Genomic DNA, 72,089 nt, shown 5'->3' on the forward strand with positions numbered 1-72,089 from the left:
ACATCTGACTGTGGCGGCCGGCACCTCCTCACTGCAGCAGACAGCAAGGTAAAGGCGCGCACGCCGGGGCCCCACCTTTACTGTCCTGTGCTGTGCTATGCTTCCCACATCTGATGCTCTGCCCACTTCCAACTGGAACACGGGCTGCGGGCTGCTTGAAATGACAGGACGGGCTGCAATTGGCCCCCGGGCCTGACTTTGGACATGCCTGTCCTAGTCCATCTATGTATATCTGTATTGAACCAGTACTTACACCAGGAGACTTTTTCAGACAGTGTCAAAATTTGTTGGTTGCTACTAAGCATGTGCAGATCTGGATTTGCCCGGACAGCTGGATAGTCAATCAGACTCCGTTTTGAAATCCGGGCAAATCTGGATCTGCACATGCCTAGTTGTTACCATGTAGTGTGCGCTTTTTAGCATCACAATTACGCCTTCTTTGTCTGTAGGTTTTGTAATAATCTAATTTCTTTTAGAGTTTTCAGTGCTGTAATTTCTTGCGGAGTAAGTTTGAGAAGTCCACTTAATCTGATTTTCCTTATCATTTTCAAGTTTCTGGAATGCATCAATAAGGTTAAAAAAACTAGAGATTTCTCACCAAATCTCTCACTTTCTAAAACTCTCATCCTATTAAATCTCACCCCTAGTGTTCTAGTATGGTAAAATTCTTGTATAGTCAAAATATCAAGTAAAGATAGTTAATTTTGGATGGTTCTGGGCTCTGGGATTTTAAGGGAAATTGTATAGTCAAAATTGGCCATATCCAAAATCTCACAGTGTGTATATACCTTAAATATTTCATTTTCCAAGGTCCCCCATTAATGGAAAAAAAACATGGCTTTTTTGCCTACAGTAGTATAGCATTCCATAAAAAGCTAAGCAACACGGAAAAATACAATGCAGTCTATTGCCATACAGGTATCTTCGAATGAGATCTATCTATCTATCTAATCTGTACACACACACACACACACACACACACACACACACACGAGACTGAAGCAAAACAAAAAACACATTAAAATGAAGGGCAGACACTCATGGTAATGCTGTTTCCATTTAATAAATACAGCTGTCAATACTATTTAATCTGATGTGAATTTCTACACATATCAAAATAATAAAATGTAACACTAAACTTGCAATGGCTGTGAGGGAAACAAAAAAAAAATCAGAATGAAAAAAATAAATAAAAAAGTTTAACACATCAACAGGACATTAAGACAGTAAAAAGCGGCAAATTCTGCAGTCTGGGTTTGCATTGCTTGAGAACGCAGAAGCTACTGCAGGAAGCCTGCACGCGCGGGACGTCCTTCCTGTAGGTTCATCAAGTTTTCTAAATGGAGTGTCCTTCAAAATGTCTACATGGTCATGTGCTCAGGTAGCACATAGGAGATATCATCCCAAGGATGCCGATATAATCCTTGCTTCAGTCTCTTTTGGTCCAAATAATGCCCTGCAAAAATAAATACAGAAAATGTCCACCGCTGTACTTTGATACATAAAGCTTAACTTAAACAGAAGAGAACCCTATATTAAATTGCACGTGGCCACTACAACATCCATAGGTACATTTGTATATATAAGGGTGGCTATAACATGCTTCATCTGCATTAGATTCTAAGTGAATCTAAGCGGTGCAGCAACCAACTAACTTGCGAATGGGGAAGCGGCGTACCACCATTGGCAAGGCGGGATCTGGTTCACTCACAACGATGCAAATTAGCATCAGAGCGAATGAACCAGAATGACCTCCTAGATGCAAGTCGTGTTGCAGTCACATCTGATCCAACTTTATTGATAAGCACATTTCCCCATTTTTAACAGTAAAGGCTGCCATACATCTACAGATGGATTGTCAGATTGGGCTGGTTGGAACAAAAACCTGATAACGGATGAGAGTAAATGACAGTTGACCATTTGCTTTGAAATGCTGGAAAACTGCCCAAAACTGTCACTCATCCATTACCAGGTTTTTGTTCCAACCAGCGCAATCTGACAATTGATCTGTAGATGTATGGCCACCTTAACATGTGCAGCTACTTTGGTATAAATACAGTAATAAAAAAATACACAAAAAAAAGGCAAACAAGTAAATCTCATATACCAATAAAGCCCATGCTTCGTCCCAATACGAAGATGCCGTTCAGTGCTCCAATATCTATGTATTCATCAGCTTCTTCCCTAATAGGAAAAAAAAACAAAAAAACAAATGATTTCTTCAGGTGCGTAGACATTAGATGACAATCACTGGCAATAACGATATGATCATGAATATCGGCTAATGTGTACGCACTATATCATTGATGATGCATGGATGACTTGCAGCAGTGCACATCACCACCATATAGAGCGGGATGTATTAACATACATCGTCCCCCCATTTTGTTGAGTGAACCATATGTCCATGCTGATGCAGTAGTGTTTCCTGGTTGCTGCAGCCATTGTGCGGGCTGAACCAACAGTTACAGTGAATATACGCGGAGCGATATGAGCTACCAACTTTGATTAAAGTAAAAAAATTGGTAGAAAACCTTGTGATGCTGATTGTGCGCTCCCATGGATCACTATCACAAAAAAAAAAAATCGACTGAAGGCAGGTCAATCTAACGTCCTAGTATAGTCAAAATCCTACATACTCAAAATTGCACAGTGTGTAGTCAATATCAGTGGTTTCTGGGCTCTGGGGAGTTCAAGGGAAATCGCATCTATCAAAATCGTACATATCCAAAATCTCACCGTGTGTATGCATTTTTAGAAAAATTCAGTTTATCAACGCAATATAAACCAAATACAATATGGCTCCTTCCACTGTGTGCACTCTATTCGAAGGAATAATGCGTAACATTTCCCTGACTGATCATCACAGAGCAGCCTGCTAATTAGAACATTAGGCAAACACAGTGTCAGATATGTTCAAGAACTATAGCATGAACATCATCAAACATTATTTACACCTCCCTTTACTATGCAAGATACATACCTAGTAAAAGAACCACAGTTCCTTAGTAAATCCACAAACGCAACACCAATCAGACCATCAACATTGAGGATGAGATTAGGCTTCTGCAAAATAAAAAAAATAAATAATAAAAGAAAAACATGTGATGTATGAATGGTCTCATATACACTAGTTATGGGTCACATACCACTGTCTGTTACACAGGACAACGCCCACATTACTATTTTGTAAACCCTGCTTCTTGCACAACACTATATAAACTGTCTGAGTAGTATAATCCTCAGCTAAGCGGGAGAAGTGGTAGCAGTGCACAATGGGCCCGATTCAGAGTTGTTTGCTAGGCTGCTTATATTCGCTGCCTAGCAAACAGGTAAACCTTGCCCCGCTGAGCGATTCCCCATATTTGCATGTGCAGACCCCCACCATCAGCTGGGGGACCGAATTTGGCCCGCAATGAGTGCATCTGAATCACCCCCAATATGTGCACCAATAGCACTTCTCTCCAATGCATAACTTAGGTGATGTGTGCTATATGACAACAGCTGCAGGTGTCAATGCCCCATTCATAGCCACTGTAGTGACTGCCAATTGCAGGCTGCATACGATAGTAGTAAGGTATTGCACATGACCATTGATCAGGCCAAGGGCGAGAGAAACAGGCTGCTGTGCGGTGAGGGGGATCTGACAGGCATTCAGTACCCCTATCCGGCAGCTGAGATGTTACTACACCTCGGCGCTAGTGCTTTGGGCTTTACACTGGTAAAGAGATGAAACAGGAAGAGCTATAGTGGTATCATCCATGCAACTATAGTACATTTACCCCACAATTGGACAGATGCATCACAGCGGTGTGACACTTCCTGCTTCGCTTCATTAACGAGGCAAAGCAGGAAGGGACATTAACAAGATGCATTAACATCTTATCCGTCGAAGCGGAGGAGCTCAAACTTCTCCTTCAGGGGACATCGCCGGAGGGAGACCTCCTTCCCCCTTGGCCAGCTGTATTGGGCATGTGCGAGATCTCGCTACTCACATGAGATCTCTAGCCCAGCTGAGAGCCGTCAGCAGAGAGCCTCCCTGTAGCTGTCGATAGCTGCAAGGGGGCGGAATGGCCAGCGCTGCTGACCATTCATACATTTGCCCTGCATATCAGCCTGATATCAACTTGAAGGAGTCCACTAGCGACACCACACTGTCAGCAATTGTTAGCGGAGGAACACCAACAGCCTTCTTCCTAAAGTCCACTACCATCTCAACGGTTTTGAGTGGGTTGAGCTACAGATGGTTGCCGATTCGCCCCCGTCCTTGATAAAGGCCAATGATGGTAGTGTCAACGGCGAATTTGATAATTTTGACTGATTGCACCTCTGAGGTGCAGTCGTTGGTGTACAGGGAGAAGAGCAGGGGTGAGAGTACACAGCCCTGGGGGGCTCCTGTGCTGATGACCGCACTTGGGAGGTGAAATCCCCCTCTTTTACAACTTGTTTTCTATCAGTCAGAAAGTCCACAATCCAAGAACACGTAGCTTTAGGGACTCCTAGGCGGAGTAGTTTTGGGTGGAGGATGTTGGGGATGATTGTGTTGAAAGTCGAGCTGAAGTTTACAAACAGGACCCTTGCATAGGTAGCAGGCATATCCAGGTGCTGCAGAATGTAGTGCAGGCCCAGGTTGACTGCGTCCTCAATGCATCGATTAGATCGGTAGGCGAACTGGGGGGGGGTCTATCTGGGGGCTAGTCACAGCTTTCAGGTGGTTCAGTACCAGGCGCTTGAATGTTTTCATGATCACAGACGTCAGAGCTATCGGCCGGTAGTCATTCTATCGATTTAGAATTACAATAAGGTGCTTTGACCCTACTCATATGCACTCAGTGTATGTGTAACTCTGCTGGCTGTTCTCATATCTAATCCTATCTCAATGTTAAGGATATGCAATACAATATAAAATGATATAATTCATATATTTGTCCTACCTTTGAAGCAGTGATTTTTTCCACTTCAAGAGCATAGTCTAGCAAAGGAGTAGCTGGGAAGTTCTGTTTCACATAGTCTTTTAGGATCTGTACCCTCATGTCTGGGTTGTTGATCTGAAGAATTCAGAGAGACAGATTTGCACCACAAGGAGGAAAGCTTCAGGTCATTTTGGGGGAAAAAATCCAACAGTTCCCATCACCACATAATAGCTAGGCTTCTAGTGAGCACCACAAATCAACTGCTGAGCAGAGGAATATTTCATAAATGCCCTTAACCGTGTCCCTCACACAAACCTGAGAGGAGGAGCCTGATAACAGAGGGACAGTGACCAAATCACGGATGCGCTAAATGAAAACCCCGTGTTATGGGACACTTACAGATTTCACTCTGTGGCCGATACCCATTATCAGCTTGCCCTCCTTCTTCATCTTGTTTACAAACTCCATGGGAATAAGGCCACTGTCAAAAGCTTTGCTGAACATCTTGGCAGCTGCATCAAGTGCACCTCCAAAACGATCTCCCTATAAATCAATCAGAAAGGTTAAAAGGAGTCACAGCGTACTGGAGAAATACACTTCTGTCAAAAGGAAAATCTATACAGAATGCTGAACTTACTATAGTCAGTAGACCAGAAGTAAGACTTGAGATTAGGTCTTTCCCAGCTCTCGCACAAACAATGGTGTTATGGGCGCCAGAGACAGCTGGCCCATGGTCTGCTGTTACCATAAGACACATTTCTATGAAGTGGGAGGCATATTTGGGGACCCTAATGGAAGAAGAAGTGTTAATACTATTCTTAATCTATGGCCTTAAAATATCAAGGACAGCTTTTACCACATAACATCTTGTCTCACCGTCTCTGGAACCAAAGCAGCCCCAACACACCACCGATTCCAATATCTTCTTTAAAGACATCTGTGATGGGCATTCCTGCATAGATGAGTTCCTGGCCTCTCTCGTCACATATACTGGTCATGAAGGACGCAGGTTTCCGGATTAATCCAAGCTCCTGAATAGGGAGACAAGAGTCAGTATGTGAAATAGGGTTTTGTGAGTGGGGTCTAAGGAGCCAGAAATGTAGCTCAATTTGGGCAACTCTAAATTGGCTTTCCAAGAAAAAAGAGATTTGAAATAAGACTTTCATTTGAAAACAGAGCTTTCTGCTAGTATATGAGAGATGGCATTGCATGTGGAGAAGAAAACTTCCTGTCCCATATAATGTACTAAGAATACTTACTCTTGCCCAAGAGTAGTCCATTGGAACAGTGGGAGGTGGTACTTCCTCTGCTGGAACAATCTCTCCTTTAGCAACCAAATCCTCATATACAGACCTTAGGGAACAGATGGATCCATTCATTATGGTTATATCGTATTATTCTAAAATGTTCACTACCATGTAATAAATTCTGCGAAGCATCGGTAGCAATTTGCACAAATAATGTAAAAGACACAAAAAAAAAAATCGAAATAAATAAAAAATAATAATGATAATAAAAAGAGGACTGAAAAGATAATACATTTATGCACAGCCTTATACATTTTAAAATTGATATACCTCCACATTGGCAGCATATAGGTAGATTTTTTTTTGGGGGGGGGGGGGGGGGGGCGGCTCCTAATCATAGTATGGAATTTCATAATGTTAAAATATTTAAAAGCTGAGTCATCATCTAAATGTTTGTGATAGAAGACTTCACAGGGGGATAGTTTTGCAGGCAGCAACGAGTGGTGAGTTCCTCATGCCCCTTTCAGACCGCACTTTTTACTTGGTATTTTGCAGTTTTTTTACTGTTTCAAAACGGTAATATGTGCGGTCTGAAAGGTGCAGAGTGAATTTACCATTTCCAAAAATCCGGGTATTTTTGCTGTCTGACAGGTCTGAAATGGTACCCAGACAGCAGTGAGCACTATTTGTCCCGCTCCGTGCATATCCAATGAGCGGGACCCAGCGCAGTGCATATTTATTGAGCTTATTAAATATGCACTGCGCTCATTAGATATGCACTGGGATGGAGGCATTTCTAAACCCACCCCACCACTGAGGATCCTATCACCCCCCCCCCCCCCCTACCTGGGCAGCGCAGGGAAGGGATTGCAGGTGCAGGGGAAGCGATAACAACAAGCCCAGGCCAGAGACAAAGACATGCGCCCCCTCCTAACTGCACACACAGCATGGCCCACAGCGCCCGCACGCCGGGCAATCTCAGCCACACACAGCCTGCAGAGCTGCCACAGAGCTGGGTGCCACAGGCGCCATGTGAGACTCTGTGGAAAACGAAATTGCATCTCTACGCCATTGGTATATTACGGCCGCCCTCTACGCAATTCTCTGACTCAGTTGCGTCTTACTAGCTTAACTTAACGGACAGGGTCGGACGAGAAACATTAATGGTTAATTCTTAAAGATATGTTCCCTTTTGTCTTTCTATTTGTGTATGAAACTCAGTGAATAAACCCCCAATGTTGTTTTTATTTAACTTGTCACAATTGCCGTCAACAGTCGCAAAGGTCAGTATAGTGAAACAATCACTTTATATGACCTTACAGATACTTAGTCTGTGTTATATAATGAATCAGTGTGCTTAAGAAACAAAGACTATAATTCCGGCTCACACCAGTTCTCAAGTCTTGCCTCAGTCCAAGAACAAAGAATCAAGCATGGTCTGACGAGATTCCCATTTACAGGAAGACATCCCCATGAAGCTGAGAGCCAATGAAGAGATGCCTAGTCCCTTTACTGCATCCAATGATATTCCAGCTTGTCCCCACACCCCTTTGCTTTAAAAGCCTAAGCCTGGGATCGCAGAGACACATGTGATCTAAACAGAACACATTCTCAGGGATAATAGAGGAACCCTATCCAATCGTGGCATCTGCTCCTTTTGACGGTAATTGTATCCATTATATGTGTTATGTCTTAGGTGTGTCAGCGGTACCTGCATTTATATCTATTGTAGTAATGTTTCTATTCCATGTATAAGCTGTACTGTACTATTCTATAGTTTATACATATATGTATTGTGTTTTACTCTGTACCCCCCTTGCGTTCACTATGGACATCAATAATATAATGCACGGGGTCAGATCCGTGATCTCCACATAACCAATTTCTGAGTGTATTATTTCTTCATCATGGTATCAGCGTTTTAGATGCAACATCAGCTCTAACCATAAGCAATTTGTGTATTGATTGGTATAGTTAGTAATATTAATTGCTTTAACTCTAATTGAGAGACTCATACGCTGATGCATCTGTATAGTACGTTTTAATAGCCGTGCGGCTGCATTAGACATTATAAAGAGTATAGCTTTAATTCCTATATAGCAGGGAACAGGTTAATCTTGTAAGGAATCTGTACATAGAGTCAGCAGTGTTTATTCATATGCTAATGTGGTTTACAACCATTCCCATTGCCTGTGAATGAAGGAGATTTTACACACTGAACTAAGCATTGCTGAAATCACTGTGGCAACCAGCAGTTGCTAGGGGTAACTGGTTGCATATTTTAGAAGGTAACGCATACAGTATGATTATTACATTATCCACTGGTCCATTAAAATATCAGTTTTAATAACTCCTACAGGTGGGCTCCCCGCATCCCACCACCTGACTCTGCGGAGTACACAGGAAGCCCAAAGCCATCCTCTGCAGGCTGAGGGGGGAACCCGGGAGCACACACAGAACATGAACAGCGTTACCTTATGCCCAGAGCAGGAGCAGGGGCTTTTACGAAAGTGTGAGATAAACGGCGGGGTACCTGCGGCAGATGGGAACTAGTACGCCCGCCAGCGCGATCCCTGAGGATGCCTCAGTAGGGAGGGTTTTTTTTGGAAATCCCTCCGTGGGGTGATCGAGGATGGGGGGCGGGGGGTTTGGGTTTAAATGCCTGCACGGGATGCTTTCAGATCACGAAAGTGGCATAAAAATGGTAAAATACTGTTTCGGATATGTGGTGTGAAAGGGGTTAAGAGCTGTCTGACCCGTTTTTAGAAACGTTTAAAAATACCGGGTCCATGCCGTTTTTGCAGTCTGAAAGCAGCATCAGAGGATCATTTTAATTTGGATTCTGAAAGATATGTGCATCTTATGTAGGATTATATTGAGTGGGCCAGTAGTGTGAAAGTAAGAGTACTCTTGTTGCACCACATTGAACCACTGATGTTATTAGTCGTGCATGTTACTAAAATATTAATTATATTAGCTATAAACAGTACCAAATGGAACGGTTAGCAAGGTAAAATAATCAATAGATTTGTAACTGTTCCCATAAGTCTCTAAATTACATTTCAACCCCTACACTACACTGCCACTTTTATACAATTCTAAATAAAAAAAAACACAAACAAAACAAATTTGTAGGCTTAATTACTACAGTAATATTGTTATCCTAGTAGGCTATTAAATTCTACTTTGGTGACCAGCAGTCTCTGAATATCCCACTTACTGGATTACATCACCAAGTTCATCAAAGCTACGTGGCACAAATACACCAGCATCTTTCAAGGCCTGATTTTTGGCAACCGCGGTCTCTGAAGCCTGATTGGCACAAGCTCCTGCATGTCCGAACTGCACCTGCAATACAGTTACAGGGATAGCAACAGTCCCAATATTCATTATATCAAATAATCTATCTTAACACTTTGGAGTGTCAACATCTGTGAGAGCTGTGCAAAATATCCACTAAAAATTCCAGCATCGCTCACATTTGTTATATAAATTAAAATAAAAAATGTTGACTTACTTTAGTAAATATATGGTACTGGTTTCCTAGCAGGGCGCCCAGTATGCTGTAAGCATACAGGGCTATTCTCCGTAGTAAAATCACATTGCATTGCATCTCATGGGCCATTATAGTGCCATGCAATGCGATTTTTTAATGTCATTTATTCACTGCTCTGTTGGCCCTAGGGTATTTCATTGCATTGCATTGCATCACACCTCCCGCAAAATCACATGCGATTTTATAGGGTGCGATGCCATTAGCTATACACTTGTATGACATACAATGAGGTTTCACTGACGACCCCCCCCCCCCCCCCCCCGCCCCGAAGCGTGGCGAGTGGTGGCGGAACGCGTCCTCCCGACCTTTTCATACCCCCACTATCCACGTCGGCGTGGAGTTGATTTTATATAGTGTGGCGAGCGCAGCAAGCCACTGAGACCAAAGCGTGGTGAGCGCGAGCTCCGCGAGGGGACGCAGATTACTTTACATGTATTCCGCGGGACTCACTGCGCTCGCCAAGCTTCGGGCTCGGTGGCTCACCACACTATATAAAATCAACTCCACGCCGACGTGGATAGTGGGGGTATGAAAAGGTCGGGAGGACGCGTTCCACTGCCCCTTGTGGCACTCGCCACACTTCGGGGTGGCGTGGATAGTGGGGGGGGGGGGTTCAGTGAAACCTCATTGTATGTCATACAAGTGTATAGCTAATGGCATGGCATTGCACCCTCTAAAATCGCATGTGATTTTGCGGGAGGTGCGATGCAATGCAATGCAATCCCTAGGGCCAACAGAGCAGTGAATAAATTACATTAAAAAATTGCATTGCATCGCATCGCATGGCACTATAATGGCCCATAAGATGCAATGCAATGCCATTTTGCTACGGTAGCGTACGTAAGAAAACTGGGCACCCTGCTAGGAAACATGTACATGGGCTGCTTCAAACACAAGGCACCCCTGGCAGCATGTGAAACATGGAGAACCAGCTTGTTCGACGAGGCATTAAGGCTTTTTGGTAAAGTAGCTTTAGTAAGTAGCTGTAGTAAAGCTATCCATGGACTAAGGGAGAATCTAGATTTCATTTGAACCTAATAAGGGCATATCTTGGATCATTTCCACCAAATAGGAAGTCCCCTGTTAAACCACAGCCATGCCAACACAGAGATGAAGACGTTGGGTACATTTTATGAAGCCTAGAGGGTACCAGATACAATCTCCTTAATGAGAGAGGAAATGGATGACTGACCAACGTTTCGCCTTATAAGCTGCCAAACTTTATCTCTGTTTGGAGAGCCCAGATTCCTCTCCCAGTGACAGGCATGTGGCAATACAAGGACCTGACCCGAGGTAAGGAGCATTGAATATAAAACAGAGAGGATACCTCTATGAAGGGGATAGCAATAATGGATCCTTTTAAAAAGGATCAGAAACAGGTTTCATTTTTTTTTTATATACTGTATATTCAGTTTATATATTCAGTTATGCAGGAAATAGAGAACTGCATACCAATTAAGTTGCTTTACAACATTAAATGATACAACACCATAGATATCAAGTGGGCACAGAGTGAGAATATAATAGTGTGCCAAGCAGTACACTCATAGGGTGACCATGTTGATTGAGTCGATGAAACACCAAAAACCTAAAAAAACGTATCTCAACCTAATGACCACATTGACTTAGTGACTGTCAACCTACAGTGGATTACCCTAGGACCCATACACAAATTCATGTCTAGGACAGAAAGCACAGCCTGGCTGCAGGCACTGTAGATCAGTTCTAGACATACCTCTGATGAAAACATGGTAGCGCAGGTCCCTATACACCAGCATACAACGGGTTTGGTCAGTCTGCCCTCTTTAATACCGTGACATATCTTATATTCCTCTGTGCCACCAATCTGAAAGATAAAACAAAAGTCAAGTTCAATAGTAAGTAACAAACTGTATTCAGAATGTAAAGCCATATGACACAAAGAGATGGCTATCCAACCTGTAAAGAAATATTCAAAGGCAATACTCTGTCCCATTGCTGCTTCATTTGGATCAGTCTGTACAGCTGCACAGATTGCATACTTTAGTTAAAAGAGAAAACAACCCTTATTTATCTTTACTGAATGTCTGACAGGAGTACCTCGCCTTTGACAACCCCCAATTTACCCATTTCGTTAGCTAGTAACACAGTGGGGCTGCCATCTCAGGCCTCCATTATGGAAGTTACCAAAGACTTATTACGGAGGAACCCTCACCAAAACATCTACTAAAAAAATGGCAAGTGCAGTTAAGAAGAAATGAACTAATAAAACAAATACATGGTCAGTAAGAGGAATAAATGAAAAGTCTCACCTCTCCAAGGACCACGATCATTTTCACTCCTTCAGTGTCTTGGTAACGCAGGACATGGTCCATAAAGGTAGATCCAGGATACCTAGCGGTAAGAGCAGATAATGCAACAGTTGTATTTAATTCACAATACAAATAAAAAAGGTTCCATTTCAGGATTTGTTTATATGCTGCACAGACCAGTGTGCTCAATATTCATGATAGAGGTCAACATAACTGAGGGGGTGATTCAGACCGGCTCGCTAGGCAGTGTTTATTCGCTGCCTAGTGAGCAGGTAAACACCTCCCTGCCGACACAATCCCCTCATTAGCATGCGAGCGGATGTGTAGGCGGTTACACAGAGGAGAAACCATTCAATTGTCGCACACCATCAAATTTTTATTTTTTAGGCTTACTATGTACAGACAAATTATGGTGGGGTGGTAAACATAAACCTATTACATATTCAGCTCCTTATGAAAAAAGCTTTGATTCCTAAAGACTCTCCTACCTGTCTCCACCGATGGCTACTCCTTCATAAACTCCATCTGTGCTTCTGGAGATGATGTTGTTGAGCTCGTTAGACATACCCCCAGAACGAGACACATAGGCGACACTTCCTGGACGATAAAGTTTAGAGGCCAAGATGTTATCCAGCATTCCTCCAGTATTTCCTATCTTGAAACAACCTGGCTTGATGCCTCCAACCTATAGATAATTAGATCACACATAACGTTATAAGTTTGTGTGCTGTGTTTTACAGGAGTTTTAGCCATATTTGCAGAAACATCACTGCTAATAGCTGGTCCTAGATCATATCAATCCATACAAGAAATCAAGCCAAAAATTTAAGAAGTTCTAGTTTTAGACAGAAAAAAAAACAAAATAAATAAACACACAGACTGTATAATCCTTACCGTTGCAGGTCCAATAATAGTGACCCCTTTCTCATCTGCAGTCTTGATCAGCTTCCTGGTTAAAGCTTCTGGGATTCCTTCTGCAATAATTGCAATGGTGCGAATCTACAAACATTATAAAAAAAAATGTAAGCATTCCGTTTAACCCAGATGGAACTTAAAAAAAACACGTAAGAACATTCCTGAATGACAATAACCTGGGGATAATTCATGGTCTCTGCGGTACTGTCATATGCCGACCTCAAAGAAGCAAAATTGATGAGGACGTCCACTTCTGGATGCTTTCTCATGGCATCTGCCATATTCTTGAAGACTGGAATTAAGATTTCTTTGTGACCCCAGTAAAACTTTTGCTTATGATCACCACTGGAAAGAAGGGAAGGAAAGTGCATTACATTTCAGCAGATTTATGACATTTTTGCAAACATTACTCCCTACTTAAAACGTATTGAAAAACGCCAAACAGGAGATTAATGTTCAGGACCATGCCGCTCGGAATATACCAACTACTATGCCCCCATACCGCCAACCTACATAATATTTCTACCATGGCATAATATGTATTGTAAACATATGTGCAAAAATTTACACAGATAAGATACACAATATACAAAGCAAAATATAACCAGCGCTAAAGAAATGGATCAATGCAGCCAAGGAGAACGGGATTAGCCTGGATTAATATGAAATTGGAAACAATTTTAGGCTCTTCTTTCTCTTTACAGGTTGAATTAAACTTGCATTAAAATTTCAATCAGGTGTTCCCATAAAGGTATTTTTGGTTAATGTAGGTCAAATGATGTATGTAGCAGCAGTTTTGAATTGTTCCGTTTTAGTGCTGGTCATAGTCTTATTTGCTTTGTATATCACATATTTTAGAGAATTTTTGGGATGGTTTCTAGGGCGGTGACCAGCTGTGTTGAATAAGCTCTAGGTTAAACTCCTTTTTTGCCGTGTAGGTTTAGATACACAGTTAGACAAAGACTGAATTATCAGTCAGGTTTATGACATATCTAAACTAAACTAAACTAAACACAGGAGGGGGGAGGGGGGGGGGACCCAACCTTAAAGAATGTTTCAGGTTTAGCTTTAATCATTTATCTATAGAATGTGCTTTACTATGCACCAGCCAAATGTTAAACTTACGTAAAAGGATAAACCATAGCAGCCACTGAAGGTTCGGAACGAGAACAGATGTAGTCAAAATCCAGCATGCCTTGCACGGCCCTGGTCTGCATACCCCACACAATACCTTTGGTGTGATGACTGAACAGAGTAGTAGCTTTTGCTGAAAATGCAAACACAAAATGTAAAATGAAATAATCATAATTAGGAAACTGAAATTGTGGCGACAATGGACACGGCAATGAAACCAAGCAGGCATGGGAACAGTAGCACACGGCAAATGCATCCTTGGCACATAAAGGGTATGATCCTTATTCATCTACAGAACTTTAGATGCATTATCCATTTAACACATAGTTTTTTCACCATTTTTAATGTATCACATAATCTAATTTGCAAACAGTAACTTTGGAAACAATAGTTGATCCTTTGCACATATCTGGTAGCCCTGGTCTATTTTAATATTCAGGAGTCAAAGTTCAATTCAGCCTCATCTAGAGTCTACATCTGACCAGACCAGCATTAGAAAACATTAATATGTAATTTAGCAGTACGAGGAAATATTCAGGAAAAATATCCAATAATAACTACAAACTGCTATATATGTAAATCAGTTTCTCAATTAGGAAAAAAATTATTTAAACAAAGCTGGAAATAAGCAAATTTATAACTCGACAGATTTTACAGATGTGTCTTCATACATTTAGCCTCAATACACCATTGCACCTCGAGATTCAACTCTGCTAATGTCGGGTGGCTTCTTTTGCTGAAAAAGCATTTTTATTGCATTGTTATGCGTATAAAACGCACAAACAGACCTTGCTGATTAAAATGGTATGCAGACATGTGTGACTGCGATTGCATCTGCATACAAAATGCCACATAGCCTTTCATATGCAGATATGACCACAGTCTCACACACACACACAGTATAGGCATGCTGCAAACAATTTTAATTCGCAAAAGTTGGAGCGCGACTAGAAAAATCGTTATCGTTCAGTGATGTCAGCGGACCGGCCGAACATGCGGGTCGTTTGATATATAGCAAATTGACCTGAAAGTTCAGTCGATGGCAGGGGTCATTAACGATGTGCGGGAGCGCGCATCATTAACGATATTGAGTGTATACACAAGAGGATATATTAAAAGATCGCTCAGAAAGCTCTTTCTGAACAATATATTTTACCATATCCTCTAGTGTGTGGGGCTTTAAATTCATTGACTTGTATATTCCCAACTGCAGGTTACACAACTTTTGCGGTTTTGCCATGTCATTTATTATCAAGCAGTGTTTCTGCTCCACAGCAGAACTATATTCAGACAGTAGATGTGTGTCCGGTGTCAGAAACTGAAAATACACAAGCATGTCTGATGCAGAAATGCACACGGATACACGTTACATACATTTTAAGCTAATTAAGTGATGTCTGAACCATTTTAAACCACATAACTTCCAACACATTGTTCGTTCTGTTGGTAGGAGTCAATGAAATGCATGGTTTATTCCAGAGAAGAATGATAGAACGTTTGAGCTATGTTCTGGTAGGGTAGATGGAAAGGGAAGGGCAGCAGAATACACACACTGTAAGACACCACTGCAGACCGAGACAGAGTACAGCCAACACCCAGCTCTCATCTGCTGGCCTACCTTTAGCTGGTCCATGTACGGCCGCTGTATCTGTTAAAATGAGATAGTTAGGGGGCATACCCATAAAGGCTGCTTCTCAAGAATGTGAGGTTGCAGGCCTTGAATGGAGGCCGTGCAACACATCATCTATATTCTTAAAAGATCTACTTCAGTTATTAATATAATGCACATCTAATAACGGGATATGGTATAAAACAAACAGACTGACTCATGATAGACAGTCATATGGTTGACCACTAATGGTCGACATCCACAAGGGAGACAGAGAAAAGGGTCGACATGGGTCTTTAATGTTTTTAGGGTGTCTATGTTGACATGGGTCGACACGGACAATGTCTAAGTGTACCGCTGCGCTCGCCATGCTTCAGGCTCGGTCTCCCGCTGCGCTCGACACACTATTTTTTTCTCCCTCCACGCCCTAGTGGATGGTAGGGCATGAAATCCCACCTGTCGGCACATGTAGGCTGAATAAAAAAAAAATGCATGTCGACCTTCTGACCATGTCGACCATTAGTGGTCGACCATATGACTGTCTATCATGAGTCAGTCTATGATCAGTCCGGATACCCTAATAACGCTGTGGTGTTGTATTAATTATAACATTTAGTGGCAGATTCAATTGAGATTGGAAGATTTGGAAAAACTCCACAGTGCATTTAAGAGAAAAGGAAACACAATGGCATATATTCAATGCCGTGGGCGAGCGGTGACTGCGAGCAGGACTTTTTGCTCGCAGTCACCGCTCACCCTGTCAGTATTCAACTGACCCCCCTCATACGCAAATTCCCCCTCGCTCCGTTTTTTGAGCGAGGGAGAATTTGCGAATGTGCCTCCAAAAGCTGCGAGAATCGAGGCTAATTACAGCGAGTTTGCTGCACTAGCCGCAGCTCTCGCAGTTTAGGGGAATCCTCGCCGTTCTGTGACTGCGAGGATTCCCCCGGAACGTTGCATAGTGCGAGCGGCCGGCGCGGGGGTTAAACTGCGAGGATCACTGGTTTTCTGTGATCCTCGCAGTTTAACCCCCTCGCCGGCCGCTCGCACCGGCATTGAATACTGCACATTGATTCATATAGAAATCACTAAAAAAAATTTCACACCCCAAGACCAAGTCTGATTTTTCCTAAATTGTGTTTGTTTGTTTTTTTATAGGAAAACTAAGCAGGACTTGATCTTGCACCCCTCAAGGACTAATTAAACAATTGGTATAATCCATTTATCTTAATTAGTCAATATTTACTCACATTCCGAAGCAGTGTATTTTTCATCCAGCATCGGGATCTGTTCGTATTGTTTGTGAGCATGTGGGCGATCGTATAAGTAAAGTGCATGCCCCCCATGTGTGTACCCCACCAGATGAAACAGCAGGTAAAACTACATCTCTCAGCAGCCCCTCTCAGTACAAAGATGGAGGGGAGACCACCATTTTTTTTAATTGCATACTGCAGGAATCGGGAGCGGGCATACATAATTGAAAATTGTGCGCAAGGTCCACAACTTTTTTCTGCAGGCAAAACCTCCCACCCAATTGAATTCCCTGCGTAGAAGGAGATTTATCAAAAAACTTTCTAAAAAGTAGAGGGTCTTGCCCATGGTAGCCAATCAAATTTTAGATACCACATTCTAAGGCCATAAAATGAAACGGTTGACCAGATGTAAAAGATTGTGAGCACACAAATAAATGGGAAGATTACTTACCACTGGGTACAGTCGGCTTGGGCTTTTTGGCTGGAGTGATATCCTCTGGCCTGGATTCAGAGAAAGATGCAGTTCTGCTGGGTGCTGGAGTCTACAGAAGGACACATTATAAAAAATAAAAAGGAAATTAGCTAGACAGATTAATAAATAGATACATACACCTCATTTTTTTATTTTATTTTTATTTAAAAAAAGTCCTAATTATCCCCAATATTTTACTTTAGGTTAGAAATGTGCTGTGGCAGGTTTCGAGAGCTATGAGTAGGTAAATAAGGCTGTTGTAAAACAAGTTTTGCACCCCTTTGCATCTACAGAGGTGCACAGTCACACAAATAAACTAGGATGTACAAATAGAAACCAAGAACAAAAATTCTGATGCTTAAGAACAGCCCACAGCAATGCGATTTTCTTACGCAGAATCGCCCACTAAGCTTTTTGCTTAGTGGGCGCCCGGCTAATACATAAGTACCGAAACTTTTACCATGTTCCTGATGACTTAATTGGTACTGGCACTGCAAAATTAGGGCCAGACGTACTTCGCTATGAAAACTGAAAAAGTGGACATGCTTAACTACCAAACAACCAGCTCCAGGGGTCCACTTATTAAAGCTGGGTACCTACTGAGTGATATGCCTGTGTTAAGGGTTCAGAGCAGCATATTGCTCATATTTGGCCGTGGCCGCATGCAGCGATGCTACATTTAATATGCTGCACGTCAAACCACTATAAAATCGCTAGTGACACCATGCATTCCAAAGAAGGACAGAATACGGTTCATTCCGTCCTTTATTAACATTGCAGAAGTGTGTACAGGCAATCCTGGCTGACAGGGATTTGTTCCGATGTCAAAACAAATCCCCATCGCTCAAGTGTGTACCCAGCTTTACGCGCCACACGGTGCGATTCATTTTATATTCAATCCCATTTCGATCGGGATTGAATAGCACGGCGCAGTGTACTCATTCCATTTAGACTACATAGTATAATTTCGATGCCACAGGTCAAGCATCAGGATCAAATGCGTCTGAATACAGTTCGATTTTGATTACATTTTGACTATATAAGTCAAAATTAAACAGCAACATGGTCAACATTAAACAGTGTTTAAGGGGCTTAAGCCTTGGAGAGAAAGAACCAGCCAATTGGCTCCCAACTGTCATTTTTCAAACACAGCCAGTAACATGGCAGTAAGGAGGTAGACCCCACAGGCTGTAATATGTCAGGAGCTGATTGGCTGGTACCTCATCACTCACCACTTTTCAAGGCTAAGTACATCTGGCCTTGGGAGTCAAAGGAAATCAAATATGTTTTTGGTTGGTTGGGAGGGCAATCAGTATGAATGTACCATATTATTTTGCCATAATATCCATTGGTTGTTTCATTTATAAAACCCAAGGATGAAACATTAGTATTCTCAAACAATATATGAAAATACCAGAATGCCACTGGTAACATTGCTGTATATACATGTATATCTCTGAACAGAGCCTCTTTATCCCAAGGTTTCCAGTGTCAACCCAAATGGATTAAAACCCATCTGTTATTTGGGCATCTTCAGTTGATGAATTTGTTTCCTCTGACTTACTGAGGAACTGCCACTGGCGTTCAGCAAGAAATTGGCAGTGTGTGCTGCTGTGGGAGGCTGGTTTGGTATTGGTCGGTGGCCCAGTGCCATACCCACAATGGCCGTCATATGAGTTTCAGTGCCAAACACATGAATAGGAATTCCAGTCGTTTTACCTATTAAAATGAAATCAAATTAAAAAAAAAGCACAGAAAACATCACTAGGCGTCCAGAAACCCATGTTTATTGAAAGCTTTAACAAAATGAATTAAACCACAACAGAGTATAATCTTCAGCAGAATGTTGTTATGATTCCACCACCATTTATAGGCATTCTAAGCACTGTTAAACACAAAATAATGTACTTTGTAAAAACAAAAATCAAACTTTAAAGGTGATTTTACTGTATAAATATGAATAATGCTTTGGGAAGCCAATGGGGTAACAAGTTAGGCAAGAGTTATCTGGAGTTCAGGGACTACTGGTATTTTGGTACTTGTGAGTTATCCGGGCTGCCGATTTTGTCCTTAAGTTTGGTTAACTTAAGGACACCCGACCGACGCGATGCCCACGATTTAGCTTCAAAATCGGGGGCATCGCGTCGGTCGTGGCCGTTATAAGGGGCCGCGACGCGATGCCCCCGATTTCCCATAGACAGTAATGTTAAAAGACACGATATCGGGGGCATCGCGTCGGTCGTGGCCGTTATAAGGGGCCGCGACGCGATGCCCACGATTTCCCATAGACAGTAATGTTAAAAGACGCGATGGACCCGATTTCCCATAGACAGCAATGTTAAAATAAAATTACAATGTGAAATTGGGCAATATGTTTTTAAAAAAAATGTTTCATGGCCCCCCACCACCGTTAACGCCACCCCGCTATTGACGCCAACCCGAAGCGTGGCGAGCGCAGCGAGCCCGCGAGGGGCGGCGGTACGCGTCCTCCGACCTTTTCATGCCCTACTATCCACTAGGGCGTGGAGTGAGAATAGAATAGTGTGGCGAGCGCAGCGAGCCACCGAGCCCGAAGCGTGGCGAGCGCAGCGAGCCCCGCGAGGGGACGCGGACACCTGTGAAGCCCGCAAGGGCACGCGGATACCTGTGAAGGTGTCCGCGTCCGCTCGCCACGCTTCGGGCTCGGTGGCTCGCTGCGCTCGCCACACTATTCTATTCTCACTCCACGCCCTAGTGGATAGTAGGGCATGAAAAGGTCGGAGGACGCGTACCGCCGCCCCTCGCGGGCTCGCTGCGCTCGCCACGCTTCGGGTTGGCGTCAATAGCGGGGTGGCGTTAACGGTGGTGGGGGGCCATGAAACATTTTTTTAAAAAAACATATTGCCCAATTTCACATTGTAATTTTATTTTAACATTGCTGTCTATGGGAAATCGGGTCCATCGCGTCTTTTAACATTACTGTCTATGGGAAATCGTGTCGGAAATCGGGTCCATCGCGTCTTTTAACATTACTGTCTATGGGAAATCGTGGGCATCGCGTCGCGGCTCCTTATAACGGCCACGACCGACGCGATGCCCCCGATTTCGGGCGCGATGAAAAAAATCGGCAGCCCGGATAACTCACAAGTACCGGTATTTTAAACATTACAGAAAAGAGGTTTCTCTGGAGGGAAAACTATTATGCCTGCCAGACACAGACATAGGGGGGTATTCAATCTCCCACCACTATTCCCAATGGGGGAAATAGCGGCGGGGTCCTATTCAATGCGGTCTTCCCCGACAGCATTTAACAGGGACCTAGAAAGAACGAGCCCAATTTTAGAAGCATTCGGGCCCGATCTGCTGAGAATGGCCGTGGATTGTCAGGCTCCCGGCCGCAGCTCGACGATCCACAGCCGTATCTCGTGGACACACACCCTTTCGGCTTTCGGCAGGCGGGACATCAAAATCGCCTACCGATTTCAAGTTGAGCCAGTTGAGAATGGGACCGGGTCACTGCTGTCGGGCCAGCCTGACAGTCGTGACCCTGGATTGAATATCCCCCTGCCCATACACTTACAGATTTATCTTCAGATCTGGCTGGTTGGAACAAAAACATGGTTATGGATGAGAGCAAATGACAGTTGATCATTTGCTTGGAAATGCTGGAAAATTTACAAACTGTCATTCAGATATTACCAGATTTTTGTTCCAACCAGCCAGATATGAAGATAAATCTGTAGGTGTATGGGTGGCGTATTGCAGTGATACTGTGGACTGTTGTTACTATGGTAGACAAATAATAGTGGAAAGTCTCTTATAAATTAATAGCAGCCCGAAGAAACAAAGGAGAACAGGTCAATTATGGCCAATCCTACCACAGTTAGGTTAAAAACACATTTTTGGTTAATCTTTAAATCGAAAGGTGTTACAAAGAGCATGAGAAATTATAGCCATATTCATTAGTCAAGAAAAAAATCACTAGGTCATCCTTTGCAGATATAGCTAGTCTTTAAATTATCATTGCCTACTGACTACTAAAATAAGTGCATGTTAACAATACCACCGGTTTGCACTGAAGAGTATCAAATCAAAAGGCTGTGCAGCAATAATGATCTACAGTAGGTCTCACATGAACAGGTTGTGTTGTAAACGGAACTTTAAAACAAATAAACATAGCTTGATCTCCTTACCCACTTCACCCATCACACGAAGCCCTTCCTGGTAATTTGGTCCACCCCTTCTCACAAAGATCGTAACCTCATGTTCCTTCAAAGGCCCTTGGAAGTCCTTTATGGCGCGAACAATGCCCTGTAGTCCAAACAAAAGATGTTAGTTCAAACAATCTCTGTCCAGCTTCTTCAAAATACCCTTCTGACATCTCACCTTGAAGGTTGCAGCAACGTTGGTAAAATTTGCAATACTCCCCCCTATGATTAGGATTTTACCTATAGCGAAAAAAATAAATACCAAATTTACACGCAGAATGAACATTACAAGAGGCTCCATATTAATAGGCCTACAGGATCACTGGAAACACTTCCATGTCTTACAGAACTAGAACTAATAAACAGTAATCGGAAAGTCTACATTAATAAAATGGCCTTTCTAGCTGCAATTCTGATATACTGTACATTTTGTGGCATAGAATGTCAACATTAGACAGCCATATCATATTGTGTTCAGTATTCGATTATAAGATGTGTTAGATCATTGATGGTTGCTAACATCCCAAACCGATTGTGAACATCTGGCGCAGAGGTTCGATGTTGGATAGGGAACATGATCCATGCACATAAATTATTTAGTTCGATAGTTTTAAAAACCATTCACAGTTTTGTTTGTGTAAAGTCATTCTAGAAAGATTCTCTCACCGTCAATATGCTTTTCTCTTGTCATAAGGGACAGGATAGTCTTGGCATAGTCATACGTCTGCTGCTCGCTGGGTGCGCCAGAATACTCTCCATAATTGGCCAGCTCATCCACCCCACCCAGGTCACAGATGGTGTCACTAGTAAGAAATGGAGACAAAAATGTCACATCTAGTATAACATTTGTACTAATTTATCTACATATTAAAAGACATGAAAGGACAGGCATTAAAATGATTATATATTATTTATTAAAAGGTTTCCTCAGGAAATAAATTCAAATTGGTGATTTTAAGACATTATGTAAGTTAGCCTGACTGCAAAATCTTTTATTGTACAACCAGTTTAACCACAAATTCAGTCTTTACAGGCTATGGTACAGTATAAAGGGTCAACAGTCAAAAGGTTGACAATGTCAACATAGACAAGACAAGGTTGACACAAGCAAAAAGCCAACATGAAACTATCTGGCCTGGCCCGGCGCCCCCCCACCAGTGTGCAATGATAAGCTGTAGTCTCATCCAGTATGGTGTAGAGTTCTGGATCATGTTTGGTAAACTTTCACCACTAGAGAGATGGATTGCTGGTAGGCAATGTCCTCAGTCCATGCAGGGAGTGCACGCCAAGACGGAAAGGCTCTAAAATCGCTGATTTGCACAGTAAACAGCTCGGTCCAGGGGCTGGTTCAGACAAATAGGTCACACACCAGTGGGGGATGCAGGTTTGGAAGTTCCAGAGGGCATAATAGGAACAGACCCAAATAGTATCACCTAGGGGACTTTTTCAATGGTGCATTTATTTGGGCAAGGGGTCTACTACTGTGTATAAGGGGTATACACCCCCCCTTTTTCCAGAGAGCAGCCCTTGAATATTTACTTGAAATGTTAAGTGGTCCCCCAGCTGAAATAATTCCTCACCCTTGGACTAGAATGATCGCAGCCCTACATGTAGATTTCGGGCCACACTGGAAAGACATACCAGCCAGATCGTCCAGTATGCAGCCATGATTTGCGCACTCCCACAGTTGTTAGCGATGCCTTCTGCCCTACTCCCTACTGCAGGGTCAAACAGAAGACATTGCTAGCGATGCCAAATGCAATATGGCCAAAGGCAAGTATGTATGCACTTGTAGATGCAGGGTCCTGTCATCCGAGCCAACAGTCCAGGTGTGAAAGATGTTTGTGCACAGATGTATAATTAGGCTGAGGTACTAATTAAGTCACCTATGCATTAGCGTGGTTATCGTTAAAACCTGAATGTTTACATGCCTTGATGCCTGTTGAAACTCCTGCTTCACAGCATTGTACTTCAACAACTTTAGTTTATATTTGAATACAGGCTTTTACTTTGTATTTTCACTCTGCTTTAAGGAGCAAATAAACTATCAAATATCAATATAAAAGGGTACGGTTAAGTTATTAAAAAAAATTATAATCAGCTCCACCATTTACCACATACGTTTCTGGATTAGTTAATGACAGGAAATCTATTTATGTCTAAATATAACCATCTACAATAGGTACAAAAGGTCAAATATAAACAGCATGAGTCACTAAGCCAATTACATATACACCGGAGTATGCTCAAAACAAAACCGTACATGCATTTGCAGGAGGTCTTAATAAACTACACTTATGGGGGGCAAATGTATTAAGCCTGGTGAAGTGATAAAAGTGGTCAGTGATAATGCACCAGCCAAACAGCTCCTAATGGTCATGTTACAGACTGGGTTTGAAATATAACGGTTAGAAACCAACTGCCTGCGGCGTCATCACCTTCCATTTTATTACTTCACCAGGCTTAAAACCCTGCCCTATTGCGTCAAAGCCAGTGTGTAATTAAAAAATTTCCTCTATGTTTTAAATTACTTTATTTTTTCTTTAGACAGATACAGTTTTAGATATCAACATACAAAGGTATGCTTCATTAGAATCACAACTGAGTTCCCTCGTCATGTGTGTTTTATTATGTACTTACTGTAGAAAGCATCACCTTCGCTTTTAAATTAGTTTTAATAAAAATTTACTGATGTGCATACAAAGGCTTTCTATACTAACGCTCTATCAGTGCCCTGTGCAAGATCCATTTCCTGGTTTGTTGGAAAAACGTAACATAAGCAGCATGAGGAAAGACTGTTCCTCACTGCTGTTCCTGAACGTCCTTAAAGCTGCTTACATGGCATTAGCCAGCCAAATGTCACATCTGTGTAAGAGATAGGGCAGCACAGACGGTGTAATGGTTAGCATTACTGCCTCACAGCGCTGAGGTCTTGGGTTCCATTCCCACTGTGGTTCTCCCCATGCTTGTTTGGGTTTACTCCGGGTGCTCCGTTTCCTCACACAATCCAAAAATATACTGGTAGGCTAATTGGCTCCCAACAAAATTAACCCCAACCTCCACTGGGGCAGGGATGGATGTAAATGTTTAAATATTCTCTGTATAGCACTGCAGAATATGTGTGCACTTTATAAATAAATGGTTCTTAAATAATAAATAAAATAAATAGAGGCCATCACCATGTGCACTGAAGCATTCGAGCAGTATCAAGTATGGAAGAGAGGAGAAGTATTCATTTAATGCATTATACTGCAAAATGTACAGTCCCTTAAGCACAACATTAAGTGATTAATGAAAATCTGCAGAATCCACCTTTCCCGTTCATTTCTGTGTGTTAAAAGCTGTAGGAGGAGGTCACAGATCACAGAGCTTTGTGGTGCATATTGGCAGCTTACTAAGGTTAATGACAGAGCTATGATATGGAAAGCAGAACAAGTTCTATTGCCCTTCCTAATTTCAGCAATCACTTTGGCAAGCAGCGGTGTGCACTGCACCAATCTACTTCTATAGGGAGAAGCAATCGCTGCGTGAGTTTCTTTAATCTCCATTCACCAATCCAAAACGGAACAGTGAAAGGGCTGTGTAAACAAGCTGGGCAAAGAAGAAATACTCTCATACTGTAATGGAAACATTTCATGAAAAAAAGTTTGATTTGCATATCCTAGAACCGCCAACAGCTTCCCGAGCCGTAGGATCAAATATGATACATTGTATGAGGTCCTGTTGCATAGGATGCATCGTATGCGATCCCAGCAAGGCCTGTACTGTCCTATAAATCACGGGACCATGCATCGGATCAGAAACAGAGCTGAAACACATGCGATTTGACACTTTTCATGCGATTTCTCAGCTTCGGATGAAAAGTGCCCAAATCGCACTAGTGTATGGGGCACCTTTAATCCTAATGACTGTACATGGTGACCTCTCCTTAGTGCACTGCATTACAGAAAAACGGACTATATAACCCAAATGATACCAATTATATTGTGTGACTGAAGGCATTAATTATTGTAGCAGACACTACAGCCCCCCCAAAAAACACACAATAAAATAAATAAATAAATGTAGTGTTAATGAACTTTTGAAATCACAATCCTATTATTGCACACTTTGCAGGGCAGGGACCATTGTTTAAATACTGTGGCAGGTATTCAATGCCGGTACAGAAAACCAGTGATCCTCGCAGTTTAACCCCCGCGCCGGCCGCTCGCACTATGCAACTTTCCGGGGGAATCCTCGCCGTCACAGAACGGCGAGGATTCCCCTAAACTGCGAGAGCCGCGGCTAATGCAGCAAACTCGCTGTAATTAGCCTCGATTCTCGCAGCTTTTGGAGGCACATACGCCAATTCTCCCTCGCTCAAAAACCGGAGCGAGGGGGAATTGGCGTATGATGGGGGTCAGTTGAATACTGACAGGGTGAGCGGTGACTGCGAGCAAAAAGTCCTGCTCGCAGTCACCGCTCGCCCACGGCATTGAATATATGCCTATGTTGAATCTGTTACTTCCGTTTTTTTGTTTCCAGCTAAGAAGATAATAAAGGTTAAATAAATTAAGTTATTGCTGTAATAAATTACTTAAATTACAGATTGGTATCATGTTCCTCTAAATCATAAAATATTTATTGCTAATGTCAGGTTAACTCTAGATCCCAAAAGACATTGCATGCAAGGCATAAATACCTTGACACCAAAAAACCCCTGTCTGCTTCTACACTTTATATAGATGTCTATATACCTGTAAACTACAGAAGCTCCTCCACCAGCAACCATGGTCCAGATACGTCCACGAGGGTTTAAGATGGTAAGTTTCAGACTGGCACCACTCTTGGCGTCCAGGTCAGCGATATAAGCCTCCTGAAACGCAAAGTAAAAACATGGGAAATATGGTAAACAAAAATCCGCACATATGGGATCAGTAAAATTCTAAATAAGGGGCTACAGTAGACCTACAAGCTGTAATCTGTTCTTCCCATTACTGAAGAACGCCAGATCAGCTTTCCTGCAGCATAGAACTCCAGCAAAAAGCTTTACCAGTGAAATAAATTGCAAGTCCAAGGGGAGATACGAATGTTGCAGCCATTTAGGTGCAGAGGTAATGGATGTCTTTCCCAAATAGGCCCCAAAATTATATTTTTCATATACTGTAGGTGATATATAACAACACATTTATAAATTGGCAATATAGTTTTCAAATAAAGTAACAAAGACATGTCACACCATAAATCAATTTCTAGATTTGTTTTTAGACAAGGCCGTGGAATATAAAAATATATATATGCTAAAATGTAGTCTGTTTAGGATCATCAAAATATGCATTAGCAGGCAAGCTACCACTGAGTGGCGATGGTGAGATACACAAACATCGCTAATATCAGTTTCGCAACACTGCTTCACCCAGGGTTATTGATGGGTTAACCTGGGTCACTGCTCGGTGTGTAAGTGTCCCCAGAAGTAAAAAAAAAAAAATCTAGTGGACCCAGCATTCCAACCTAGGTAGCTTGCAGGTTTGGACATGGTAAGAAATTTGTTAAGGGACCCGACCAGTGTTCCCTCTAAGCTGTGCACACGTGCGCGCGCACACAACTCGATAAGCGTGCGCACAGACATGACAACAGAGTGCACAAAGCAGCAGTGGTCCCTTTTTGCAGTTGTGGACTCAATTAATATGTGTTTCACCCATTAACTACATTGTGTGCTGTGTTTTGAATGTTTAATATCATTTTGAAGTAAAGTTAACACAAATGCTGAATGTCATTTTCCAGTTATATATAAGTGACGCACAAAAATTTAAATTTCCTTCCAAAGTTGCACAGCCAAAATCTTTTGCCGCACACAGCCTTCGTAAAATTAGAGGGAACATTGGACCCGACCCGGGTCCCATTTACTGCATAGGTAGAGCTGGATTCCCGATGTTTTGAGATAAAGTCATCTCCAAGCACCAACAGAACACTTACACTGCACCAGTCTGCAGCGTGGACCATGCCAACAGTGGAATAACCCGGGTCTGAACTGCAGTGTACATGGGGACTGTTCCAAGTCTGACTGACATTGGAACAGTCAAACCCAGGATTTTTTGTCAAATGGGGTAAAAGAAGGTGTCCATCTGAATACACACCATCATCTAAATCATAATCACCAAGATTACAATGCAATGTATAGACGGTGTGAAAACTGAATCCTTTCTTACAAACAAGTTGCACTTCACTATTTCGCAGTTCAATAGCAATATGCAGGAGCTAGGTCTCTTTAGAGTCAAATAACCTTGCGGCAACCTTCATAAAACAGATCTCTGGGGACAATCGTTTAGAGTGATTTATTAAAACAGGAAATTAAATTAAAAACAGGGAGGTGGGTACTTAAACTGCACAAGCTCCTGGCATCGATACAAAGTCTCAGTAAGAAGAATGACTGCAGGATTCTATGCACATTTTATGAATCTAGAAAGAGGTTTTGTTTTTCTAGCCTGCGATATAATTTCTTCCGCTATCTGCAACAAACTAGAAAATAAGATATTCTTGTATCATCTTCCGAACTTGGTTGTTTCTTCCACAGATGTTAATTACTTAAAGATAATCTATTGTCTTCCTAAATGACTCCTGCTATCTTTATAATTAGATCACAGCCCACTGATCTGCCCATTGCAATTCCCTACTCCATCATTCCCTCAGGTTGCACATTTAAAAAAAAAAAATGAATTACATCAAACTATCCCTTAATATCCATGGAGAACCAGTGGGCCCACATGACTCAGGCTTCCTTATTTGCAATTGAGATTATAGTTTATTCCTAATAATATTATTATTGTTTATTTATATAGTTCCACAATGGTTTTGCAGCACCTAACAGAAAACAAACAAATGCGCAAAAACAAAACCTAAATAATTTAGGGGGGACAGGACATGTACATTCATTAGACCAGGGGTCCTCAAACTATTTTGCTCTGGGACCCAATCAGACAATAAAAATTACGGGACCACAGCAAGTTACTGCAGAAGCTCATCACGTCACTTGTGTAGGCAGCAGACAGCACATACATGGCAGCATTGTGGAGGCACAAAATGATGGGAAGAGTCTAAAATAACTGACAACTCAACAGATATTTCCGACTCCTTGGGCAGTATTCAATGTGAAATATCGCTGTGTGCAGCGAATCCTGTTTAGGATTCGCTGCACACTCGCTGTGTTCCGGAGGGCTGGCTGCCACTCGCTCTCCCAGTATTCAATGTCGGAGGGGCGAGTTGCCCCTCGCGGCGAATCTTAACCCGTCGCTCGTCCACTGCAGGGAGCCATGGGACGGTGGCAGGCAGGGAGATGGAAGTCTCCCTGCCTGCCCCAGAACGTATGTGGGGGGGAGGTGGGCTCCCCGGGAGCCAGGCCCCCCGGGAGAGTCAACAGGGGACCGTGTATTCACTGTACCCGATCGTGCATATGTAATGATCGGGTGCAGTGAATATATGAATATCTAATGAGCGGCTCGGCTCCCGGCCCCCTGCTGGCTGCTCTGTGTAAAAAAAAAAATATATATATATTTTTAATTAAATATATATTCATGTGCTATAAGCACATGAATAAAAATAGCATGCCCTTCTCAGAATAAAATACCTGATTTTTTGACACCAAAATTAAAAACAAAAAAACATTTTATTTTAAAAGTTCACATTCCACTTCTCCATGAAAAGATGGAGAATTGCTACACGGAGAGACACGGCAAAAATTCACACTCAGATCTGAGTCAACGTGTCTCTTCGTCAGGAGCCCTGACGAAGAGACACTGAGTCTCGAAACATGTTGACTCAGATCTGAGTGTGCAAGGACTGGAAGACCACAACCGATATCAGGTGAGTGTGTATGTGCGAGTCCACTGCCATTTGGGACCGGTATACCATCTGGAAGTGTTGATTGTGCATTATCACCATCTGTGTAAAGTTTGTGGGTCAAACAGTCTCAGATTAGGAGGAATATTTTTAAGTGTGTCTGTATTGTTGTATGCATCAATAAAAAGTCTTTTTGGAGAATTGAGAGAGAAAAGAAACCTTTATGAGCGTTACACAAGTTAACAACATCGTGAGTACGTGTGCGTGTCACCTAGTAGAAAGACACCTGGATATGTTTATTTAACCACTATTCATAGTTTTGGTACGCGTACAAATCGCTTAAAGAGCTGACTGATAGATTTAGGCTTGAATAAGGAAGGATATAACACATTTTCTGTATATATTCTTTTTCGTATATTCGAATAAAACCTGGCGAAGAACTGAGGAACATCTTCATAAAGAAATATCAATTGATCACTGAGGGAAGTAAATTTTTTTGTTCACTATTTCTTCCCCATTACTTTCTATGCCCATATGAGGAGCACCTAGTATCTGAATTCCTTTCGTATTTGTTTCTGTGTATCTAGTGGGGTACTTTAGGGTAAGACCCCCAGAAATTCAGAAGGGCGAACTTCAAATCACCCAGGCGCCACGTTTACCTTCACTCCCATTTTTTCATTAAGTATCCCCTGCATGAGTGAAGGAGGTATGGCAGCAAGTACTTGCTGCAATTCCTCAAATGCCACAGCCAGCCGCTTTACCTGCCCAATTACCAATATCGGATGTTGGCCTCCGGAGCTACCGGCATCTGAAAATGGTGGTAGCCAACTGTAGCCTATGGGCTACAGATCACATTACTGGCCAGGCAGCGTGGTCAGCACTGATCATGCACGCGCAAACCCCCTAGCAGCCGGCAGAGCACATTGCAGGGATGTGCTTCTTTTGAAGCCCCTCTCCCCGAGTTGTCTTGGCAACTGAGTCTCTTACCTCTGGATAAGCTTCTCTTCCAAACGGAGGTGGAAAGTCCACATCACCCCATTTAGCTTTGCAAAGGTAGTCCGCAGTAGCATCAATCTTAGCTGCCATATCCAAAACATACACGCCATCCTTGGTCACAACTTGAAGGAGAGAGGCAGGGAACATGTCAATGTAAATCAAATCACTTATATAGCCAAACATCACAGTGATCACACCAATCTCTAGAGATTAGCTACCCTATCGTATGACTTACCCAAAGGGTTGATCTCTAAGTAGGTAAAAAACAGGTCATCATAGAGGTTGAATAAGCCGGTTATGAAGCTGGCAAGGACCCTATAGACAATATTAATCAATGTCAAAATGGAAAATGTATTGATGGTCATTGGCAATTAGCAAACAGCTTTGATCAATGTGGTGCAAGAAACACAATGACTGGAAATATGATTGTTTGCCTTAGGAGTCTTTTATAAACATTGCTTAGAGACATAATATTTGCACTGTGGTAATTTCTGTTTTCATTCAAATGCATTCAGGTGTACACTCACTTCCAGGTCTTTGGAAGCAAAAACTTGAATATCAATCTACACACATATATTTGCATGCAGGGTGATGCTACATAAACATCCCATATTACAGCCAGCAAAACATTGTGTTAAACCCCACTTCCTCCTATCACATCAGGGCCATGCCTTTCTTTATTTGAGCTTTTCTAATGATGTTCTTCTAAAATAACACGTCTTAAATGAATCATGGAAATGAGAGGGCATTAACACTACTATATGGGGGAATTTTAAATGATTTAATCAGGCCTGATCTCCCATCTAACGCTGGGTTAACATAAGGTTGAGTTTAGACGCGTAAAGCACCTAATCACAATCAAACTAATGGGTGCAATGAAAAAAAATCCTGTTTGGGCTCCCAACCAGGTGACTTTTCTCATCTTTTAGCTCACTACCCCCCCAGCTAGCGTGCTTAAAAAGATGTGTGCATGCCCGTCACCAGAAATATTTGAATACCGGCTGTGGGCGCCCAACAATTGAATTCCCCCCCCATGTGTCAGTTTACGTACTCAAATATTATTGGTTGAAATACACTTCTCAATGCAAATCTCCACAAATGTTGAACACAAAAGAGATAAATGCACCCCATTATAAGTATAGGGCCAAGGCTGGATTACCAGCACACCTGACCATCAGAAAAATAGAAGTATTTTTAAGGGAATACAATGTTGTGCAATCAGGGCCAGCGCTACCCGCTCAGCTGAGGATGCACAGTAGGGAGGCGCCAGGCAGTAGAGGCGCAATCCCTGCTCTACGTCCCCTGCTGTCCTCTGTGGCTGCCGGCTGCATGACAGGCAGCTGCACTGGCAGCACAAAGCTGCTTCCCGGCTCCTGAACACCCTCTCAGGGACTAAAAAGGGTCTGGGCTACACTGATGGAGGGGGCAGAGCTACATGGAACAGAAGGGGCGAAGCTACAGGGGGAGCAAGACTGATGAAAAGAGGAAGCAGGAGATGAGCTGCCAACCTGATCTAGGTGAGTAACAGGTGAGCATACCTCCCAACATGACCCATGCCAGGAGGGAAAAAACTAGACTGCTGCTGGACTTTCCTTTTAATGTATGATTGCCATCACCTGTTTTTGAACAGGTTAACAATATACAGGTTATAGATCGTATTAAATCAAATGCATTCTATAAAAAGAAAGCATGAGAAGTAGAAGATGATTTGCTTGCTACAAGCGACTTTCCTGCTCTTTATAAGGTTTGCTACATCTGCCCAAAGCCACACAGACCTGTAAATATGGATACAGGTGTGTGTATGGCAAAACAAAAAGGTAGGTGTGCAACATCAATAGGCCGTTTATACAGGTGTAAGTTAGCCTGTCCAGAACATGTACAAAAGTCAATTACTGATTTGTTACAGTTGTTAAGTGCAAATTTTGCCTTCAGATGCAGTGTTTGTGTATAGGCAATACAAGTATTATTTAGTTGACTGAAAAATAGGTAAACAATCTGAAAAATCCTGTAGAAAAGTGGAGTTCATGCACTGCGCTCACTGTTTGTTTGTTATGTTGATTAGGCGCTGGTTAAGCTTTTAAGGGATATCCCAATCCCTTATAGGTTGATTCTGTACTTGTTTGGGCTTCTGAAAAATCCATCTGTATAAAATTAACCATTGAAATCAAAAGAAGGATGTCGCCATGTTAACGTCAAAATCAATTTTTTATTTATTTAGCACCATCTGGAAGATACTAGATAGAATCTGCCCATAGCAACATCCCATCTTCAATAGAACTCCCATCTTACTAAATAAACCCAATTATCCGTTTACAGAGTTTGTCTTGCTTAACAACCCTCCATTTATGCCAGCAATAGACACTGACTTGTAACAGATTCCTTCCATTTTGGCAAGCGAACTCCTTCTGATACTAATATGGAGCAAAAGTCTGTTTTTTCCTTAGCGCAACAATCAAAGTTCTGTAGGCAGCTGTGAGAAGACACCTGGAGCCTCCACCAAACACTCCAAACAAATTCAAATGTACATGCAAAAAAGGGGTTGTGCTCTCAATTAGCGCCACCAGATGTTAACATCCTCCAGAAATGTAAATAAACTTTCCTTTCTTCTTCTAGTAAAAAGCTTCATCTTTCTCTGGTTTTTCTTTATGTTTTAACAGTGTCATTCTTTCAATATTTTCAACCTTATTTTGTTCTCTATCTATTAGTGATTTTTTTATAACCTTTTTGGACGTGACACATACCAAAAAGTCAAAACAGATCCTACTCTAAAAATAACAAAAGCCCTCTTGGATCTTACTACTAAGGCAGTAGAAAGTGGTGCGATCACAAAAAATGAATGTGATTTTATAAACATAAAATATCCAACAGTACTCACAATATATACCTTGCCTAAAATCCATAAGGACCCCCTCCACCCTCCTGGCCGCCCAATAAGATCGGGTTGTAACAGCATTTCTTCAAACCTATCTGCTGTAATAGATTTTTATCTACAACCAATAGTAAGAACTACGAACGCTTTCTTAAAAGATACTGGAGAAATTTTAAATATTTTAAATGAAGTGAAATGGGAAAAATAATATTTTATGATAAGTGCAGACGTATCCACTCTGTATACAATTATAAGAGAGGACAAAAGGTATTGAAGCGGTCTCCTATTTTTTAGATAAGACAGAATATACAGAAGATCTGAAAACATTCATTTTAGAAGGCATAAAATTTATTTTAAATAATAATTATTTTTATTTTAATGGACACTTTTATTTACAACGCATTGGGACCGCAATGGGCACCAGGTTCGCCCCCAGCTATGCCAACCTATTATGTCCTATAATCCTATATAGGATTTGGCATAACAATGAGCTGGGGGAGGGCCTGGTGCTGTGACATAGATAACAACTTTTTGAGAATTTTTAAATCGAAATGATTTTAATATCAACCTTACATTTGATATAAGTAGAAATACTATAAATTTTTTAGATTTATCATTATATATGTCGAAGATGACGTATTAAAAACTAAAGTATATAGAAAACCCACAGATTCTAATAATATAATTGAGAAGAGCAGCCAACATCACGAAAACTGTCTGAACGGAATTCCTTAAAGCCAGTTTCTTCGAGTGAAAAGAAACTGTTCGGACCCATTGATATGTAAAACTCAGATTACAGAAATGGGAGAACGATTTTTAGAAAAAGGTTATAAAAAAAAATCACTAATAGATAGAGAACAAAATAAGGTTGAAAATATTGAAAGAATGACACTGTTAAAACATAAAGAAAAACCAGAGAAAAATGAAAAATTACAGTGGTCATTCATTAGTGGATATCACTCAGATCATAAAGAAGTTGAAAAAATATTTCATAAGCACTGGTCACTTTTGAAACAAGATCCTGTAATAGGACCGATAATCCCAAATAAACCTGTGTTCATTTATAGGAGGGCACCCTACATAAAAGATAAATTGGTAAAAAGCACTTTAGACACAGTAAAAAGAAGCAACATTTGAATTCAAGGCTTCCATAGATGTGGCCTATGTATGATGTGTAAACATACAAAGGGGCCCAGCAAAATCAAAGAGTTTCAAGTGAAAGATACTACATAAAACAATTTATCACTTGTAATACAAAAAATGTCATATATGCCTTTGAATGTGACTGCAATTTGATATATATCGGCAAGACCACTAGGGGCCTCAAGGTCAGACTGGCCGAACATATAAGAAATATTAAACGGGGATTAGAAAACCATCCAGTCTCATCTCATTTTAAATTAAAGCATAATTCCAACCCACATTGTATTAAAAGATTTTGGGCATTGGAACAAATTATGCCAACGTGGAAAACTAAAGGATGTAGATATAAGACTGGCAAAAACAGAAATGAAATGGATTTTCAAACTAAAAACTCTTATCCCACTTGGTCTGAATTCTGACTTTGAGCTTAAGTGGTTCTTATGATGCTTCAATAAGAAAAAAATTTTAATGCATGTTATTAAGTGATATGCTTTTAGTAATATCTTTTAAAATTTGTTTGTATGTTTTTTATATGTATGGTAACCCTGTTTTTATTTGTATTTATTCTCATATGCACTTTATGATGGATTCCTGTATATACATATACCAGATCGGTATAAAGACAAGCACTTCCTGATATATGGAACGCAGGAAGTGACAAATGGAACGCATATTGCAAAAGCACAGTCAAACTTCCGATAAACATACATAAGATCCGGGAGAGTTGCCATGGGAACCGGAGTGAATTACAGAGAGACGTCACATCCGGGAGAGTTGCTATGAGAACCGGAGCGAAACTATAGAAAGACGTCACGTCACATCCGGTGTAATGTTTGAGACCAAAATGACGGAACGTCACTTCCGGGAGATACGTCATCAGGACTGGTGTGTTGACGTGATCTCCTAGGTGATGGAGTATAACTTCCGGGAGACGCGTATCTAGACGCGATCTTCCAGGCAACTATGAGGGTGGGAATTTAGAAAATGAATGATGGGTAATTGGTGAGATTAAGGAGGGGATAAATACCATGACCGGCATTAGTGACTTATGCCTCTGATGAAGGACAACACGTCCGAAAGCGCTAAGGCTACAAGTCACTTAATCCCCATCTGAGGAACGGAGGTGCTGTCTGGGACCACAAGTAAGAAGTTGCATCTTGGACCATCAGTTACCGGGACTGTAACCAGGCTGTCTCCTTATACCAACACTTGGATATCCTGACAGTGGACTCTGCAGATGGGCACTAACCATATATATGGTGATATGCAATTTTTTTATGTCTTAAATGTGAGTGTAATTGTTTAATAAAGTGTTCTTTTAAATTACAGAGCAGTATTGCACTATGGATGTTTGTTTTTGAGATCCCACAGTGTCTATACGGAAAGAAGGCACACTCTGCAATATCCACATATGGTGGACCTATATGCGATCTTAAAAAATCTGAATATGTGAGTGTAAAATCAGACCAGTAACTATGATTATGGTGAATAGACAATATTGCACTATCATTATCTTTTGAAGTTGTTTACAGATCCAGTATATGAATTTCGAGAATCACACTCTGAAAGCTTTTTACTAGAAGAAGAAAGGAAAGTTTATTTACATTTCTGATGAATGTTAACATCTGGTGGCGCTAATTGAGAGCACAACCCCTTTTTTTGCATGTCCTTCTGATACTAGATTCATTATACTTCAATACTAATGTTTTATGATATTTCCAATTTTTATGCTATTAGCATAATTAAGAATGTAATCACAATTTAGTTGTTGTTACATCTTAACATTAAGCAGAGTCAGCCCACATTCACAAATCATGGACAGTGGTCACTTCTAATCATCAATATGCATGTCCGTCTTTTTGAATATTTCCGGCGACTGATACATTTTTGCAGCATACAAAAGACTGGGACCATGACATATACACTATCAGCAGAGGAGAAATAATACATTGCTAAGTACAAAAAGCTAATGTCTAGCCTAAAGATAAAACCCATTAGTACAAGAGGAACAACAGAGCATAAAACCAGCAGGCTTTTTGTTGTGGGTTTGTTTTTTTCAGATTACAGCATCTATAGGCCACAGAGGAAATGGAGTAAGAACATAGAGAAAACAATGTATGAATATCTTAGCTGCAGTTGTCAATCGAGCAGAAGCACATCTATTGCTCAAATACATCAACAAAGCAGGAGCTATGCAATGCTTAATCTGCTCTTCATGGTCATTATATGGTGCAAGTTATAGCAATGACTAATAGCCATAGGCTATGGACTTGATCATTATAAGGGCATTAGTATCCGGATCTAAGGCCGACAGTAATAAGTTCAACAGGTCGACCACTATTAGTCAAAAGGTCAACATGGCATAAGAACGCCATGAGTTTTTTTTTTTTTTTTTTTTTTTACTATTTCAGATTTTACCATCCACATGGACGATGATTGTATAAAGTGTGCTATCCACAGCAGGGCACTTTGCCTGAAGCATGCTGAGAAAACCACTAAACTAATTGGGGATCTATGTGCTACAAGATCAAAATGGACACCCCAAAATCCTAAAAAAAACTTTTTTCATTTCCAACTTTTTATTGTGAAGATTGTTTTTTTCCATGCAACCTTTTTGGAGGTAGGCTTAGACACTGTTGACCTTTTTTATTGTTGACCTACTGAACCAAACCCTAAGGCAGGGTTGCCCACCCTCCCGGAATGGCCGGGAGGGTCCCGGAAATCGGGTCCCCCTCCCGGCCCCCCGGAAAGGGGGGCAACCCTCAAGCATTAACCCTAGTCCCCCGCGATCCGCCCCTCGTCGGGGGGGGGGGTCCCTGAGTAAAATGACGCGATCGCGTCATTTTAACCCCGCCCCCCACCGTGCAATGCCTGAAATACCGGCATTGCATGACGGGGGGCGTGGCTAAAATGGCACGATCACTGTAGGCACGCCCCCCAACAGGGAAGCCCGTCTGTGGCTCCGCCCCCAATCTGTCTCTTAAGCTCCCGGCGATAGCCCCGCCCCCCTGTATAACGGAGCTGGCTGCCCTCTCCTGGAAGGCAGCCAGCAAAAGTCGGCAAGTATGCCCTAAGGCATTCATGCACAGCAGACTGAAAACTGCTCTACTTATCCAGTTAAAAAAGAGCATTAGTCTTAAGCAATGAAGGGCTCTTCTATTGGAAAGGCTCCTTCCCTATAACAAGATTCAAGACTTTCGTACAGAATTGTAGCACGTTTGCCCTTAAAAGAGCAAGCTATTAAGAAAAGAACATTTCCATCACGTATTGTGGCATTATACTTATAGTAATAGAAATCAATCTTGGTGTTATTATCGTCAGTTTGCTAAAGCTCCATAACATGAGCCTTTTTGACAGTGGAGGCAGCCATTTTGTAAAGTATTCAACCTATAAAATAACTTGAAACTTAGTAAGAAAGAAAATTAGTAAGGCATAGGGCTGCATTGACATGTACTTTTCTTCAGTCCACAAAATGGCTGCATCATCTTTGCTATAACTAACATGCTCTACGCAGGTAAATGACAACTTAATACAAGGCAGGTACCAGTGTGCAAATATCTTTTTAAACATTGAGACAAAAATGCCACACGGTTGCCATCCTTTACTCACTCTCGCTTATCTGGGGCTACATGGATTAGCAGATTTGTCTTAACATCCTGCTCTGTCAAGCGATCCCCCACACCAACCAGAAGTTTCCGGGCCTTTGAATCCACATCTCCAACATCCATACCACCTTCATGATGGAAGAGAACATAGTCGCCCTCCCGAGCTGCATAGATGCAAACATAGAACTCCTCTTCCTACAAGACAAACAAGAGGGCACTAGCAATGCTCCATATAACAGCATTAATCCAAAGATATACACAGAAAGCTTTCACTTCAGTCTAGTTACTTAAGAAAAATGGTATATTTTGAATATTTAAGCTTTTTGCATAGAAAACCGGACAGATTTAGCAACTTTCCACAAATAATACATAGCAACAGACTACATAATTTGCAGGTATCCCTGTTATTGGATCAACCTAATCTCAACACATCAAATTCAGTGGCCATTAGTACTGTCACATGCATGTGCCTCAGTGACCCTTCCAAGTGAATAGGCAGCATTCTCGTAATCATTGGTCCAGTTACTGCGAGAATGCTGCAGTTGCATATTCATAAATAGAATATATGATATCTAGTAGCCCATAACATTAGATGAAAAAGTGGTTGTTATATGTTACAGTACATATAATACTAATAACACATAATTATTTTTATCATTTTATTAAATAAATCCCTGTATGTGTCATTATATCAATATAGACAAATGTGACCCATATCAATCACTAAAGTTTCATCTATTTAAAAAATAAATAAAACTAGAGTAATGTAAAACACAAAATGATGCAAACTATGGTTAATAGGCAATGTCTAAATTGACCATGTCTACATAATACAATGCAACATATATTCTCTCGTAGCCCACTGGTCCCTTTCCTGGTCCCGTAAGCTGCAGAATCTTCAGTAGAGGCTTTTGGGTCAGAGCAGTAATATGACCATCAGTTCAGGCAGAGTGATTGGATGTGACTGGGTTCCAGTAAGTCCAGTCCCCATATCCCTAACCCTCTACCCTTAATCATCGCTTAACCATAACCCTCCCGCTGCCTAGTCGTAATGTAGACACTCTGATAAGGCCTTCTGCCATTTTATCAATATCTACAATTCATTATCAACATTATTGATGTTGACATAGTTAATGTCAATCTTATGATTACATCCTCAAAGTATAGTGTTTTATTAATAAAACAAAGTGAACGTCATTACGTCTTCTGGGTCCTTATAGGATAACAGCCTAAACTTCCATGCCTTTTGTGCTCACCTGCTTATGAGGAACAAATGGCTCAATCAGAAAATTCTTCAGGGTCCCTCTCGCTTTTGCAATCTAAGAATGAAAATAGTGACACATATAAATGATCTAAAAAAAATAAATGGGAGGGATGGGATATTCAATTATCCATGGCAATTTAAATCCCCCAGGGACTATCCAATTGCACCCAAAACCTGCACTTATTGGAGTTAAAAATAAAAAATAATAAAAAGAAAATAAGCTTTCATTGCAAACCAAACCCCCCCCCCCCCCCCAATAAAAATAATAAAAATAAAGCACATTGGAAGGAAGTTTATGGATATAAACGACAGAAAGGGCTCACTCTCCAGGCTTTTGGTAAATGCAAATAAAATTAGCCGTGTATTAGGGTTTTCATATGCAGCAAAAACAAAGGTAATACTCAACATACTGTATACGTTTCAGTCCCATAAGGACCTTCTTCATGAGTTATGCTGGGTACACACCAAAACGATTTTGGCACAATCCCATCAATCTGGATCCAATTTAGACTGATTGGATGCAGATTTGGTCAAAATCGTTTGGTTGGATCTGAATTGGATCCTAATCCGATCCTACCTGCTGCAGGTAGGATCTGTAAAAGATCCATTCATCTGAATACAGAGGGGATCGGATCGTATGCAAATTGTATGCAAATCGTATGCAAATCGTACGATCCGATTTGCATACGATTTGCACACCAATCCAAATCGTTTTGGTGTGTACCCAGCATTAGACATCAGGTACAATTTGTGGGTGAAAGCACAGCGTGGACCACACAGCAGGTTCCTACAGTTGATCATCTATGTATTATCAGGCACTACGGAATCCTTGCGGTGCCATATAAATGGACGATAATAATAATAATAATAATGATGATTATAAATATATGTGGTAGGAAATATAGATTGTGAGCTCCACTGGGGCAGGGACTGATGTGAATATTCAAATAAATATTCTCTGTAAATCGCTGCGGTATGTGTGTAAGCTATATAAGTAACTGGTAAAAAAAAAAAATGGTACTCTTTACCTAGAACGGTACTCTTTACCTAGAACGGCGCCCGCGATTAGCATCGCGGGCGTCGGGGGTAAAAAATCGCGGGCATCGCGGCCATCGCATGCACATAAAAAACGGGTGCGACGCGATGCCTGCGATTTTCCCATAGGGATCAATGTTAAAAGTCAGATTGGACGCGATTTTAGTGTTAAATGCCTCAATGCCCGCGATTTTTACATAGGAAACAATGTTAAATGGGCCACAGAGCCCTAATAGTCCCCCTGAAGTCTTAAATGGCCCCCACAATTTTTAACGCCACCCCACGATCAACGTGAACCCGAAGCGTGGCGAGTGCAGCTAGCCCGCGAGGGGCGGCGGTACGCGTCCTCCGACCTTTTCATACCCCCCACTATCCACGTCGGCGTGGAGTTGAGAATAGAATAGTGTGGCGAGCGCAGCGAGCCACCGAGCCCGAAGCGCGGCGAGCCCCGCGAGGGGACGCGGATACCTTCACAGTTATACGCGTCCCCTCGCGGGCTTCACAGGTGTCCGTGGCGACGCGGACACCTGTGAAGCCCGCGAGGGGACGCGTTTACCTGTGAAGGTATCCGCGTGCGCTCGCCACGCTTTGGGCTCGGTGGCTCGCTGCGCTCGCCACACTATTCTATTCTCAACTCCACGCCGACGTGGATAGTGGGGGTATGAAAAGGTCGGAGGACGCGTACCGCCGCCCCTCGCGGGCTCGCTGCGCTCGCCACGCTTCGGGTTGGCGTTGATCGTGGGGTGCCTTTAAAAATTGTGGGGGCCATTTCAGACTTCAGGGGGACTATTAGGGCTCTGTGGCCCATTTAACATTGTTTCCTATGGAAAAATCGCGGGCATTGAGGCATTTAACACTAAAATCGCGTCCAATCTGACTTTTAACATTGATCCCTATGGGAAATCGCGGCCATCGCATCGCACCTGTTTTTTAGTGCATACGATGGTCACGATGGTCGCGATGGGCGCCGTTCTAGGTAAAGAGTACCAAAAAAATACATACAACCCTATTCACCAGACAACACCCAACAAACACATCCAATTGTAAAGCGCAACGGAATATGCTGCGCTATATAACAAACTGTAAATAAATAAAGTAGTTTTTTTTTTCTTAGGTGTTTGCCACATATAAATGGTGACCAGGTGCTGTAAACTCTAAATGAGGTTGCAAAGACCGGATCAGTATTTTCAAGATTAGGCATTTGACTCCCTTTAAATAAACATACAGACTTTCATTCATACCTGCCTACCTGACCCTCTCCATGAGGGAGAAAATGCTCTGTTCCTGGGCTTCCCTGGTAATGTATGATTGCCATCACCTGTGGTGACACACCTTTCTTATCAATTACCTAGCTCCCCACAGGTGATGGCAATCATACGTTACCAGGGAAGTATGATTTTATTTGTACTTTGTATATTAAAGCTGCTATTTGCATTTTAAAGCAGAATTTGTTTGTTGTTTACTTGCCAAGTGTACTGGATCACCCTGCGTTCTGACAGCAGGTAGCTAATCAAGCTTCTAGAGCCCGACTCCCTCCCGTTTCAAAATCGCACACCAGAACTTCATCTTGTTAATTGGCCACTTTGACAGCTCAGAACAAGCAGATCCAGACACTACAGACATGGTAAATGGATTTATTCTACAATTTATTACAGCTATTCAGCTCAGCTCAAAATCCATTGGAAAGAATATGATGGATGCGGTTTGTTTTGTTTTATATTTAAATACACATAAATCACGGACAGGCTATAAGGTATGAGATGTACCATTTATACTCGTTTTGTTTTGCAAGGCCACTATTACTGACAGTTCGACTTGAACAACCACAATCATATGTCATATGATGTAGCGGATAGGATGACTTTGCAACTTCAATTCAAGATCTGCACGGTGACATGGTTTCCCTTATTTTCCCATTGTGACATGGTCTACGGGCACTTGTTCAACATAGGAAAGGTCGACATGTATTAGGTTGACCGGTCAACAGGGCTTGGGTCGACAGGGTATAATGTCGACACAAGCATTTGTTCGACATTCAAAAGTGAAAAACCCATTAAGACTTTTTGACTGTCGACATTCCCATTATCGACCTAATGTTTGTGTCGACCTTACGACCCAGTTACAGCTTTGCTTGCCTGTAGCCATATAAAAAAAACAGATTTGAGGCAGACAGCCATATTTGTTTTCATTTTCCTACAGAATTTGAAAGGAAATAAATGATTTCTAGGTCTATAGTTAAGAAAAACTTATACGACGTATGCTTAAATGGTGATCCACTTGCTTTTTAAACAAAGCACAATAACAAAACAATACAGATTCACAATGCACCCAAAATAGAAATGTGACTGTAGCAATAACAATGTGTTAACATATAACAATACTATAGAAAATGTAGAAAGGCTTTTTATGAGGATGATGACCTCACCTATATATTAATAGAAGGATAACTTCTATGAGTGATGGATTTCCACGATGCTGTGGTCTGAGCAGGACACATTATATACCTAATTAAAGGTTTTGGTTTGTAGATTTCTGTCAAAACGTCCACCTGCCATTTACAACGCATCACCATTGTGCTCTGGAAAACGTGACCGTTTGTGAACTCTCCCCGGAACCAGCTGGGTGACCTGGAGCATGTGACCTGCTGGGTGGCCTGGAAACGGTGACCGTTATTTGCAGCCACCCACTACACATTGATCTTTTTTTTTTTTTTTTTATATTCAAATCCCAAGGGGGTGAAATGTTCCACTCAGTGATCATTTGCCCAGTTGAAACCAAGCACAATCAACTAATTTTCTAAAAATGTTTATCACAAGCTGTTATTGGGGCCCATAGACCTACTGTTTAATCGGGGCATTTCCCCGATCCCCTGACTGCCGCGCTGGGGGATCTGGGATATTAAACATGCTTAAAAATAATAATTCACCAATACTGCTGGGGATTGTGGAATCTTGCCTTTTTTCACATTCTAAATATCCCAGATCCCCCAATGGATCGCCACTCGCTGGTGTATGGGCCCCAAAACTCTTAACTGACACTCTCAGTGTGGTACAAAGTAATGCTAAATGGACACTGCAGTTGTGCATTAACCTTGGAGTCTATTATATATGTATACTTACTGTGGTTTCATGTCCCAGTCGTGGCTTTAGCCAACTTTTCACTTGATCCAGGTTTAAGTTGACGCCTACCAGTCCCAGCTTCCCACGACGTTTGATCAGTTGGTCTGGCTTCACCACCAAAGGCTGGAAGAAACAAGAGACTCAGTGGAATTTGTGCAACCCTGTCTTACATGAGAATTTAAAAGCATCTATAGGTGTTACTGTTGTACCCATATATAGACCCGCTGTTTCACAAGAACACACACTGTCCATGCACTTCTTGTCAGGATATTGTATAGGAAATCTGAACGGGTGTATTTTGGATTAATTTAATATCGGTTTATAAACAGAAACCCATAAAATGTGTAGGAGTAAAAGTTATGAATACAATATATACAATATAACAAAATAAGAAAATAGAAAAATAAATGGGATTTTCGCAGTGCAGCACTTAGTTTGGTCAGGTTTAACCACTATGCGCAGCTAAACCCAATCTTAATGAGTGCTATTTGTGTGAATAAAAAACATCAATTTAAAATTGCCAAGCGATCTCTGGTCATTTTGTACAGAAGATTGGGTGCAATATATCAATTGAACACTGCCCATAAAGCACTGCATTTAGCACCTTGTTCAAACTATGCCACAAAAGAATTCAGGCTGTTCTGAGCAAAAAGAGAGAAAGTCAAAAGCTGTACCGGATACATGGATTATATATAAGGTGCATCTTTCTAGTATGGGTAGGACCCCATCAACACAGTATTTTCATCCAACAGAAACAGAACTGGTTAAAATTATAAAACACCTATATCTTTATTAAAAAAAAAATAATAATATCCAGCTCTCAATCGAACCCACTGCTTTATGCACCTTGTTCACAGTATCTCCCCATCTGTGTCACATCGATCTGCCGCTCTCTTTAGACCAGTCATGTCCACCTGCCGTTCCTACAGCTGTTGTGAAACTACACATCCCAACTTGCCTTGCCATAGTTTTGCTATTAGGGAATGCTAAATCTTTGGCAAGGCATGCTGGGATGTGTAGTTTTGCAACAGCTGGAGGGCCGCAGGTTGGACATGCCTGCTTTAGACTACAAGCCCTCACAAGCAGGGCCCTCTTCACTCATGCACTTTTCCCTATCTCACCTATACCATCCTCTCTTCCCCTCTGCCTACAATGGCACCTTTCCTTTAGGTTCTGGTGCTTATTTAAGTATTATGACTGCTGAAACAGCACGTTCATGTCACTTTTTTCATACTGTTTATGTATCTCTAAGACACTGGAGGATTCACTGTGGACCCTCTAATTAATAAATTAACAATAAATTTAGCAAAAATGGCCACTGGAAGTTTTTTGTTTTGTGAACTATTATCTGCAAACTGTAGAGACTGTGGTGGGAAAATCCCAGGAGATCAGAAGTGTATAAAGATACTCCAACCATCCCATTCGTCACCAAAACCCATTTAATTTAAAAGTCACTTGAATCATATCTCTTAGCCATTCAGGAGTTTGGTCTGAACAACGTAAGCTCTTGACCATGTCTGCATAACTCTACTGTTGTTGTTACATGATTGGCTGATTAGAGATGTAAAAAAAACGAGCCAGTGTACCTAGTTAATTATTCACCAGGATATGCAAGCATAAAACTATATCCTATAGAATGTACATATCAAACAGCCAACAAATTTCATAGATACTGCATGATATCACAACACTGCATGGAAGCCTTCTTCGGGCAGTGTATAAACTGTATCACATATAGGGTTTCATTTAGAAGTGGACATTTTGAGCTCAATATTTAGCAAATATACTTGGCCGACAGACCCCCAGCCTCTTAAACATCAAGAATCTGTTCATGAGTACTAGTCACTCTTACAGATTATGCCTAATCAGCTGTAAGAGGTGATGTGCTTATACAGGCAAGCTAGAACATGGACGGGTTTCTTTGGACATTTACTACCCCATCCCCAGCGGTGGAGCTTGTGGGTTATGGGCCCAGGTGCAAAAATATAGAAATTGCGCCCCCCTCCTCCACACCAATCCAAGTCCACAATATGCAACACAGCAGTGGGTGACATGGAGAGGCAGAGGGAGGCAAGGTGTAACAAGGAAAACAGTGGGTCTCAGTAAGAGGGCGACAGGGACAGCAGTGGGTCCCTTAGTCCCCAGTGCACTGCACCAATAGTAGTTCCGCCTCTGCACATCCAATCAAAATATTCACTTTATATTAGGACACTAGGTAATCATCTTGGCTCAGCTTTTCATTACAAATATATGTATATTACACTAATATTATGTAAGAACCACCCAGTTTTTCAGACCATTCTGTACTCTGAAACTAAATTAGCCATTTCCTTAAACCTTACAGTACGCATTGCAGAGCAGGGTGGGGACATCATGACACTGACCTTCTTACTCATACAGAACGGACTGTGCATCACAGCACAGTCTCCAATGTGCAGACTCCCAGCATCCCCTGCAGCAATGCATTATCTAGTTTCACACTTAGATGATTAAATATTTCTCATTGATTTGGGCCCAAGCCAGACTGCAAATGTACACTGCAGATACCGAAAGATTTAATGATTGCGCTACTCTGTCATTCATCAACATTAAGTGAATGTTCCAAGGACCTCAGCAATCAAATCAGGGATTTATAGCGAGGCAGTGTTTGGAAGCAGATTTCTAAATCTAATGCAAAAGAAACAACATAACATTTATCCAAGGTTAACATTAGATACAGTCTTACCCTATTCATCATTCTATTCAGCTAAACAGTTCAGGCTGAGAGAAAGATGAGAGGGAGGGAGATATTTTAATGGCAGGGGCAATACCCTTAAAGAGCAGCCTGTCACAATGGCAGTGCAACTCTGTGGGTATATTGTGCCTAGAGGAGGTCACTGATTAGTACTGAAGGGAAACACAATTTATACCAAGTCCGTCCTTTCTATTCTTACCTCAGTGAGAAGCCAAGGGTGCTCCTGTATGAGCCGGTCCCAGTCAGTGTTGTAGGTTACTTGAGCATACTTGAAGCGGTTCTGCACTGCGGCTGAAGTGCAAATGTATTTATATAAGAATTCCTTTCCAGTCTGTTCTGATATCGCTTTTGCCGACATGGTGCTCTCAGATTGCGGTGGACACTACCTGTATGAAGAATAGATCATGTAAATGGAAAAGTATATTATCAGGGTTATGGTATCCTATCCAGCTTTATAGCTCTTATTTTTAAGTGTGAAAGACACCTAGTCAACAGGCTCATGTCTTGCTTCCAAAAGGTCACCAGCCTTCGCCTCAATTCTATAGGAATGTTAAATGCACTACCCCCTTTCCAAGGTAAAGTGTACCTCTCTGCTACACAAAGGAGAAAAGTCATTTTATGACAACAACTAATATTTACAAGAATGCAGAACGTCAATTCACAGAGATCCATCCCCTCATGAATACCGGCACGCCAAGCTTCAGTGACATAAAAAATAGGATGCATACGGACTGAGCCCCTGAAAGGATTCCCCGATCTGTGTGGAGCCGACAGGTCCATGTTTATATAAAACATTATCCATGGACACAGATGAAACTGCAGCTGCAGATTTATCACAACACAAATATTGCTAGGTAGTCCATAGGACTGTCAATCATGTTTTTTATGCACAATACAGTTTTCAAAATAATTAGGAAATGTCAACTGGTAGCTGCACAATATATATTACCAAGATCTCCACATATAATCCTACAGTGCTGTATGACTGTGGGTACATGTACACTGTATGACTGTGGGTACATGTACACTGTAAATTTAAAACCTTAACCATTAAATCCAAATGACTTAAGGTGCATACACACAGAAAGATTTAGCAAACGATCCAATCTTGTTAACGATTTCATCAGAACTCCTGGACAAATTATTTGGTGTCAAATAGTGAACGATTGTACAAACGATTGCACATGAATGATCGATCTTTAACCATGGTGGAGGGGAGTGGGAGCCAGTCAGTCAATCAACTTTACAAAATCATTGTGCATGAAGGAAAGATCATCGACCTCTACCGATGACCGGCGGGTATGCGCATTGTCAGTGATATCGTTCATACACACGGAACGATTTGAGCGATTGGTCGTTTCAATCAGTTGGGTACGCCCAGATCTTTTGCCAAATCAATCAGTGTGTACGCACCATTACATGAGGCTACCATCCCTTTCACAGTCTATTTTTTAATTTTGATTTAAACTTCATAGGGGGCTATCGATTAGCTGCAATATTCTCATATCTGGAGCAGCAAGGTTGGGCACCTCAAAGGTCACATTTGATGTTGCGTGGAAGAATAAAAATGATTGGAGACCTCCCAACCAGACCAGTGTTCATTCTAGCACTCTGAATCCTTCGTGCAGTTCCTCTTCCGTGCCATCTAGCACATGGTGGTCTGTATTTCAGCAATGATATGCAGACCAGACCTGTGCTAGAAGCACCACAGCAGAGAGCGACACCCCAGGCATGTAAAAGATGCAGGCCACTAGAATGAATACTAAAAACATCCCAGTAACTAGGACACAGGGTGAAACATTACATACAACATGTGAATGGTGCATAATTTATAATTTTATATATTTATATATTATTTTGTATTTAAAAATACACACAGCAGCAGTTTTGTGCTGTGATCATAAACTGTGGTATTACTAGATGGACATGCTGAAATCCTGTTCTTGGGTTAATATTAACCATACAAATGAGCATGTTTGCTCAGTTCAGCATCCTATTTGGTTTGTGCAGCTATCAGCAATTTCTTGTTTAATGACTTTAGTCTCCATATAACTGAACTAAAATAAATACACTTAAATTATGTGACCTGTCAAATCAGACCTACAAAAGGATCACTATTCATGGGCTAACCCTTTGAGTGCCAACATCTGTGAGATGTTCAAGATATTCACTAAAAAATGCCAGGGATGCTTATATTTGTATGTATATATATATACATACACACACACACACAATTATAGTTCATTATGATGAATAAAAATGTTTGCTTGGCAATTTTCACATCTATTTCGACAAATTCACTTGGCACCCAAATACATGTCCTTCAGTGTTCCTTCTTTGTTGAGCATTACCACTATAAAAATGAATTGTACCTGCAGAAAACATTTCATCAAGGCCTAGAATAAGCAGAGATTAGTGGTTCTTTGCTCTCATAAAGCTTTGACAGATCTTAAGTCCCATACACACTAGCCGACGGGGCTGCAGCAAGCAGATATCATTCTATAATGTCCCCGGGGCCCCACTAAACATGCAGGTCGCTTGGCTACACTGACATATTGACCTGCATGTTCGGTAGATATCATTCAAAGTTAAGGACACGTGGGAGCAGAAATCTTTAACAATATTAAATTATACCCACTAGAGTGACAAGATTGTGAAATATATCAGTCAGAAAGCCCTTACTGAATGATACTTTTCACTTTATCTTCTTATCGTGTATGGGGTATGGGGCTTTACAGCCACAAAAAAAAGCCAAACTGCTAAAGGGTATAGGTGCCCTTACACTGTGCATTTTTCAGGTGCAATGTGATATGCGCTCCCGCACATATTACATCGCTCAGCACAAAAAGCACGTGCAGTCCATACTTTTTGTAATAGATGCAATGGGATCTGGTACAAATAGTACTAAGAACATCGCTCCGTATAAATGGGCACCTTATCACAGTTCCTGCCAAAGCCATCCGTCAGCATCTGACAGGTCAGGTGCATGGCAGGGCTACAGGCTCTCTAAGGGCGTGGGGATGCGGAAAAATGACATGCTGCTGAAATGACAGCACAAGGCCTTGGTACAGAGGTCTGGCTCCTCCATGAATACACTGGCAGGAACGCAGAGGTCTGAGAGGAGGTCACACACAGACATACAGCAAAAATAACAGAAATGCTATTTTACAGTCTACTACATGCAACAGTTTGCAGAATATAAATACTGGTAAGTTATCTTTGTACTGTAATATGTTCAGTTTTGGAGACTGGAGAATATTTTTATTGATTTTAATAATTCATAGAGAAAAATGAAAATAAAAAAATAGCCCACCCTTAATAATACAAGTGGTGTTATAATCATATATTAAGCACTAAGGTATCTGCAGGGGTTAAAGTGAGGCGGAACGGGGCGGAACTGCGTTCCGTCAGTTCCATATTGGAGGCGGAACGGTTCCGCCTCTGTCCGGTCACCTTGCCCCGCTGTGGCAGTGTCCCTGCCTGCAACTTTGCTATAAGAGACTGCCGGGCAAAGCGATGTAAACCAGGCTGTCTTTCTTATCTATCCCCACCGGCGACTCTGCAGCATGGCGCGGCTATTTAAAATGACGCGCCGGGCCCGGCTCACAGCCCGGCAGCCAATCAGGCAGCTCGTGACTCTTGAGCCAATCAGAGCTGCTTGATTGGCTGCTGCGCCGTAAGCCAGGCCCGGCGCGTCATTTTAAATAGCCGCATCGTACTGCAGTGCAGAGTCGCGGATGGGGATAGACAAGAAAGTCAGAACTTATGATGTAAGAAACCAATATTTTAGTAAACATACCAGGCAAATCATTTCCCATAGATTGCCTAAAGATGCAGGAAAATAACTGATCTTGTGAGAGTAGTGTGGCTGTCCGTTCATTACCCCCTTGTTCCCTGTGTAAAGATTTCCCTAATCTGTTTAATGAGGCTCTTTCCCTTTTCCACCATTTGCAGTGGTTAACTGGTCAGATGGCCCTGAATATGCAGATACCGTGTTTCCCCGATAATAGGACACTGTCTTATTTTTTTTTTTCCCTCAAAAAAGACCATAGGTCTTATTTTCGGGGGAGGGCTTATTTTAATAGATGCAGCCGCGTGATATGTGTAGCCCCCGCTCAGCCCCCGCTGCAGTGCGTGATATGTGTAGCCCCCGCTCAGCCCCCGCTGACTCCCGCTGACCCCCGCTGCAGTGCGTGATATGTGTAGCCCCCGCTCAGCCCCCGCTGACCCCCGCTGCAGTGCGTGATATGTGTAGCCCCCGCTCAGCCCCCGCTGACCCCCGCTGCAGTGCGTGATATGTGTAGCCCCCGCTCAGCCCCCGCTGACTCCCGCTGCAGTGCGTGATATGTGTAGCCCCCGCTCAGCTCCCACTGACCCCCGCTGCCCTCCGCTCACCTCCTCTCACTCACGCCCGCTCACCTGCAACACGTGACGTCACGCCTACCGCAATGCATCCCTGGGAACGGGAGCTGCGGTGTTGCAGGTGAGCGGGCGTGAGTGAGAGGAGGTGAGCGGAGGGCAGCGGGGGTCAGCGGGGGCTACACATATCGAATACATAAAATTACATGGGGAAAATGATAGGGCTTAATTTCGGGGGAGGGCTTATTTTGGACCAGCGTCCAAAATCTGGGGTAGGGCTTATTATCGGGGTAGGTCTAATTATCGGGGAAACACGGTATAACAACAAGAAAGTGAGGTGTGAAGCTCCCACAGGCTTTTTAACACAGTTACAGGAGATAAAATAAGCAACAGATCACAGGTCTGATGGCATTTAGAATAATTGTGATTGCATTTCTTCCTGCTGCATAAAAAAAGTTCCATCACTTTGCTTATAGGGTTTACATCGCTCTGCCCGGCTGTCTCTTTTATAGCAAAGCTGCAGGCACAGACAGACACAGCAGCAATGGCGGGCTGGGCCGGGGGCAGGGTGCCATCTGGCCACCAGGCCACTACAATACTGCATAAGTAGGGCCACCGCAGCCTGTCACCTTCATGGTGTCTGCTGCACAGTGTGTGTCAGGCTCTGACAGGCAGCAAGCATGATAAAGGGGGCTGCTGCTGGCATGCTGTGCGCGCTATATATGAGTACAGTAGCATGTTACCACTGGAACTGAGCAAGAAAACCCTAGCAATGAGCATGTAGGTAAGCAGCACTTACTGTATGTGGCATAATATGGAAGGGTCATTACCGTGTGTGGCATATTGTGTAATGGGGAATATGTTGTGTGACATAATGTATAATGGGCATTACGGTGTGCATAATCCCCTGTCCCACAAAGCCATGCCCTAAAATTTTGTGGCGCGCACTTTCACATTTTTTGGCCTCTTCGATTCTTTTGCATTTTGGGGCATAATTTGCATTAAGGGTAGCGTTATGTGGCCCGCATTATTGTTTCCATATCTATGTGAGATAGGTCATACATTTTGAGCTTGCAGGGGGGCGCCGAATACCCTAGCACCCGCCCTGGTTGTGACATATGGGGGGGGGGGGGGATGGCGGGGAAGAGAGTTCCACCACCTCACCAGGACCACTTTAAGCACTGGGTATCTGACATACCAAATCAAACATAAAATAGACAGCAGGTAATCAGATGCAAAAGAATCAAAAAGAATACAGGATGCATCTGGACTGAAGCAGACAATAAACCTATACCTGGATTATATAAAGCATATTTAGGTTTCACACATCTGTCTAACCAAATGCCTGCTCCACAGCAGCAGCATTGTCATATCCAATACCTTAAGGAGAATTGTTCCAAGGTTCCAGATGTGTTTATATTTCTGTATACAATTTTGGTGAGTGAACCTCAATTGATTGTGGCCCACCCCTTCATTCATTAGTTGGCACAACTCTTGAGAAGTAGGACCCTTAGAAAAGGGGTATGGTATAAGTCCCCGACAGTCGGGATTCCGACATCAGAATCCCGACTGTCAGGAGCCCAATAGGGGGCCCGGATTCTGACCGGATTTCGATGTCGGAGGAACGACTCATCCGGCACCCTTTAAAAAAGGTGCCCAAATTTGAGCAATACAAACCCTATGGCATGAAGACTGTACCTTTCAGACAAGGTAAAATATAAAAGTTTTGGGAGTCAATCAAGGAAGCCTTTCTCCAGTTTTAGCTATACACAGGGATATGTGTAATACCTGCACATCCATGTTCATCCAGTATCCCACACATCTGGCGAACTGGGACGTTATTGCCTAGGTCTACTTGTACAAGGTAATCCCCATGGAAATGACAACTGTAGTCAATGGGCCATACTCACAGTTTTAAGTGCTTGCAGCTACAAAAGGGAACCCAACAAAACTATCCAACTTTAGCTCCATTGGAGCAATCCGGCTGATGGTGCCAGCATTTCAGCAGACACCCGCTGGGGGTGACAAGCTGAAATACACAATAAAGGAACCGGTTTCAGCATTTATACAAGACTTTTCCTGGTGTGGCAATTAGTTTGGTCGGGTTTAGCCGGTCTGCGTGACTAAACCTGATCTTAATGAGTGGGATTAGCACGAAGAAAAAAAAAGATCAATTGCATATTGTCCCGCAATCTTCCCTCGCTTTGACAATGGAATACGGCCTAAACAAGTAGTAAAAGCTGCAACTGTTGGTATCTCGTAGCAGAAGTGACCATCAGTGTGTGCGCAATAGCAAACAATTGAATTGCTCTGTTTGGCGCCCCCTAGTGTTAGATGAGTGAAAACAGCTGAAGTACCCCAAATAAATGAAATGGTATCAGGATGGCTGACAGACCATATATAAGTCAACACCAAAAAGGTGGACATGCACATAGTTGACAATGACAAAAGTTTGATACATGAAAAGGTTGACATGAGTTTGTTGGTATTTTTGAAACTTTTAAAAAACATTTCCGACTTTACTATTCATGTGGAAACATTAAAGAGCTGCGCAGCAGTGAAGGAATGAGGCATCTGGTTGGAAAGTAGGGTTCGCTATGCTCACCATGGGCCAGATTCTTTAAGCTTCAAAAGGGATAAAATGGAGAGTGATAAACAGCCAATCAGCTCCTACCTGCCATGTCACAGACTGTGTTTGGAAAATGTCAGACAGGAGCTGATTGGCTGGCTGTTTATCACTCTCCATTTTATCACTTTTGAAGCTTAGAGAATCTGGCCCTATGTGAAGGGTCGCGATGCACATGTTTAGGTGTTGACACCGACACAAAATAACGAAGAACCCATGATGACCTTGTACCTGTCAACCTTTGTTATACTATATGATCAGAACAATGCCAGCTGTACATCCCTAGCTGATGACGTTGGAGCACCGTAAAAATAGATAAATAATCATTATAGTTAACTCTATCGGCATTGGCCGGGTCGGCTAGTGTGTTTGGGGCTTGTAGTAAACAGTGCTAGATGTTTAAAAGCAGATTGCAGTTATATTTGTATACAAATATTTTCATGAAATCACTAACAAGCTTATGGTCTACACCGAGTGATCTGAGAGAAGTAGAGAAACCTTATTGATGAAGACCGTATCAGAGAAGTAGAAGAGCAATTATAGTTTTATGGTATCGGCCAGAATCTATGAGGTCAGGTCATAGAGCAAGGCGTGTTACAGCAGCTCTAACCTGATAAGATTGTAGTATTCCTAATTTCTCAAGAATTATAAAGAAAAAATATTGAGAAAGTAATTAGACTATATTTCATTAAAAAAAAAAAAAAAATATTTACCTACATGTTTATGTAAGCTGTCAGTTTCCTTTTAGGAGGTCTCCACCCAAGTGGTGTCTACGGCATAGTTCCATACTAACTTTCCTAAGCTAACACAACACAGGTGGATAATGGCAACAACTAAAGTGCAGAGAGACAGAACCTTAATCAGCCATACAGTTGGGCAAACAAGTTTCTGAATGCATGAAGGTGTAATGGCTTGTACAATCAGTGGATGATCATTCATACAAGCCATTAGCTGTGATCTCTGGACCTCATTTTCCAACAGGACCAAATATTAAATTCACAGTCCTTTCTGGATCTCAATGATATTTTTAGAGGTCTACCCTTTTCCAAACTAGAGAGCCCCCTTGCCCAAAGCGAGAAACATACAAAATGACCCACAAAACACAAAAAATAATGGCTACCTTTTATCTATCGACTCTATGACCCCATTGACCTAGAACTGTACAGTAGATCTCCTATATCACACCTCATCATTAATGAGGGGGGCATATCATTACATTGCACAGAAACTGTGCTGCTGAAAACAGTCTGGTAATCTTCCGTTACACATGGTTTGCGTCCCACTTTATTTGAACGCTAAAATCATCCCAATATTGGTGTATACTTTGGCACAAAACATATAGAGCCTGTTTCAGCTGTGAATGCTAAAATGCTGATATCGGCGACCTGTGCGCATGTGGCTTCGTGCATGTATTCAGTAAAATGTAACCGCAGTCTAAGTGTCAGTGGGGTGTGTCAACGGGAAAAAGGACCCCACCGCCACTGCCTTTGCAGCTAGGCTATGCAGGCAGAGGGCTTCCCTAAAACTGCAATTGCTAAATTTTGCGATCACATTGTGGGGAGGGACCCAGCATGCACGATGACCTTGCCCTGCACTGGGCAGCTTGCATGATAGGGGAAGGAGTTTCAAAACGACAAATCATGCGGATTTAGGGGGTTATTCTGGTTAATTCGCAAGGCTGTGAATTTATATCCTTGCGAGTCCACCAATCCCCGCCTTGTGAATGGTGGCCTGGCCGCCACCCATTTGCTAGGGCAATTCCCTCACAGGGCCTGGTACGGTGTAACATCCAACTAGGGGATCAACACACATCATTCGATGGTCGGCGACCATCGAATGATGGCGAAGGTGCACGCATATAGAAGTGACTCAAGTCACATACATATGCGTGTACACTCAGGAGGAAGTGGGCGGGCAGCTGCAATCCGGTGGTGTCAGCCCAGCATTCTCATGGGAACGCCCATGAAACGTTTCATGGGCGTTCCCATATGCAAATATTTTTTCATGGGCAGAGGAGCTCCCAAGCATATCGTTTCGTGAGCAACAACTTAAGTTGTCGAACAAAACCACCGTGCTGTACAATAACCTTATGCGGGAGGCCTGCACCATGGATTTAATGTCGCAGCCCCAACGCCGGATTGGTGGTTTGGGAAAAATAGTTGGAGGTGGACGAGAGTCTGTTTGCACAGAGAAAAAGTCATGTCGGACGCATCCTGCCTCAACAGTTGTTGTTTGGAGGCATATCCAGAGACACCTTTGACAGACGTGACGGCAGTACCCTGATGTCCGCCATCAACAAATATATAGAACCGGGGACGACTATATACTCTGATTGCTGGCGTGCATATAACACTCAACAGCTGGAGCAGGCAAGGTACCACCATGCACGGGTAAACCACCAAAGCTATAATTTTGTTGATCCGGAGACTGAGGTTCATAACCAAAATATTGAACGCCTTTGGGGATCTTGTAAGTGGCGTAACAAAAGGCGAAGGGACACTGCGCGCCAAAATCTGGACTCCACCCTCCAGCAATTCATTACTTTACATGTATTCCACGTCCGCTCGCCACGCTTCAGGCTCGCTGCACTTTATGAAATCAACTCCCCGCCGACGTGGATAGTGGGGGCATGAACAGGTCGGGGGGGGGCGCATAACGCATCCGGTCGCCATGCTTCGGGCTGGCGTGGATAGTGGGGGTTTGAAAAGGAGGCATTTACCAGTATGTAACATGGAGCACTTGCAAATGCCTCCTTTATTGTGCATAAGACGCACTTGCGCCCGCATACCCCCTTTGTGCACGAGACGCACGTGCTACCCAGCCCCCTAACCACGTTCTCCCTGAAGCGGACATGAGCAGGGTTGCCCATACCCTGCTGCAATAATTACTGAGACACAGGAGCATCTGAGACGCATAGCTGGAGCGCCTCTCCGCCGGCGCTCGCATGATCCCCTCTCCACCGGCATCCACCAGCGCAGGGGATATGGCGGTTACTGGCGATATGTGAGAGGTGCTCACTAAGCTTGCCATGGATGCCGGGGGCTGCCGCGGAGTCACTACACTAAGTACGCTATGCTAGGCAGCCGCTGAAAACGTAGTGTAGCCGTGCTATTACACAAGTACCATAACATGTTTTCATTTAAAAAATAAAGTACAGTAGGTCTGCATAAGAGGACTAGATAAAATAATTAAAAATGTTACACTCCTAGACACACCTTGTGACCTAAATATTAATATTAGCCACTTAGATAGGTGTACAGCAATACATCACCAATGCCAGTCTATAAGCATGAGAAATGCAGAACCGCCAACAAATGTAAACAGTCTATAGAAATAGAAAGCCGTCAATCAAGTACTAAAAAATAAAAATAAATATTATTATAGGACAGACACTTAAGTGGCTATTTTTGGTTCTCCGAAGAATACCTCAGGCCATTTAAGTTGCCTCACAACATTCAAGTAACGAATACATTATTCATTGTTTAGTGTAAAACAAGTTAATATGGAAATAAATAAAAGCATGGCATAGCAGTGTTTTGCCTGTTCATTTTTCAGGGGTGTTTTCCATTTATTAGTCCTCATGATTTAAATAATAGAAGAAAAAAAAAAACGAAGCAGGTAGAAAACAAGAAAATAAAAAAACCGGGGCTGTTTAGACAGACAGAAAAAAAAATAAAGAAAAAGTTATTGCCAAAACACCACCTATCAGTAGAATGATTATAGAGAAAAGAGCATGTAAAAGTTGCCAAAAATTAAGAAGGGATTTAGTGATTTTTCTCCATGGTTACCTGAAGCCAATCACCTTGCAGGGGACAGTTTCCATTCTGCTTTGTAGTGAGCTTCAAATATGCAGAACTGAACTTCAAGGGACTGAAAGAAGGGGGGAGGGTAGGGGGGCAAGGGGAGTGGGTGAGCTGAGTCCCAGGTTACCTGTGTAGGGAAAACAATCCCCTCTACTCAACGTGCTAGAGTGCATAATAGTTTCACTCTTTTGGGGTGGAGAGTTCAATAAAAGTAATGTCTGATAAATACTCCTTTTATATGCAATATTACTTTATATTAATCAGATAATAGTTCTATCAAAGTACAATAACACTTTATACGAATAGTCATGAAAATGCTACAAATTGATTTACTAATGTACAGAGCAGCAAAATTTAATAAAAACCAAAGTGAGGCTGACTTCAGCTTCACAAGTTGTTTGCGTTTGTTACTTTTGCCCATCACCGCTGCTACACATTTGCAATAATCAAATTTTGTTGATAAGAAGTTGCCCATAGCAACCAATCGGTTTTTAGTTGTAATTTAACAGGTGGTGCTATAAAATAACTTCTTTTTTTCTATCTCTCCAAAATTTGGGGAATCTCTTTAGACGGTTTCACAGGCAAATGCAAGTGCCTTAAATTATGACAACAATAGCACTGTTATATAATATGATCAATAGAGCTGCCACCACATCATGCAATTTAAGGGACATAGCAGGGTTAGTGCACATGCATACTGTACCAGCTTCTTCTACCACATTGCATATGTGGATCTGAGACCCCAAATATCGCAATTAGTATTCATTCTAGCACCCGCCAGCTTTGAAAACCCATGCAGTTCCTATTCCCTGCCTGGGATGTCCCTGTCTGCTGTAGTGCTTCTAGCACAGTGTGGTCTGTATATCAGCACTGATAAGCAACCAGATACGTGCTAGAAACACCCCAGGCAGGGAACAGGAACTGCATGGGTTTTCAAAGCTGGAATGAACACTAGCAATGGACCAGAGAGTAACATAGAAATATAGAATTTGATGGCAGATAAGAACCACTTGGCCCATCTAGTCTGCCCCTTTTTTAAACATGTTACCTCAAACCATATTTGATCATTATTTTTTTGTAAGGATATTAATATGCCTAACCCAAGCATGTTTAAGTTGTACTACTGTATTTGCCTCTACCCCCTCTGATGGAAGGCTATTCCACTTATCTACTACTCTTTCTGTGAGTAGCTGCAAGAAGGAAGAGACAGGAGCCTTACCATTTAGAGGGAGATTGTGAGCTTAGAAAGTGCAGTACTGGTTTTATTATGTTTGTGTATTTACTTTAAATATTTGAAAAACAGCCTGAACTATAGACCATCTGTACTGTTAAATATTAAGGGTTGTTACCGCTCCCCGAGACTCCTGTACTTACTCCAATGCGCCCTAGAGTGGGAGCTTTTGGTTGACATTAGGAACCCCCCTCTAAAAATCAGGCGTTTGCCACTGGGTTTGCTACAGTGGTGCAGGGACAGTTGTAAACTATTAAATGATCTTTGTACAGCACTACATGTGGTGGTGATGATATACAAATTATGATCAATGTCTCAGGTCACTCTGTTTAACCACAAGGATTTATGTAACCAATCGATGATCCATTTTAGTGTAATTGGTGGGTGGGATATAGGTGCCAGTGTTAGAAGGAATGTACACAGATAGGTGATTTGGGGTGGTCTGCATGTATTATCTACAACCACAGAAACTATCACAGCGGATATAATACACAGCCAGGGTTACTACAGCTGGGCAGTGACTATGGGATACTCACAGCTACAGTATGAATCAGCCACACACCATGCTGCCTCCTTGGCATGCACCCTGCAGAGTATGTGGCACAGCCCTGTGGAGGGGCAGCCAGGGGGACTGGGGGACTGGTGCACTGTGATCGGTAACCTGGATCAGGGCGACACTGGGACGAAAGAGGTGCAGAAGCATCCCAGGAGCTGGGGGTGGGACAGGGACCTGTGCAGTGCAGGATACATTTACAGTATATACAGGGAACCGTTGAAGGAAGAGGGATATACAGGAAATTCCCCGTTGTTGCTGCTGCTGTGTGACCAAGGAACTACTCACCCGGCTTCGGCTGTCCCGTCTCAGTCTACCCGGCACTGGCAGCGGATACGGTTCCTTTTGTTGCTGCCCGTAAGTCTTCTCTTCCTACTGCTGCTGCCTCTCCTCACATCTGATGACATGGGTACATCACCTACAGAGCCTCCCATTGGCTTCGCTCACGCCACGTGTCATGCCTGCCAACATCTAGCCAATCTGGAGCAACCTCCTCTCCCAGACTATACCTCCTCCCAACGTCACCCACACTCCCCGCAAGGCCACTGGGAGGTGTAGTCCTTTACCAACAGATAAGTTAAACGCTCCCATTCACTGGTTTGTGTCATCTTCAATGCATATCGCGTCATGCAGTGTCTCGACTTTACAGGGAAATCTGATTCTTGGAATGCCTTTAAAAATAAATAAATAAATTATATTTAAAAAAAAAATATATATATATATATATCACCTTTTAAGATTTAATTTTTGTAGTTAATTCCTTCGCTCTCCTGGAGTACGACCAGGTAAAAAAAAAAAAAACGGTACTTCCTCATCTTTGCGCCCATCACTTAAGCTACTGAATTTACGTACGGTATGGCGCACCTCCCTAGGTCCACGCCACCTTCCTGTGTCCACACCACCATCTATTACCTTTAGTGAAGTTGCATACCTCCCAACTTTTACTGTGGAGGACTCGGGACGCTCGTCTGCAGGCCATGGGAGGGAAAAGCGGGACAGTTGGGAGGTATGAAGTAGTGAAGCGGGACGATGTTGATATTCAGAAAGCGGCTAACATAACTGGTGTAAGCAGTGGCCACAAAGATGAGGAAGTACCAAAAAAAAAATGTAAAAAAAAGATTAGGAAGTCTAAAAATGAAATTATTGTGAAAATATAGTTAACCTTTTTTTTATTCTTTTTTTAGTCTTTGTGACTACTGATTTGTTTGTGTTTTGCAATTTTACTAAGTAGTAGGTGTTTTCCACAGTAATATAATATCAGTACAACAGTGAAAAACAAATTAGAATTTAAAGCAATACTCCCAGGTAAGGTGATAAAGTCGCCTACTTCAGATCTATTTGCTCCCTCGCACGTATTTGTATAGTTGCCGGCCCTTTCATGCAGAGCAGTGCGGGCAGAGGGCGGCGGCAACAGGCCACACCCATGGGAACGCCCAGCATTTTATGGGCGTTCCCATGCAAATGCTGGGCATTCCCATGCAAATGGCACTGTGACAAGGGTGCCATGGACGGCAGCTGACGTCATCAGAAAGTGACTTGGATTTGCGAACACTTAAGAAATCATTTGATGTTCAGCAACCACCAAATGCATTCAGCCCCACACTCAAGGCTGTGAATGGATGTTTATGTGTGCGTGGGCATTCGCCATGTGGGGGGTGGCAGCATTTAGTTAGCTTGCAGCTTTGCAAGTCAACCGGAATGACCCCTTAAATGTCATGTACTAGTAGTAAGATCTGCACCTCACAGCCCTGGCTGAACAGCGGCTTTAGATGGACCTTGACCACAATCTCCCTTACCGCAGATCAAATGAATACACTGGGCAAATATGTCAATGTGAACATGCCAAATTGTAGTAGGAGCTACAAAAAGTATGCCTATACATAAAGAGTGCAATATAAAGGTATCTCCTACAATATATAAAATAAAAAAAATTAGATTTCCAATAGACACCTCCTGTGATATTAGTATTTTATCACATAGACATTACATAAAAGGAGGGCCATGTCACTTTGTCTATCTCTGGTAATAAGGTGCAAAGCAACATTTTTGTTTTTGCCATATAGATTTTTTTGTATTTATATGGATATATATATATATATAGATATATATATATTATGCTATATATTTTTTAATGTACATGTATATATATTTTTTACACTTGATTACAATATATATATATATATATATATATATATATATAATATATATCTCAATGAAAACACAGAAAGAAATAATTTATTTGTTATATTCATTGATGAATAGTAAAAATACACAATAGTGTACCGGCTTTACAGTAAGGATGAAATACAGGAGAGACTGGAATAGCACCTTGCTATATTTAACAACCAGTTTGACAGGATGCCAAGGATAGTTAAGAACACAAATGTTAACGCACTATCTTGACAAGGATGTTTGGGAGTTATATAGACCCGATCGCAGCCCTGGGAATTGGTAAGGCGGAGGATAATCAATGGACTGAGCATGTGTATGGATTGTAGCGCACAACAGCGAAAAAATCCAGCATATCTTATGATAACAAGCCATTTGCAAGTAGTTTGAAAGGAATCTGGCATTTTGTTGGTGATAAACCTCAGTTTACTGTGAGTTCAGGGAAAACGCAGGATTTTTAGGTAGGGTGTGTGACGTCAGCTCCGTGCTCAATCGGCCTGTTTCTATTGCACAGGAAGAGTAGGTGCTAGGTTACATACAGACTGCACCGACTGGTAAACTCATTCAATGGTGAGTGATTTGCTAAAGGACTTGCAGCTAATCGCTGATTGGCTTTTCACTGTGGGGGCGAAGCGGCTATCTGATTGCAGGACTCTGCTAAATGGCCCCACTGCAATCAGGTCTAAATAACCCCCATAATTCTGTGCATTAAAAGGGGCCAGAGCTTCGTACATTGGTGTCTGTGTATAGATCTGATATTGGTTATAAAATAAACCCCATCAAACTATCAACTAACAAGTACAATATCCCAATAAAACTACTGATCAAACAACATTAAGTCAGATTCTCTCTAATATCCCAATTTAAAACAAAGATCTCAGAGATTTACGTCACTCCTATCCCAACCACAAAATATTGCCTACTCCATACCACTTTCTAAGCCAGCGGCTCCCACATGCAGTCCTCAGTGCATGCTAACAGGCCAAGTTTTAAAGATACACATTGTCCTTTGGAAGGACAACACTCTTGTTTATTATCTTCTAAATGGTGCTAAACAAATAATAAGTAGAATCTGATTAGTTGCTAGGGGCAACATCCTATCTTCAATATAAATCCCATCTTAGTTCAGTTTGGGGATGGTCTTATTCTATTCCAACATATAGAAAAGGGCCCCATTGCACAAAGCAAAGGACTATGACAATATAACAATATGGTGTTAATGAGTTCAGAGTAGAAAAATTTGAGTGGCCCCCACAGAGCTCTGACATTGACCCCAGATTGAGAGATTGCGAGCCCCAGGCCTCCTTGTCCAAGATCAGTGCCTGACCTCATAAATGCTCTACAGAATGATTGACACAATTTCCCACAGAAACATTCCAAATTGTGTGCAAAGCTTTCCAAAAAAAAAGTGGAAGCTGTTATAGTTGCAAAACGGACATCAACTCCATATTAAAGTATATGTATTTGAATACAATGTCATTACAGTCCCTGGTGTAATGTTCAGGTCTCAGAATACTTTTCGCATTATAGTATACTAATACCACTTTTCTACTGACTTCAAAATCAAGGGTTTTTGCAGTTGAACACGCACCGACCTGGGATTTTTGTCAGTGTAAATGGTGACCAAATAAAAATCACCCAGGAATCAAGCAGGGTTCTTAATGGGTTAATCCTGGGAAACGGCTCTTATTTGTTTGTTTGTTTTTACTCAGGCAGGGGAGGTTGCCATTGCACAGACGCAAGCGCCTCCCACTGCCCACCCGTCCACCACTTACAGTCCCCCGCCGGCGCCTGCCCAGCTACCGCTGACCAGCCCATCGCCTGCCGGTGCCCATCAGTCGCTGACAAGCCTGCCCATTGCTGACATCCCCCGCCGGTGCCCGCCTGCCGCTTCATCTTAAATTGTCAAAAAGTTCCTTTCTACTTTATCCTAGTTATGCCAACCTATTGATAAAAGCAGCAATCATTCTATTGGCTGCCCACTGGTATCATATTGTTTCTGCTTTAGTACAGATTATTTTATACAAATTGCAGTATTAAATTATTTTCTACTCAGTATTCACTTGGTATCTTGCTTTGCCTTTGTGTATTATGTATTTAGGTACAATTTTTTGCCCTCCTACCTCTATGTTGGCTTGTTTCTACCCAGTTTGTTTAATCACTGTTGTTTCCAATTGTAAAGCGCAACGGAGTATGCTGCACTATATAAGAAACTGTAAATGAATAAATACATAATAAATAGAGCCCCCCCCCCCCCCAAAAAAAAAAACGAAAAAAAAAACAACAACATTTCAATAGATAGTACGGATTATGGGGGTCATTCTGGTCTGTTCAGTCCCTGGCGTATTCGCACCGGGGACCGATAATTCTGTGCGCATGTGCAGGGCTGCTTTGCAGATCCCTTCGGTGACTTGTATAGTTGCCGAGGCATTCGCACACGAAGGGTCAGATCGAGATGAGCAGGGGGACACCCAGCGTTTCCTGGGAATTCCCACAAAAATGCTGGGTGCACCCAGAAAAATCATTTGTTGGTCACCAACCATCAAATTAATTTTCCCCTGTATGCCCCTTGCAACTGGATGTTTATGCTAAACATCCATTCATAATGCGCTGGGAATGAACGTGCAGCAGCGGGGGGGGGGGTATTCACTCGCCCAACGGACAACGTTGGTTGGCTCGCTAAGCAGCAAATTTACGCTGCTTAGCGGGTCAATCATAATAACCCCTATATTCAATAGTAATGGAAATAATCTATATATCATAGTTGCCTACCCTCCTGCATTCTGCAGGAGACTCCCTGAAATAGCAGCAATCTCCCTCTCTCCCTCATTAGTCTAGCAATCTCCCTCATTTCACCTAGCCCACATTACACTGTCACATTTTTTGGGAAAAAAGGAATGATAGATAGATACATTTACATCAGCACCATTTGCCAGCAAGTACAGTAGCTCTTACTAACTGCTTTGGGGATTATCTACATTTGGATATAAGTCCTTTTAAAAGATTCCTCTCAGATGTAGCAGTACAAACCCACACTTTAAGGTTCCACGTTCACAATCTCTTTTCACAAGCTCTCCAAATATGGGACTAGACACGCCCATTGGGTGGAGCATGACACGCCCCCTCAATGTCACGCTGTGCAAAATTCTATTACCAACTATAATCTCCCTGAAACTAGTTTTCAAAAGTAGGCAAGTATGTTATACGTATATATTCAATTAATCTATTACGGTTACAACATAATAACATATGTGGGCAAAGAGATTTGCTCAGAAAACCTAAGTGGATGTACTATTTGAAATGATTATTTGCTTTTCATAAGAAATATCTAAAGCTGGCAAAAAGCTGTGTGACATCTATGGTAAGTGATGTCTGCAGTATGTGTATAGCAGCTCCTGGAAGAAATACATTTCAGATTTAACCGTCAACATCATTAATCCATCAAAAGAAAGCTTTACAATATGTAACAAAGCTGTTTAGTAAGAATGCTTTCCAAAATAGGTGTTACCGTTTATGTTTAGCGATTAACAAAAAGCAAAGTGAACGAACAGAAGAGAAATCAAAGTCAAATTAATATTTGGTGTGACCACTCTTTGCCTTCAAATCAGTTCTTCTAAGCACACTTAAGGGATGTACACACGGTCGAGCAGGCTGCTGGCTTAGTGCACTAAGCACTTATGACTATATGTGATTTACCATAGACCAAATACCAAGGGTAAATCCAGAAAATGACAACATTATAGGGGATGGAGGTGATGCCAGGGTGGGACTGCTTTACGAAAATGGGTTTGGCTTCACTGCAAAGAGCTTTGCCTAACGGAGATAGAAGAGGAGAGCAGAGAGAAGGAGAGTGAAGAGCGAGCGAGAAGGAGAGTAGAAAGAGAGAGGAGAGCAGAGAGTGAGAGAAGGAGAATGGGGAGAGAGGGAGGATAGTGGAGGGTGAGAAAGAAAGAGAGGAGAGCAGATAGAGAGAAGGAGAGCAGAGAGTGAGAGCGGAGGGAGAGAAGACAGTGGAGGAAGAGAGAAAGAAGAGCAGAGGGTGAGACATAGACAGTGGAGGGACAGAGAGAGATAGGAGAGTGGATAGAGAGAGAAGGAGAGCAGGGAGAGAAGGAGTGGGTAAAGAGAGAGTACAGAGAACGCACGAGAGAGGAGCAAAGAGTGAGAGAAGAGCAAAGGGAGCAAGTGAGAGAGAAAAGGAGAGCTAAGGGAGTGAGAAGAGAAGGAGAGCAGAGGGAGAGAGGGCTAGAGATAGACAGTGAGACAGAGAGGGGAGAGCAGAGGGAGAGAGAGAGGGAGGGGGAGGGAGTGGAGAGTAGATGGAGGGAGGGGGAGAGGCAGAGAGAGAAGGGATGAATACAGAAGAGTAGAGGTGACGGGAAGGGGAGAGAGGTAAGCAGAGGGGGGAAGGGAGGGAGGGAGGAGAGCAGGGGGAGGGGGAGAGAGGAGAGGAGAGCAAGAGAGAAAGTAGAGCGGTAGAGAGAGAGAGAGAGAGAGAGGAGAGTGGAGGGGGGAAGAGAAAGAGGGGGAGGGAGGGGAGGGAGATTGAGGGATGTGCGGAGGGAGAGGGAGAGAGTGGAGGTGGAGTGGGAGGAGAGTGGAGGTAGTAGGAGAGAGAGGACAGTGGAGGGAGAGAAAGAGAGAGGTAAGTGGCCATCACTGCATTAGACGATATGCACAAAATATTGTTAATATTATTATTGTGCATATCATTATCAAAAATCGTCTAATGTGTACCCAGCGTTATATTATTAGTGGAATTCCAAGTTTGTTCTGGGGGAAAAGTTACTTAACAAAGTTGTGTCAAATCTAAATTTCAGGTAAATTAACTTCCATCTTACCAATACATTCCTATTTTTGGAAAATAATTTCAAGGATATTGTAAAAGTAATACCAGAGCAGCAATCAGGGATGGACTGCTAGGACTCCAGCCAGGATAGAAAGGGGGCACCAAGACTGGAGACTATCCAGGGCCGGTGCAAACCCTGTTGTTTAAATATATTAAACAATATTGCTCATTTCCCCCCTCCTGAGTGATATTGTTTAAAATATTGCTTAGAGTGTATGCAGAATATCGGCATACATGCGCACTGCTGCAGGTCAACATTGCCCTCTGCATGCTGTAGAATGGAACATGACATCCCCTCCCCTTTCGCTCAACCCCACCTTTGCTCCTAACCTATCGACATTTGTGTATGCTCTTGCCGATGCGTTGGGTCCCTGTTGTCGCCAATATTGCCAGGCACGCACTTTGCGTAGTGTAACACCTATAAGTATATATGTGTTCTGCTACATCTGAGGGAATTTCCCCCAAAATTTTTTACATCCAAATAATAATTAGCCCCAAAAAAGTTAATAAAACACATGATGTTTTTCATGGCTTACTCGGGTATTAAGTGATTCCATATAAATGGCCAGGGGAAACCTCAATTGAAAATGCACGGAACTGGCACAGATATCCCATTAGAGTGTATATACCATTTTTTCTCCAAGAATAATACAACTACATAATAAATGCTAGGTGCAATACAGGAGATTTCTAGACTGTTCAGCGAGTCAGGGAGATTGTCCCTGTGTGAAAAAGTGTCCCTGACAATCAGGAAGATTGGCAAATATGTCCTAGAGTATACTGTATTTCTATTCCTGACTAATATAAGTGGCAGCTAAAATACAGTTAGGCCTGTGTAAATCTCTCACCTACTATGGTATTCTACATTAGAGACAATTATTGTACATATTACATATACCAAATAACGTGTTAAAATGAAGACGTCTATTCAGTAAATAATAAACATCTCTATAGTTGCTGTAAATATCACAGGATGATAATAAAAGGAGAATCACAATGATTTAAAGATTTATCCTTTGATTATTTTATTTGCAGCAGTCAATATTTTGTTATTTTATCTTTTTTGTATTTGTCTTTTATTAGATTTGCTTTTTAACTAGGTAGAACTAAAACCCAAAGTCTAATCTTTCAGTTTTACTATAATGTGTCACCAATGTGCATAGCCAGGTCACAAATGTGCATACACCTTTAGACTGGCCTGATGAAGAGATTAGTTAACCCAACAGGACAGTATTTCTGAAGTAGAAGAGCAGCCGTAAGCAGTGTTGGAAAAGTAGCCATTTTACAGCATTTTTATTAATAGATACCTAATGTAATTGTGTTCAAGCAATAATTTAATTTTATGCACAACCGTAATTAGAGAAAAAAACAAGAAGCAGCTCCAACTAAATGCAATTCTGTCACAGTATTACAAGGCCTGTGTTTCCACAAATCCGGCAACAGGAATTTACAAGACAGTAAATCCCTATGACGGGACAGAAGGCCCTGCAATTCATTGCTTGTACGTTATAGGATAAAGCATTCTGTGCCGCCAGTCTATCACATCTACAGTATATGAACTTCATTGACAAGGATGTGAGTGATCTCACCATGGTTGGTGGGGGAAGGGTGGCTGACGTATTCTTGCTGTGTTTCCTAATTGATCCAGCCTGTTTCACAGTCCTGATTTCTAACCTGTCAGCATGCTTGTTTTCTTTTAGATAATTTATGTTGTTGTGAATCCTAAAGTGGCATTTTACTGTACATTGGCAGACAGCACATTTCACAGAGGAGTTATCTCCTCCAGTTTTGTAGATGCATTTACTTGGATGCCATTACCTATTGAAAATAACTTGAAGCAAATAATATTTGTGTTTCCCAACTGTTGAATATCATGTGCACTCAGAATGGGGTGTTCTGATGCTGGGGACTCTTATTAGTGTATCACAAACAGATGTGCACCTTTGTTGGGGGCGGATTACCCTAATGCAGTAAGCATGCTCATAGTCTTTTTGGTTGAATATGTCACTCTAGGTTCAGTAGGTAAAAGTTCAACTCTGTCTTTCTTTCCTTAACCTCTTCCTTCTTACATATGCGAGATCAGCCTGTGTATATACTAAAAAAAATGTGGGTACTCTTTACCTAGAAGGGCGCCCATCGCAGTGATCGTGGGCATCGCGGGCAGTACATTAACGGCCGCGACGCTATGCCCGCGATCACCGCGATTTCCCATATGGTTTAATGTTAAATTTAGTGCTGGCCGCGATTTTACATTCAATGCTTCAATGGCCGCGATTTGGCCATAGGAATCAATGTTAAATGGGCTACAGAGCCCAAATAGGCACAATTAACACTTAAATGTCCCCCCAAATTTTTAACGCCACCCCACGATCCACGCCAACCCGAAGCGTGGGGAGCGCAGCGAGCCCGCGAGGGGCGGCGGTACGCGTCCTCCGACCTTTTCATGCCCTACTATCCACGTCGGCGTGGAGTTGAGAATAGAATAGTGTGGCGAGCGCAGCGAGCCACCGAGGCCCGAAGCGTGGCGAGTGCAGCGAGCCCCGCGAGGGGACGCGGATACCTTCACAGTTATACGCGTCCCCTCGCGGGCTTCACAGGTGTCCGTGGCGACGCGGACACCTGTGAAGCCCGCGAAGGGACGCGTTTACCTGTGAAGGTATCCGCGTCCCCGCGGGGCTCGCTGCGCTCGCCACGCTTCGGGCCTCGGTGGCTCGCTGCGCTCGCCACACTATTCTATTCTCAACTCCACGCCGACGTGGATAGTAGGGCATGAAAAGGTCGGAGGACGCGTACCGCCGCCCCTCGCGGGCTCGCTGCGCTCGCCACGCTTCGGGTTGGCGTGGATCGTAGGGTGGCGTTAAAAATTTGGGGGGACATTTAAGTGTTAATTGTGCCTATTTGGGCTCTGTAGCCCATTTAACATTGATTCCTATGGCCAAATCGCGGCCATTGAAGCATTGAATGTAAAATCGCGGTCAATCATCCTTTTTAACATTGTTCCCTATGGGAAAATCGCGGTCATCGCGGGCACCCGTTTTTATGTACCCGTGATTTACCCGCGATGCCCGCGATGACCGCGATTTTTTACTCCCGACGCCCGCGATTCTAATCGCGGGCGCCCTTCTAGGTAAAGAGTACCAAAATGTGTGCCTACATACAGTGGTGCAAGTAGAAAAAATGTCTTAGTGGTACTGTGCCGCCCGCGAAAAATGGGCGTGGTTAGGGGCATGGTCATATGACACGAGGGGGAGTGGCTACATGACAACATTTCTGTTTGGGCTTGTGCATTGCATCCTGAACACAAAATGTAGGGGTCAGGATCAAAGTGTAGGAGCCAGACAAACCATAAATAGGGATATTGCACGCCGAAGGTGAGCAGCAAAAATCTACACAGTACTGCCTGTTACATGTCACACACCCAATACATATTACCCATGTTATAATGCCCATTACACAATATGCCACACATCGTAATGCCCATTACACATGCCACACACTGTAATACCTATTACAAATAATACCACATACTGTAATGCCCATTACACGTTATATACCAAACACCATTATGCCACGCACTGTAATGCCCATTACATATAACACATGCTGTAATGCTAACTACATTATATGTCACATAAGTGCCGCTTACCTACATGCTCGTTGCTATGGGTTTCATGCTCAATGCCAGGGGTTTCAATGTTTCATGCTCGATGCCAGGAATTGCATACTCTCCACCAGGGGCTGCATGCGCTCTGCCAGGGGTCACATGCCCTGCCACGGTTTGCATGCAAATGCCAGATGACAGCAGCTTGTATCTGTAAGGAAGCTAGCTTAGGGCCAGGCATCACTGACAGGACATGCTGGGATCTGTAGTTCCACAGGGGACCCTAGGAGATTCCACATCCTGTCAGGATGTGGAATCTCCTAGGGTCCCCTGTGGAACAACAGATCCTAGCATGTCCCACCTCTCTCTGTAACTGCCTAAGCGGCTGGGCCATTACCTGCATGGCCTTTTCAGCAGCAGCCCATGCATCAGTTCCCCGGTCAGGGCCTTCCACTCCTCCTCGGCCGAACTCCAGGCAGAGGCGCGAGCAGATGGGGAAGCCTGGATGTTGTGCACCACGCCGCCTCAGGCACCGGCTGGGCCGCGCATGCGCAGTGAGCGTCGAGGGTCATTTGTTATGGCGGTATGGGGTACCGGCACCATATGTTTTACCGGTACGCCGTACCACCATACTTACACCCCTGGCTGCGCTGCATATGCAGCGTCACTGAAACAGACAGTGGCAGTGTCTGAAGTCTGACTCTTGAGACCCGGCCGCCTGTTCTGGTCCCAATACCACCTGGCGGCATCCCTGGCGACAAGAGCGCCACTGTCACACGGGTCACTGCTTGCGCTGCGGGCAGTGTGGTGGGCGTTAGCGACAGCATCAGGGGGTATGTGCGTTGGGGCCCTTTATGACACAGGTGGCTGGAAATTAAGGTACAGGTACAGCAGGGGTGGCCTAACTTTTGTGGCCAAGGATCTACTTTTTATAGACTCGGTTACCGGTGATCTACCAGCGTGCTTAACAGCCCCCCACCCCACCCAATAATTCCCCTCCTGTGCAAAATACACCCCCGATTGCTCGCTGTGCAATCCCCCCCCACACACAGATTTTACAATGTTCAGAATAATCCTTCCCATTACAAAACCCCTGTCTGTGCAATACTTTCCTCCTTGCAGATGACCAGCCAGCCCCCTGTGCAAAATATTCACCTCCCAGTGCAGATTCCACCATGTTCAAAGTACCCTCAATGTACTCATTCAGAGTACCCAGTGCATTACATCTCCCCATGTTAAAAACCCACCTTTGTGCAGACTCTACCCGCCATATTCAGAAACCCCCTTCCCCCTCCCAGTGCATAACAGCCTGCCCAATGGAAATACTCCCCTGTGAAAATGAACCCCCCCTCTATGCATATAAATATAAACCATATTGAGCCAAAATTTACATAATAACACACCGATTGAGCCAAAATTCACATAATGCCACATGGATTGAGCCAAAATTCACATAATGCCACACGGATTGAGCTAAATTCATAAAATGCCATACGGATTGAGCCAATATTCACATAATGCCACACGGATTGAGACAAAATTCACATAATGCCACACGGATTGAGCCAAAATTCACATAATGCCACACGGATTGAGACAAAATTCACATAATGCCACACAGATTAAGCCAAAATTCACAATACGCTTCATAAACATGGACATTGTCCACCAAAGGCGCGCATTAAACATTTACACCATAATGTCCATTACACATTAAATTACACGCCATTATGTCCATTATGTATTATGCCAAACACCATAATGCCTATTAAAAATTATGCTACATAAGTGCTGCTTATCTACATGCTCATTGCCAAGGGTTCCATGGTCATTGCCAGAGGTTCCATGCTTGTTGCCATGTGGGATTACATGCTCATTGCCATGGGGGAATACATGTTCGCGGTAAATAGGGGACAGCTGCCGCCAGACAGAAGTGATAGCCACTGACAGCGGCAGAGCCTGGCTGTATTCAGAGCACTGCAGATCCCGGCTATTTGAAATAATACCCCTTTCACACCAGAAAATGCATTCCCAGGTTGGCCCCTTTTACACCAGCCTAGTCCCTGCATTTTCTGGTGTGAGGGGGAGAGAAAACCATTCCCCCCCCCCCCTTAACCAGTTATCTCTTTTAACCGGCTATATCTTCGGAACCAACTGACCCATTTACATAAGACAAGTATAATATTGAAGAACTTTTGAGTGGGCTTTGAATGATTTTGGTCCCGTGAAACTGGAACGTTTGGTTCCAGAGTAATCTGCCCTCACAGAACATGAACAGCCATGAAATTACATTTCAAAAATAAAAAAATCGGTTTACATGCAATATCTCTGGAACCGATTGACCGATATGGACCAGCCTGGTATCATATTGAAGGCCCAGCGATTTGGAATTGAAGAAGATCAACCACAAGCTTCTGTGATGCCAGGGTGGGAACTGGCAGTCGTCGGAACCGGGTGGGGGTCGGAATTGACGGGTACCATATCATCCTATGGGGAAAAAAACGTTGCAGCTTTGCCAGGCGATATCTCCGGTTCCCGGGGGGCTAGAGACATCGGGCTAGGCTCGTTGGAAAGCCCTGGTCCTCAGCTACAACATAAAATGGCAGGGGGGGCACGTGCCCGGGTGCCCCCCCTTCCTGAATCTGCCACTGCATGCAGGCATTATACACATGTGCAGCAGTATACACTGCTAGAGATTTGATGAGTTTTGATAAGAGATGTGCAGAAAAGGCAGCAAGGTG

At 42.6% G+C, this 72,089-nt stretch overlaps 1 protein-coding gene across 2 annotated transcripts; it reads right to left on the reverse strand.

The window, feature by feature from the left end:
* Positions 1–1,043: 1,043 nt before the first annotated feature.
* ACLY (ATP citrate lyase) lies at positions 1,044–59,174 on the reverse strand. 2 transcript variants are annotated; one of them, XM_083146867.1, is made up of 29 exons: positions 59,018–59,174; positions 46,357–46,543; positions 43,424–43,546; positions 39,262–39,324; positions 38,010–38,200; positions 30,624–30,703; positions 30,380–30,510; positions 26,314–26,432; positions 22,244–22,380; positions 21,756–21,817; positions 21,563–21,680; positions 18,955–19,109; positions 17,370–17,460; positions 15,675–15,704; positions 14,048–14,189; positions 13,099–13,267; positions 12,902–13,006; positions 12,496–12,692; positions 12,008–12,089; positions 11,452–11,562; positions 9,381–9,508; positions 6,173–6,266; positions 5,790–5,944; positions 5,551–5,701; positions 5,313–5,456; positions 4,935–5,048; positions 2,984–3,066; positions 2,108–2,184; positions 1,044–1,456 (listed from the first exon to the last, which is right to left on the reverse strand). In XM_083146867.1, the coding sequence occupies exons 2-29, from the start codon at positions 46,513–46,515 to the stop codon at positions 1,362–1,364; spliced, it is 3,306 nt and encodes a 1,101-aa protein (XP_083002993.1). In that variant the 5' UTR covers positions 46,516–46,543; positions 59,018–59,174; the 3' UTR covers positions 1,044–1,361. The 2 variants fall into 2 exon arrangements, with proteins under 2 accessions (XP_083002993.1, XP_083002994.1); XM_083146868.1 differs by lacking the exon at positions 15,675–15,704.
* Positions 59,175–72,089: the final 12,915 nt, after the last annotated feature.

This window comes from Crinia signifera, chromosome 6 (assembly GCF_055691185.1).
Source record: "Crinia signifera chromosome 6, ASM5569118v1, whole genome shotgun sequence".
Classification (NCBI taxonomy): domain Eukaryota; kingdom Metazoa; phylum Chordata; class Amphibia; order Anura; family Myobatrachidae; genus Crinia; species Crinia signifera.

What these genes read in the sequence shown, in the direction of transcription:
- ACLY (XM_083146867.1), bottom strand. Translation starts at nt 46,515, where the DNA reads ATGTCGGCAAAAGCGATATCAGAACAGACTGGAAAGGAATTCTTATAT. An exon ending in ACGTTGCTGCAACCTTCAAG is followed by an intron (nt 21,681 to 21,755) that starts GTGAGATGTCAG and finishes TTTGGACTACAG; the next exon opens with GGCATTGTTCGCGCCATAAA. An exon ending in TGGACTACTCTTGGGCAAGA is followed by an intron (nt 5,945 to 6,172) that starts GTAAGTATTCTT and finishes CTCCCTATTCAG; the next exon opens with GAGCTTGGATTAATCCGGAA.